The sequence below is a fragment of the Periplaneta americana genome, chromosome 14 (genome assembly GCF_040183065.1).
Source record: "Periplaneta americana isolate PAMFEO1 chromosome 14, P.americana_PAMFEO1_priV1, whole genome shotgun sequence".
Taxonomy (NCBI): domain Eukaryota; kingdom Metazoa; phylum Arthropoda; class Insecta; order Blattodea; family Blattidae; genus Periplaneta; species Periplaneta americana.
The window spans coordinates 79,654,641-79,726,729 of record NC_091130.1 but is presented as its reverse complement, the minus strand read 5'-3'; the positions used below and the strand labels follow the sequence as shown (position 1 = coordinate 79,726,729).

The following is a 72,089-nucleotide window of genomic DNA, read 5'->3' as shown; positions in this document are numbered from 1 at the left end:
CCGAATTTTCTGATCTGGTCTGTGGTCTTGTGACTGACATTTTAATTTCAAAATATTGAATCTACTAATATTAGCTTGTTGCTCTACTCGCTTGGCTACTGATAGTCTTTCTCTTAATTCTCCAATTACCAAATAATGGTCAGAATTACAGTCTGCCCCCTGAAAGTTCGAATGTCTACTATACTAGTATGTCTCCGTTTATCTATCAAGATGTGATCTATTTGGTTGTGTGTCAATCCATCTGGAGAAGTCCAAGTATATTTATATATCTTTATGGGGGAATGTTGTACTTTTGACAATTAAATTTTTCGATGATATTTCATGCTTTACGTAAATGTATGAATTACTTTTCTTCCCTCCTATACCTAGTAAAGTGATTTATGCTTTTGAGTTTGATAATTTTCATAAGGTTTTTGTTTAATCAGAATACAGTACATATTATTTTCATCTGTTATTATTTTATTCATCACATGCAGCCAACCATTGCTGAATGTGTCTGTCAGTCACAATTAATTTATTTTAATGACGCATGAAATATTTAAGAAATTAAAACATGAAATTATGAAAAGATGCTTCGGAAATAAAGTTACGGGTTTATTCGTGCGAAATACAACTGCAGCCCAAGTAATAATAATCATTCTCACTCTGAACTTCTGGTCAAGTCATAAACTTTAATAGCACTGATGCACTGTTACAAGTATACAGGAAAACTGTACAAAGGAAAAATGTTGCTGCTTGATTCGCTAAAATATGACATTTATGAGAAATTGTTTCGAAAATAAAGTTAGCCTACAGGTTTACTCTCGGTGGCACAACTATAGCCCAAGGAATACTAATCACTCTCACTCTGAACAGCTGGTCAAATCATAAACTACGAGGGGTGTTAAAAGTTCTTATCCTCACCATGATCTAGATGTGCTAGGGATCTATAATTTTACAGGTTTATAGGGAAAGTCTTAGAAATATGCATGCCAATTTTTTAGTTGATGTAAGTCGAAGTGAACTATAGTTAGAGCCAAGAGAATTGGAGGAGGTGTCATGCTAGACAAAGTTGAGTACCGAGGCGTGATTATATTCCTCCATCTTCAACGGAAATCTGCCCAAATAATCCATGATGAGAATAGATTAGTGATCATGGTTGAAAGATGGGTATATCTATATCAACCTGAAAATAAAGAGTAAGGCATGGAAATATCTCTCATCACCCACAACCGAAAAGGCTAAGGTGCTACAGTCATCCAACAAGGTCACATTGTCAGTGTTTTGCGATTGCAAAGGTATAATATAAACACATTACTTACAGAAATGCAGGACCATGCTACAGGAATTTCCTACAAAAGCTACGAGATGTTATCAAAGAAAAAAGACGACGTTTCCTTTCAAAAGGTATGTTGCTGCTAGCTGCTAATGCATCCGCACACCGAGCTGCAGAAACTTTTAGATTTGTTCGCAATTATGGCTATGAATCTCTACCCCATCCACCGTACTCATCTCAACTTCGGAATTCTTTCTGTTTCCAAATATGAAGAAAGTTTTACGAGGAAGAAAATTCCACAATGACGAGGCAGTAATTAATGGATTTGTGACTTGGTTTGCCTCCAAATCCGCAGACTGTTCCACAGATGTGTTATTTGTGTAACCATAGGTAGTCGGTGGACTAAATTTCAGATCTCTAGCATATCTAGATAATGGTGAGGATAATAACTTTCTCAACATTCCTCGTACAACAGCACTGATGCATTGTTACAAGTGTGTAGGGAAGGTATACAAAAGGAAAATGTCGTCGCTTGATTTGTGAAGACGTCATACTTACTTACTTACTTACAAATGGCTTTTAAGGAACCCGAAGGTTCATTTCCGCCCTCATATACGCCCGCCTTCGGTCCCTATCCTATGCAAGATTAATCCCGTCTCCATCATCATATCCCACCTTCCTCAAATCCATTTTAATATTATCTTCCCATCTACGTCTCGGCCTCCCCAAAGGTCTTTTTTCTCCCGCCTCCCAACTAACACTCTATATGCATTTCTAGATTCGCCCATACCTGTTACATGCCCTGCCCATCTCAAACGTCTGGATTTAATGTTCCTAATTATGTCAGGTGAAGAATATAATGCGTGCAGTTCTGTGTTTTGTAACTTTCTCCATCCTCCTGTAACTTCATCCCTATTAGCTCCTACGAACCTTATTCTCAAACACCCTTAATCTCTGTTCCTCTCTCAAAGTGAGAGTCCAAGTTTCACAACCATAAAGAACAACCGGTAATATAACTGTCTTATAAATTCTAACTTAATAATTTTTTGACAGCAGACTTGATGACAAAAGCTTCTCAACCGAATTATAACAGGCATTTCCCATAGTTATTCTGCGTTTAATTTCGTTACTGTTTCTTCAAGATATTTGAATTTTTCCACGAAGGATAAATCTCCAATTTTTATATTTTCATTTCTTACAATATTCTGCGTGAAGACGTCATAGCACTACAAAAAAGAATGGGCTACAAAATGTTAAATACCTCAAGCACCACCACCACCACCACCACCACCACCACCACCAATACTACAACTGTTACTCCCACAACCACTACCACTACTACCATTACTAGTGTTATTAAAAGGTAAAAGGAAAACTTGTAAGCAATACAACTGAATTGCATTTCACTATTGCAAATAATCCGATATTAAATTTTTATGGACTGATGATTAGTCAATTAATTGATTTCACGAGGGCTGGATCCAGAACGAATCCCTGCAGTTAGGTAGTTTTTAAACTATTGCACGCAACTGCACAGTTCCCCAAAAAAGGAATGAGACGATAGGATATTCCTAAGTCCAGATACAAGACACCGTGCATGATCGGAAGATCGGAGCCCAGATACACAAGATGACACGTAATTCAGTTATTTAAATTCAATCTATTGGTATGTTGTTATAATTAGTTCCGAAACTCACTTGAAAATTGCAAAAAAAATGTAAACGTATTGTAATAAATAGATAAATATATATAAAAATCGTGCAGTAACATCGTAATGTGGGCCTTCATGGTGACATCGACAAATTTCGTCTATAGCCTAGTGTTTTTTTTTTAATTATCTTAATAACGGCCAATTTTAATGGATGGCATTATGAAATGAAAAGTGTAGACTTCGCCGGGTTTGATCACTATGCCTGTCTTGAGTTCAGGTTTGGAGATGGAAGGGCGGAAGAATGACAAGTTCAAGGAGAGATGGAGTTCGTCCGTCTTGGCGGTGATGAAAGGTAGATACCTCTTCATGTGTGTCGCAGCTGGCCTGCTTCTGCTTCTGATCATAGTGGTTTTGATCTTATACTTCACCACATTCGGCATTGCTCTTCCAGCAGAGCAAGCAACACAACCATCTCCATTTCCGAGTGAATATATCAACAGAACAACAACCGTCAAACCAGGTAAGAAATCAGACTTCGTTCAAACTGGAAATCTTTCGTATCCAATATTGGTTTAAAATCCCACCACGATTCAAGCCTTAAGGCAGAGATGGGCATCGTGCCTCACTTGAGAATTTGTGCCTCACTGACCTTCACAGAGCTTATCGCTCTGAGTGACATCATCTTCACAGTCCCCGTTCCTCCCTCACGTAGCTCCTAGGCGTGGGCAGGTTCTATATCAGTTTCATAAGCAATGTCAGTGGTGGCATAATGGCATTATCAAAGCAGTGTGTACGCGTTAGAAAACGATTATTTCATGAGAAATGGGAGGAAGAGTTTTTTTGTTGTTTAGAAGGGGAGAACATACGATGTAATGTTATGCTCGAAAATCCTATTAGGCATTAATAAATTTAATATACAACGACATTACTCCTTATGTCATCAAGAACATGCTGAATTAGAAGGTAACACAAATTCAATGTTATTTTATCGTACTATTCCGAAGAAAATTTATGATCTTAACATTTGCATAGTATACTAAATACGACATTATACCTTAAACAGGCTGCATTAAAAGGTACGAGGAATTAAATGTTGTCTGTACGTATTATTTCCAAAAGAAATTTATAAAAAAAATATATCAAATGTGCGTAGAAAACGAAATATGATTTTCTGAAATTATTTTAGGTCGAGAACGTGCAAATCTATTAAGTAATCTTGAGAAACGCTACAATATTTAAGAAAATAAACGTAGACAACGTGATGGAATATTATTGGCTAGTTACGCAATTTCTCGCCTGTGATTTAAATCAATTCAGCTATGAGAAACAGTAAAGAGGTTTATGATTAAAGCTGCCGAATTAATTTGCCAAATTGAATAAAAGTTTTCGAGTCTCTCACGTTAACCAAGCGTTTTCCTAATAATTCGCCACTGACCGCCTTAGCGATTACGATAAGGTGACGCAGGTCACAGCAGTTTATATTTCGCATCCTACTCTGCAGTCTCCTCTCCTAGTAAACAAACTATTTCAAATCGATTGCCTCACGTAACCGAAAATTGTGCCCATGTATGCCTTAAGGCATAATACTGTGTATGTTTATTTAACCCCCCATGGTGACATAGTTAACCTACTGACCATTACATCCGAGGTCCATGGCTTCAAACCTGGGAAAAGTAACGTCTGAACGGATGCCTGCCAATACTTAGCATTACTCATTTTGAAAATGAGATGACGCCATCCTCGCATATCATAGCCTATAATTTCAAGAAGATGGAAAATCTCTGCAGTTACTCGTCGTTAAGTACGGTAGTCGTTAATCAAGTTAATACGTACTAGAGAATACCTGATTGCTTACGAGATGTAAAACGGGAAAAACAGATTCATGTCAGATTAACAAACGAGTGTCACAAAATTATTGTTATTTCTCATATATGCATTATACATGTTCCGTAACAATAATTCAACACCTTTATTGTGTTGGGAATGGTACTAGTACACTTCATAATTTATTCATCTTTATTACACATTTTTAGCACTTTGTATCACGTAATGATTTATTTATAATAACAACTTTCTAGTGTTAAAATGAAAATTAAAACTAAGTGGTAAATTATCTAGTTGACTAGTTTCGACGACGTGTCAGCCATTCTCAGAACTGGTGAATTAGTTCTGAGCATGACTGACACGAAATCGAAACTAGCCGACTAGATAATTTTCCACATATCTTTGACCTCGAACGTCGAAACAGCATGAAAACATAATCGATCATAAACAAAACAGTGGTGTGTGTCATTTCCATGCAAAACGTTGGATTCTACCTCAAGTCACATTTCAATAGAGAGAAACAAAGTAACAAGAAATCAATACCATAGGAGGGAAATTATACATAATTCAATGACGTCAGTGCATCATTACATTTTCAATCTACAGTGCCAAAAACACTCTGCTTAAAGTACTTATACATTCCAAATCACTTTCGCTTTCACGCAGACCAATATCAAAAGCCACACTAATTACATTTTCAAATGATGATGATGGTATATCAATGTCATAACCTGGCTTTCGCCAGGCATATTGCAACATAGGCTTATACGTAGGTGCAGCAAATTGATTGTAAATAACAGAGTGAAGTTTCATGATGAAATAACGATCATGTATCTTCACTTGTGGTTTGGCACATTACAGTCTTACAATATCAGCAATCCTTCTGATATGGAGCTTATATTGCCGAAAGAAGTAAACATCAAGGGGTTGGCAATATTTTGTTGTTTTCGGTGGCGATATCTTCAGCATAACATCTTTGTTTGGAAAACTTGCATCTAGCAGGGTACGATCAGTACCTGCCTGATGGCCTTATCTCTACCAGGTTAAATAAATAAATAAATAAGTAAATAAATAAATAAATAAATAAATAACAATATGCTCTTTTCACTTGTTACATGTTCGCCAAGGACTGAAGTTAGAAAACGTTTCATGTGTTCTTTAGTCATTATTCCACTTTTGCTTGCGTCCACATGAATGTTTCGTGGACAGGTTGTTTCAAGTTTCTTTGAAATATTTGGACCGAGAGTGCCTTGCGTCTCTTGAAAACAGATGTACAACTTGTTTGCTAGCCTGCCTGTCATTGATAAAGCCACATCAATTGTGTAGCTGTGGGTAGAGCTATGTACAGACTGCAACACACTAGCTGTAGTTTTCTCTCCTCTGTGGGACAGTGTTGATGCTGAAGGCATTTCATACTGGAATTGACTCTGGGCACTGTTCCAAACATTACCTTTCTCCATACCCTCCTCTCTTATAAACATGTTCACTTCCTCCACAAACTGTTGTGCCTTCTGACCTATACTATTATCATCTTCTATGTCATTCCGTGTGACAAATGTAGTAATATGCCTGGATGAAATGCCATATTCCGCTTGAGATGGTCGATAAAGGAAATGGAAGCTATGAAATTGTCCAAGCCAACCATTTTAGCCGCTTCCAGTGCCCACATCTGCAGATGTCAATAGTGAACTGTAGATCCATACCTCCTTGCACTATCAAATTGCGATATTACATGTTCTTTTATAGTTTGTTGCACACTGTTGCAGTCTGTTTCCTTTGAAACGAGCTCCTGCTCGCCGTTTGGTAGACACATAATTTAGAATTAATGAGCAATTTGATTTACTTTTAATGCACTTATAGCGCTTCATTAGTTTGCTATAGGATTTGAAGCCACGATTGTAGTAGTCTTCATAAATGTCTCTAGTACGCTGTCATCAATATCTTCTAATACACCGGACCTCGACTGTTGGGTGGAGAGAGTTCGTACTCACTTTGACTTGACTGTTCCTGTTGCTCTGGAGATGAACGTCGTGTACTGCTTGAACAGCCACCTTCAGGTTCAGGTTCCTCCTCTCCTTCAAAATTAATATATCTATCCAGCGTAATGTCATGTATTTCTGTGTCATCCCCATTATATTTCTGAATTACAGTATTATGTTATATAATATATCCGCGAACTCCATATCCTCGGCCCCGATGTCATTTTCATATTCATCACGTCGCAACTTTGTCCCTAATATTTGGACCACATTCGTAGGATTAATTCTCATATCACTGCACTGTACACAGTTCACACAGTAACCCGCTTGCGAACACTCCAAGAGACAAATACGTACAGCAGCGATACTATTCACGCAATTGGAGCACTGGTTAGTGCAAATACAATATGCCACCGTCTAATGGCGCTAGCAGACAAGTGCAAAGTTTTGCATCGAAATGACACACACCACTGTTTTGTTTATGATCGTTGTTATTCTAAGCATGTTTTCGTGCGGTTCTGATCATTCGAGGTCAAAGGTGTCCCTTGTTAGTGTTAATATTTTCATTTTAACACTAGAAAGTTGTTATCATAACAAAATTCTTCAGGTATATTTAATTTTATTAACTATTAAGCCCTGGAAAGACAACTAAAAACAAATAAGATTTTACATAAAAAAACTTTCATTCGCAGTGTCGAACTACTAATGAACAATGTGCATAAAACTTTTTTTTATCAAGTTCTGACGAATAGTTTTTGAGAAAATGGTACCAAAGAAAGAAAAAATGCCAATTTTCTAAAAATTTCACTTCACTGTTATAAGTATTGCCAAGTGAAAGATAATAAACCAAGTTACTTACTGGTGAGTAGCAGGAGGGTCTATTTAATTAGCAGTGAAAATTTTATGTAGAGATTATTTTCTGCTCCCAAAGAATTATCTGTGATGGTTACCATTTTTTATTAAGGGAGAAAAATTCGCTCCGGCGCCGAGGATCGACACGAGGAGTAACGCCACAAAGGACGAAGAACCAAAGGAGGAAGATTCGATCCGGTGCGGTGGGTTGAACTTCGGTGTGGCTGTGTGGGTAGAGCGCCCAATGCTTAGAACTGGAAGACCCGGGTTCGATCCTCGGTGCCGGAGCGATTTTTTTCTCCGTTAATAGCAAGTGCAAATTTTGTTTATATACTGTATCTACTACAGTTTTTCGGAAAATTCAATCTCTTTTCAAGTAAGCAAAGCATGCTGAACACCTGGAAATCTGTACCAAGTATTCTTACCATAAAATTTATAATAATTAAAATAAAAATCTCACGTTTCGGTTTATGAAGAATGCATTTTGCGTGTAATCGAGAAAGGGAAAGTTTATTCTCTTATTTACGTGCAGAGTAAATTGTGTAAATTATGTATTATTAGCTGCGTCGTAGGATAGAGATGATCGCTTTCCAGGACCATCGGAGAGGTTTTATAATTGACCCTATAATTCGTTTCGGGACTAGAAAGAGCCAACAGCAAGATGTCCATAAGGAGAAATAAATTCATCTATGAACCAACAATCCCTTATTATCAAGAGAAATATCAACTACAACAGACAGAAGTAATAGGCTTGATGGTCGGAGCAAGAGGATCCATCCCGAACAGTTTGTTGATTTTTGCAAGGCTTTTCATTTATCAACATGTATAATTACCAATATTTATTTACTTGCATTGAAAGGTACGATTGCATTGTTAAGAAATCATCTCAGATAAGATATTGCACTGTAATTTATTATTAATTTCTTTTTTGCTCTTTCTTGCATTGGTTTTATATTCATAACAAATTATCCATGTAATATGTACTATTCAAAATTTTGTTTTGTAAATGGTATCTAGCCAATCCCTGTTTAGGGAAAGTGTTTGATAATAATGATAAAATTTAAAAAACTTAAGCATATGTAACCCAAATAAAACGAATTATCGACAATGTATGAAATTTAACATAGACTAATCTATCTTATAATGCTCTACCTAACGAACATAACCCATAACAAAACCGACGTCATATAACGTGCCACACCTAACCTAGTTTTTATAATCTATCTAACCTACAGTAACTTTCTTATCTAACCTAAAAGAACTTAATGCACCTAACCTACACTACCGCACTTACCCTTCCTAATGTAGCCAAACCTACCTACAGTAACTGCTTCATTTCACCTAAACGAATTTAATATTAACTATACTAATCTACACTACAAAACCAAACCTATGACATATTATAACGCACCATACCTAATCCTTCCTTATCTAAAATAGCTAACCGAACTTAGAGTAACTTCCTAAGCCACCGGCGTAGCTCAGGTGGTAGTGCGTTTGCCTGATAATCGGGAGCTGCTCTCGGGCTTGGGTTCGATTCCCATTTGTGCTGTTAATCTTGTTGGTTTTTTTCCAAGATTATTCCCAACCGTAGGGTGAATTTCAGGTTATCTGTGGCGAAATCTCGGTCTCATCAAATATCATCTCTCTATCACCAGTTCCGTCGATTCTGAATAACACAGTAGTTGATACTGCGTCGTTAAACAACAAAGTAAAAAAAAATAAAAGTAACTTCCTTACCTAACCGAAGCGAATCTAATATTATCTAAAGTAGCCAAAACTATAAACTAAAACCTACGCCATAGCTAACCTATAATAACTAACCTACCCTACATAATCTATCTTAACTGACCTACAGTAATTGTCTCACCTAACATATGCTAACATAATCATGAATAACCTAGCCTCTGCTAATTTTCTGTACATGAAAATCATAAATAATCTAGCCTCTGCTAATTTTCTGTAGGCGTACATGAAAATCAGAAATAACCTAGCTACTGCTAATTTTCTCTACATGAAAATCATAAATAATCTAGCCTCTGCTAATTTTCTGTAGGCGTACATGAAAATCAAAAATAACGTAGCCACTGCTAATTTTCTCTACATGAAAATCATAAATAATCTAGCCTCTGCTAATTTCTTGTACATGAAAGTCATAAATTACTTAGCCTCTGCTAATTCTCTGTACAAGAAAATCATAAATAACCTAGCCTCTGCTAATTTTCTGTACATGAAAATCATAAATAACCTAGCCTCTGCTAACTTTTCTGTACATGAAAATCATAAAAAACTTAGTCTTTCCTAATTTTCTGCACATGAAAATCATTAATAACCTAGCCTCTGCTAATATTCTGTACATGAAAAACATAAATAGCCTAGCCTTGCTATTTATCTGTACATGAAAATCATAAATAACCTAACGTCTGCCAATTTTTCTGCATATGAAAATCATAAATACCTAGCCTCTGCTGCCTTTTTCTCTACATGAAAATCATAAATTACTTAGCCTTTGGTAACTTTCTGTGCATGAAAATCATAAATAACCTAGCCTCTCTGTGTCTGAAAATAATAAATTACTTAGCCTTTGGTAATTTTCTGTACATGTAAATCATAAATAAACTTGTCTCTGCTAATTCTCTGTATATGAAAATCAAAAATAACCTAACCTCTTCTAATTTTCTGTACATAAAAAAATCATTAATAACATAGCCCCCGTTAATTTTCTGTACATGAATATCATGAATAATTTAGCCTTTGCTATTTTTTTTTACATGAAAATCATAAATTACTTAGTCTCTGCTAATTTTCTGTACATGAAAATCATAAATAACCTAACCTCTTCCAATTTTCTGTACATGAAAATCATAAATAACCTAGCCTCTGCTAACGTTCTGTACATGGAAGTCATAAATAACCTAGCTTCTGCTAATTTGTTGTACATGAAAATCATACATAACGTAGCCTCTGCTAATTTATTTATACATGGAAATCATAAATAACCTAGCCTCTGCTAACGTTCTGTACATGAAAGTCATAAATAACCTAGCTTCTGCTAATTTTTTTGTACATGAAAATCATACATAACGTAGCCTCTGCTAATTTATTTATACATGGAAATCATAAATAACCTAGCCTCTGCTAACGTTCTGTACATGAAAGTCATAAATAACCTAGCCTCTGCTAACGTTCTGTACATGGAAGTCATAAATAACCTAGCTTCTGCTAATTTTTTGTACATGAAAATCATACGTAACGTAGCCTCTGCTAATTTATTTATACATGGAAATCATAAATAACCTAGCCTCTGCTAACGTTCTGTACATGAAAGTCATAAATAACCTAGCCTCTGCTAACGTTCTGTACATGGAAGTCATAAATAACCTAGCTTCTGCTAATTTTTTGTACATGAAAATCATACGTAACGTAGCCTCTGCTAATTTATTTATACATGGAAATCATAAATAACCTAGCCTCTGCTAACGTTCTGTACATGAAAGTCATAAATAACCTAGCTTCTGCTAATTTTTTGTACATGAAAATCATACATAACGTAGCCTCTGCTAATATTATGTACATGAGAATTCACTAAACCAAGTAAATCAAGTATTTCAACACTTTGGAATAAGCTTTGTTGATAATGTTACTTTGGAAAAGCATATAAACATCATTAAAGAAAAAGCATAAAACAGATTCAAACTCTTAAAACATAAGTTTTTTATCCAATGTAATAAACCCTATTTCACCCTAAGCTATACTTTTGTTGATAGCTTAATGTGATGTTGGGTAGGAGCGAACAAAAGTAATACGATAATTATCTTTATTCTGTTTCCAGACCTTTCTGATAATTTCAAGATCGTCACACGGGTCGAATGGGGTGCGAAACCCAACACGAAGGAACATGTGCCGATACCACTGCCGGTGCAGCACGTGATAATCCTGCACACCGCCACACCGGCTTGCCTGACGGAGGACAGTTGCAAAGGCAGAATACAACAGATTCAGGATAATCACATGAATGAAAAACACTTTGATGACATCGGCTACAGCTTCCTGGTGGGCGGAGACGGCAACGTGTACGAGGGCCGAGGCTGGGATGTCAGGGGAGCTTTCGCCTATGGCTACAACAGCCGCAGCATCGGCATCGCTTTCATAGGTGAATTCAAAGATGTGCTGCCTACTAAAGAGCAGATGCAGGCAGGCCAGCAGCTGGTGCAGAGAGGTGTGCAGCTGGGTAAAGTCGCGCACGACTACAAGCTGCTCGGACACCGGCAGGTCAGTAGGACGGAGAGTCCCGGTGACGCCTTCTATAACGTTATCAAGACGTGGCCGCACTGGGAAGACATACAGCAAGAACCCAATTAGCTAACTTATTATAATTCTGTGGTTCCAAGGTAAAAGGTGACGTCAATGTTTGGTGAACTTGATATTTCCGATTTGCTGTGCAACCTAATGGTATTTTTTTTTAATTGAGATAGAGGACGGTATGTATTTCTATTAGTTTTCTCTCTAACCCGTTGTTGTAAAACGTGATATGATTTTATACACTTGTTAAAACTTTAAATTCTCGTTGCTGAAAAACTTAAAAAGTGATATGTCGCATTTTTCCTTGGAGGCACAGAATTATAACTGAAGTTAAGAGAAGAGCATTCTGAGCGGAACATACGACATACTTTCCCTCAATACATGGGTCACAAATTAGGCGCACCGTCGATATTAAATGTAGGCCCATTAAATAGTCAGGCTGTATTATTATCAAAAAGAAAATAAACGTATTTTTGTTACAGACTTTAAATTTAATCGCCCCTCTCCGATCTCACACAAAGCTATAACTTTATAATGTTTTGGGAAGTTGCACACTTTCAGCTCAACTTTTTCTGTAGTGTCAACTTCCAACACGGGAAACATCATCTTACTTTGAGTTCAAATGTAATTCCCGGGCAACAAGTATGGTAGTTGGAGTTCTCTTAGTGGCGCATTTTCGTCTTTCAAGTGAGGTTCACTTTAATTTTCCATTAATGATTATCAGTCTTATTATAATAACAATAATAATGATTAAATTTAAAAAACTGAAGCCTGATGATGTGACCAAACGTTTTAGCCAAAAATATCCCTTAAATATTTACTGTTAACATACACTGCACCATATTAGCTATGTAATCCACAGTAAAAGTAAGAAAATGGTTCAGTAAGGGTGCACTGACAAGCAAACGTTCTGATGGGGACAGATAAAAAGAATTATTTTTTTCTTCTACCATATTAATAATGTCAAAAGAAGTGCTTATACAAATTTTGGCCACTCGATCGCAATTATGAGGCCGTCCAGAAAGTGATATTCCCTGGGGCCATTTATAGAAAAAAGCACAATTGCATGGAAATATTTATTGAAACAGATACAGAAATTGTTGCGCTATTTGTCAACATATCCCCCACTGGAATTGAGACAGCTTTTATACGATGGGATCAATTTTTGTGTCTTAGAAGTCAGCCGCCTCAGATCGGAACCAGCGTTTGACTGCGTCTGCACCTCTCTGTCGATTCCATGATATGAGAAATGTCTCAATTCCGGTGGAAAATACGTTGAAAGGTAGCTCAACAATTGCTGTGTCTGTTACAATAAATTTGTCCAATGAAATTGCTTTTTTTTCTATTAAAGGCTACTGATTGATTAACTTATTTTTTTACGGTCCTCGTAATTGCGGTCAAGTGGCCAAAATTTGTATAAGCATTCTTTTGACATTATTAACATGGGGAAAGGAAGAAATTCAACTTTTTATCTGCCCCCATCAGAATGTTTGCTTGTGAGAGAAATATAGGGTTTATTTAAAATTAAGGGCTAACTTTAATTGCTGAAATGTTCTTCATTTTCTACACAATCTTAAACATTCTGGCACTGACATGTTACGTAAGAAATATTATTTTTTTCATAACCGTTCATTCCCTAAATTATATCGAGATGTTTATGTGCACCATCTTGTTCAATGCTGTATACAACAGGTCTTAATTCGTGTTGTGGAATATCTGCCACAGTGTGTCCGATGCAGTCCATCAACTAATCAATTATCGGTTTGCTCAAGAACACTCTTTCCTTCAGACAGCCCCACAACCAATTATCTGCTGGGTTAATATCTGAAGATTTTGCACGTCAAGTTACAGGAAAGTGCCTCTGTTAACATAACCACTCACCACCCAACCATAACGATCAGAAACGAACAAATAAACCAGTGATGCAAGAAATCCCATTTGTTGTGTAATAAATTACTGCAAGAATTTTTAAGATTTTGTAGAATATAATGAGCGATTAAATTTACCTCTTACTTTTGAAATAATCTGTACCTAAGATACATGGTAAAAAGGACGTAGCTAAGTCAGAGTTATGACCAGGCAGTGCATTTTCGTTCCCAAACAAGTTAGGAAAGTTATCGGCTAGTATATTCTGGAGTTTCAGGGTTCAAACTCTAATCCTAAATGCTTACGCCAGGACACTACGAAAGGTAAAACCTAGTTCGTTATATAATAATAATGGAGCATGAGACCTGTAAGTGGCATTGCTGCTAAATTGAAATGCGATGAAAGAGTAATGGAACGGAGAAAAATTCTCTCCGGCGCCGGGATTTGAACCCGGGTTTTCAGCTCTACGTGCTGATGCTTTATCCACTAAGCCACACCGGATACAATTTTTCTCCGTTCCATTACTCTTTCATCGCATGATGACGCAGGATATCTGCATGGAAATATCATATGTACTTCGGTACATTAATCTAATATATATTATATGCGTAAATCACTTCGTGATTTAAGACGGCGCTTATTCCGTCGGATCCCGGCCAACTAGTCACTCATATCGAGTGCACCTCAGCACATGTGTGGACTTCGGTCCTGCGTTCATAGACATCTATGACGCAGTGTAGAGGGCGGCCACTAGAGGGAACCCAAGAGTTGGAACTTAAACTGAGACGATTCTAACCGGCGTCGGAGTTGTATCCGGTGTGGCTTAGTGGATAAAGCATCAGCACGTAGAGCTGAAAACCCGGGTTCAAATCCCGGCGCCGGAGAGAATTTTTCTCCGTTCCATTACTCTTTCATCGTATGATGACGCAGAATATCTGCATGGAAATATCATATGTACTTCGGTACATTAATATAATATAAATTGAAATGGTCTATCCAGTTACTTTTCAACCACATAAACGCACTAACATTGCGGAACTAGCACTCTGCAAAATATTAGTGCTATATATGATAGGAAATATAATTAGATCGATGATAATACTGAACTAGTATTGGTATATAATATATACAACATAATATTAAACGTAATACACAACTGTATATACTCTCTACATAAAATATATACAATTAATTTATTTAATAAAAACAGCTCCTTTACGGTAAACAAAAATATATATTCTAAGATTACGAAATTCATATCTTTTACCATAACTGTTAGTAAAAATTTAAGGTAAGAAACTATTCTTCCTACGTCACAAGAGGTTACAGGGACACAATTATAATAACAAAAATCAATTTACAAATTAACGATATTTACATTTTACACAATATACATAAAATACAGATCAAAATGAAATATAATATAACATATAACATGAATGAATGAATGAATGAAGCCAAACGTGTTCCATTAAGGGCTATGGCCTCCCGAATGGGGGTAGCTTCTATTCCTAGAAATCAAATTGGGAGCTATTCCATATGCGTTTTGTCTCTTTTACACTAGACTTTGTTCACTTCATTTCACTATAACTCTAGTCACACACTTTGTCACTAGACTTTGTTCACTTCATTTCACTATAATTCTAGTCATACACTTTGTCAATAGCCTTTGTTCATTTCATTTCACTATAATTCTAGTCATACACTTTGTCACTAGACTTTGTTCATTTCATTTCACTATAATTCTATTCATACACTTTGTCACTAGACTTTGTTCACTTCATTTCACTATAATTCTAGTCATACACTTTGTCACTAGACTTTGTTCATTTCATTTCACTATAATTCTATTCATACACTTTGTCACTAGACTTTGTTAATTTCATTTCACTATAATTCTAGTCATACACTTTGGCACTACACTTTGATTACTGTTCTACTACCACTGGCCCACCGGATACAAACTAGTTCGTATTTTTCTTTCATTTGAGCTGTTTGATGTGGGCGGAGATGTGTGACTAATTAGTTAGCGTCTGGTCTTCTAGTGCTCTTCAAGTCTCCGATCCCTCGCTCTTGTCGTCCAGTGTACTCCTATGACGCTCTGGAAGAGGTCCGTCCATCTGGTCTTCCGCTTCTTCTTCTTCTTCTTCTTCTTCTTCTTCTTCTTCTTCTTCTTCTTCCCCTCCGGGGGTCCCACAAGGTTGCGACATGTGCCCATCTTTCTTGCTGTAGTCTTGCTACGTGGCCTCTCCATTTCCATTTCAGGGTAGTTGCGCTTTGTGATACACTCTGTTTTCGCTATCTCTCTTATCTGTGCGTTTGGGACTCTGTATTTAGGTGTTCTTCCCAGAACTTTCCTCTCCATCTTCCTTTGACAGATTTGTAGCTGCATCTTTTGTGCTTCTGTCAAGCTCCATGTCTGACATCCGTGCAACAGTGTTGGGTATATGCAGGTTTCTAAAGCTAAATTACGGTATATTTATTAATATTATACTATGTTCTAATACAAAATATTCATGAATATCCATATAAAATCTTTTAAAAGTAATTTTTTCACAGTAATCCAATTTTTAACATATTCTAACTTCTGTTTAAGTTTGCATAATAGAAAATGCTTGTGTCATTATTACACTTACACAAAAATCACACACACACACACACACACACACACACACACACATATATATATATATATATATATATATATATATATATATATATAGTCAACAATTGTTTGTATTACTTACCAGGAAAATCAGTGGAAACAACCAAATATATTGAAATAAATTGAATTATTAAACACAATAATGGAAAATGGAAGTTATCAAGAATGAAGAATGAAACTATCATTATGAACACATTGAAAGTGTGGTAGGAGAACTATGCCTTATGTCGATGTAGATTTTGTTACTCTGACAGTGAAAAACTAGAGAAGGGAAAACGATTATGGATAAAAAAAAATGCTCAAATATAAATATTACATTTTTTTAGTTAACCCGGTAACTCCTCCCTTGCGTAGGTCCCCGAGTCTACTGGACGATTTTCAAACTCTTGGCTATGTAAATAACCACTCTAAAAACTCAAAATCATTCAAATCAGGTTAACAGGATGACCAAGAGATGCCACAATGCGAAAAATGGTCTTAAGATGTGTCTGAACACGGTTCTTAGAGTCTCCAACGAATTTTGAGCAGTATGAGCTGTCACCCCATCTTGTTGAAACCAAACCCTGGGGAAGCCAATATTATGACGGCGTAACTGTGGAAAGATGTCACATGACCATTTGCAACCTCAAAATATAATGACTAGACGGAGGGCTTGGGATACCTTTACGGCGGCAATAGGTTGATGCACAACGGAGCTTAGACATGTGACGTTACTCTTGTAAGTACATTTTGTTAAGAAAGCAAAATGACCTGTCAGCTGTCCTGTTGCGCGCTGTAGGAGCCGAACCTAAGCCAGCAGAGTACTGTGCGCAGTCATAGTGAACAGTTGTTTGACGTTAGTGTCGAGATTGTTTGTCACAGTGTTTACGTGTACAGTAGAGCGTCTCGTTTAGGCACAGTGAAAACGTAAACAAAGTGCAGGTAACGTATGGGGGAGGTCGAGCCGTACGATAAACACGAGGGATGCACAAGGTTTTAGTTACAATTAATTATATTAACTGATATTATATTTTCCAAAAACACACAAAATAAAAGAACACAAATTGAATAACATTATCATATACACATTTTAACAAACAAGGAATTGTAATGTTGAAATAATTCAATATAACAAATCAAATTTTGCTACTTAGTTTATATGATGTTTTCAAGCAGCATTTTTACGGACATGAGTTTCATTCTCTGTATGACTAATATAATATCACCGTCTTCTGTACTGTACCTGAATAAATTGAACTTTGAAAAGGGATAATTATTATGTTTAGGAAAAAGTGTTGTCACTTGAGACCAATATACTGTAGTTTTATTAATTCGGCCACAGAAGATGGTGATATTATGTTAGTCATACAGGAAATAAAATTTATGACCGTAAAAAATGCTGCTTGAGAGCAACATCACATAAGTAGCAAAATTTAATTTGTTATATTGAATTATTTCAACATTAATTGCTTGTTTGTTAAAGTATGTGTACGGTAAAGTTATGCAATTTGTGTTCTTTTGTTTTGTGTGTTTTTGGAAAATATAATTTCAATTAATGCTCCGCCATAAATGTTGTAACTAAAACCTTGCGGATTCCTCGTGTTTATCGTACGGCTCGTCCTCTCCACATGTTACCTGCACTTTCTTTACGTTTTCACTGTGCCTAAACGAGACGCTCTACTGTACTTGGTAACGTGTACAAGTGCAATGTCGAAACACCAGTCGTACTATTTGCATTCACCATTGACATCCTGTGATTCTGAACGGTCGTTCTCAAAGTATAAAAACTGTTTGAGTGATCGCCGCAGGACGTTTCAGTTCGCAAATCTTCGGATATATTTTGTTGTTCATTGTAATGCCGGCAACGAAACCGAAGAAGACAGAACCTTGCATGTATAAGGTATGTATTTATGTACTTTATTTTCAATCATAACCAGACTGTACTACCTTTGTTTATGTCCGCAGTGTGTGCCCAGAACCGAGTGTGTAAAAGCTATAGTCAATGCTTGCTTACATTGATTGCTACAGTATCCTGGTTCCACCCTCTAATAATGACCAAGTATGCCGAACGTAATATCCCGCACCAAACTCTCACCTTTTGACTGTGAAGTGTTTCACTATTCTCCCTGTCGCTCCAGTATCGCGTGTTGTGTTCATTCACAGTATCAGTTGATTCACAGTGAGCTTCGTCTGACGTTATTAAATGACGAATAATCCCTGAATCTTCCTTCACTAAATCAACAGATTCATTGCAAAATTCTATTCTAGAGATAAAGTTAAGGTACAACAACACTTCTCGCTACTCTAATTTTTTAGGGTGACAATTTAAGTCTTCATGCAATATCCGACGAGGAGATCTGTTGAATATTGAACAACAAGAATTTTGCACCGACTTAAAGCAATGTGTCCCTTATGGTTTGGTGTGCGCTGAATCCGAAGCTGAATTTCTTTTCTTCGTATCACGTAAGGTTTTGAAGATATACTATGATTTCACTTTTCGATAATCGCTCTCCCAGGAAACATCTGGCGCGGGTTGGGAGTTGTAAACCAAAACGAAAGCTAATGCATTTTATGAGTTTATAACTTATTTCCGATTTTCCAAATGTTGTTGGCATGTTCTTTTGTACTTATAATAAATAAACAGATATTGGTCCCTTCCATTCAGTAAATTTCAGAACAGTTCAAAGTGAGGTCTATGCAATGAACAAAGAAGGGTGTGGTTTTCATTATCTAAAAGAAAAATTCAGTGAAGGCAAATTAAAAGAGGGCATTATCATTGGTCCACTAATTCATAAAGTTATGGCTGACTCATCGTTTGAGGAAAAACTTTCCGTTACAGAAAAAATGGCATGGAGCGCATTCAAAGATGTTTGTTCAAATTTCCTTGGAAAAAGTTTGTTGTTCAGTGTAAGGGCAACAGCTTGTCCACATGCAGATCATCTTGGACTGCGATTGATAGCAGCACCAATTCTGTCGATATTTTCCGGTGTCCGCAGAGTTCGAACTCTGCCTGCAGGTGTGTTGCCTGTGTAGTTTACAATTTCTGAACCAATGTTGATAATATTGCGATCTGGAATTCTTCCATGTCACGGAATGTTGAAATACAGTCTGAATATTTGCTGTGTTGTAACTAACTCTCCATTTTTAAATGCGTTTCGAAAGTGAACGTCTCATGTTCTGCTGCCTAACGAGGCATGTTTACTAAATGGAATACATAGCCCAATTTTATGTCGTTATAATTTTAACCCATCCCTACTATCCGACGAGTATTACGATAGTGAAACCATGCTCCACCTTGTATGAGAAGTTATGTATAGTAGGCCTATTTGCCTAGTTCGTAATATTTTGTACAGATAAATGTAGAAATGCTGACATCACATCACTTGAAAGCTCAAAATATTTTACGTCAAATTTTAAGGAAGACGAAAAACTAGTACATTCATGCACAGGAGTCGATTGCGTTGGAATGCAAACTCATTAAAGGAAGGAGGATATCTACGCGGCGAGAAATGTGCAGGGCATCTCAAGTAAACCGCACTGCGCAGAGGAAAACCCTTCACTGTACAACCCGTTTCAGCTCACGTTACCCGCGACGTCTTCGTGAACCATCCGTTACGTCATACACTGTACAGTCGCGAGAGAATATTAGTCCATCAGTCTAGACTAGAGCAGCGTGAGGGACGTGTCTACAATCCGTTGAAGCATTTTAATACCGGTACTGCATTAGTGAATTATTTAGTTGTATTATCATTGAATATACTGTGCATTGAATCGAACGGTACGTATTTATACTCCACTGAAGCATTTTAATACTGCATTAGTGCTTCATTTAATTGTAATATCTTTTAATATGCTGTGTACTGAATGAAACGTTTCGTGTTTACATGCCGTTGACGCATTCTAATACTGCATTAGTGATTTATTTAGTTGTAGTATCTTTGAATACACTGTGCAGTCAATCAAGTTCAGTTTAGGTTTTATATAACCGAATCCATAAGATAGCCTAATGTACTGTGTGGAATTTTCAGGGAAGGATTGCAATTGTGACAAAATATGGAAACTGCTCCAAAGAAGAAACCATCCCCGAAAGTGCACAATTCTCAAAGCAGGAAGATAATTTATAACGTATTGAAATTTTGTAGAGAGGAAAAAAGGACGGGTCTCATTCTACCTTTAGCAAAAGCAGTAGAAAGAGCAGCAAAAGCCGTTGGGGTAAGCGAAAAGACAATAAAAACAATTGGGAAAGAGTGTGAAAGAGCAGAAAAACTAGGAATTCAAATATCAACTCCCAGTAAAAACCCAAGACGCACAAAAGTAGTAGAGCTAGATGACTTTGACAGGTACTACAGACGTCAAGGAATCCTGTTATACTATGATCGCTTCCATTCTACTGTTGCATGGTAGGCGAGAACCTACATACTGTCTATAACATTACAACACGTACTGTACCATGTTTCCTACCCCCGCAACTCCGCTTGCTGCCCTCAGTCACCGTAGTTCTGATGTAAACAGAGACTGTAGCGACATCACTCCGAGAGGTAACGCGAAGTGGAACAGGTAGTAATCATTATTATTATTATTATTATTATTATTATTATTATTATTATTATTATTATTATTATTATTATTATTAATATAGTGGTTTCCGAAAAGGAAGCGAGACATGCGGATACCCTCACATTTTTTTATATAAATTGTAATAGGACGTAGGCTATTGTGATGAAGTAAAGAAGTCTATTTCAAGATTACCCAAAAGTAGACAAGTTGTTTCAAATTACTCATAACGAAGAAGTAGTTTTCAGCAACCAATGAGTCTGTCCGTCTATCTCTGTAAAATGATTTCCCCTAAGGTACTGAACGGAATTTGTTCGTATTACTAGTTAGTTTGTTTGTTTCTTTGTTTGATTGTTTTTTCTTTGTTTATTTATTTATTTATTTATTTATTTATTTATTTATTTATTTATTTATTTAATCTGACAGGATTAAGGCCATAAGGCCTTCTCTTCAATCCTACCAGAAAGCACATATATCAGGGAAATATAATTTTTTTAACGTTTTAATGGATCTTCATTTGAAATAATAAGACAATAGTGAGCGTCTCACTCGAAATTTCTCATACGCTTATGTCATTTCTTACGTGAGATAATGTGATTAATAGTCTGACACATGGCCACCTGCTATGCGGCGAGCCACCACCGGAGTGTGATGTTTGCCATTTACCAGTTACGGTCGAACATATCTTATTGCATTGTAGGAAATATGACCGTGCCCATCGTCAATACGCAATTCGGCCGAATCTACGTGACGCTCTTGGAAATTATTTTAATTTTGCAATTGCAGTTGTGAGATTTTTATCCAATACAGGTCTTGACAAGGTGATTTAGTTTTTATTTGACCAGCTCTTTGTTTACCGTCTGGACACTTTACATCCAGAGGTTATTTTGTTTTATTTAACTTGACGTTTCGGACCGTCTACATCCGAATATTACATAGTTTTATGGTTGTTATACAGGGACATCACTTTATTTTTACTAACATTTCTAATATTAACCTGGCTATACCTTTGGATTAACAGTTGAGAACCGGAAACATAGTTTGTTACTCCCTTCCATGACTGGAGTTCGATGAGACTGGCGTAAAATACAAACAAATCACTTTACTAGGTATAGGAGGGAAGAAAAGTAGTTCATCCATTCGTGTAAACTAGGAAATACCGTGATTTTGAGTTTGATAATTTTCATTAGGGATTTTGTTTAATCAAAATACAGTACTGTATTAACAATAAGTGTTTTTACTCACTTTCTGAGCTATTCATTTGGACGTATTTATTATGCAGTGTATATTATACTGTCTGCAGCACATTAGCGTAAAATTTAGAGAATGAAGTTAAATTGAAAAAAAAAATCATAATACGGATATGTAAACACATTTTTTTTTAAATGGTGGCCGTTCATTTCGATACAGGCTTCAGTTCTTTTGTGCATATTATTCGCACTATAGACTATTGTACCTGATTCCAATTACCAGTTTCGTCCTTCGTACTAGTAACTCATGTTGAAATAATTCTGTACCTACTCTATAAAAGAGTACCTACCTTACGTACTGTAAATTCAATCTTCACTGTTGCCCGATCCGAAAAGATAAAATTACTCAGATATACTATCTACTGTCCGTCCAAGTGGTTTTGTCTCAGGATCGTAGAAAGAGAGGGAATAACGTGACACTTAATTACTTAACGAGGTCCTTTTATTTAAGTTATTTTAAAGAGTTGTATAATATTACATAGACATTCAATTCCTAACAGAAATTAATGTTTTCAGAAAAGAGCTAAGACAGCCCAGCCACTAGCCTTTACAGGTGGACGAGCAGAAGCGAGTGCGGGAAATCGGGATGCACGTAGGCAAACGGACGACAGTACCTGTGCGAAAATACGATTCAATATTGAAAGGTCTTTCGTCACTGGAAAAGCGCGAACATATTTCTGGAACGTACTAACTCAGTATTGTTTACTAGACCGTAAGGAGACTTTGACTACATACGCGGCCTTGGTTCTGTGTGGAGGACGGTTGTAAGTTTACTAGTAGAAGGGGTGGGGTGAAGTACATTCAAAAACTCAGGTACAATAAAAATTGAAGTAAAAATAAAATGATGCCCCTGTATTTGTGTCTGGTGGCATTTGTTTTATCACTTTAGGATTGCTTTTTAAACTTAGTTTGGTATCCAAAAATTGTTACTTTATAATATTTTAACGATTACCTTGCTAGTATTCCATCTGTGTAGCTGATTTTAATGTGACAACGATTTTTAGTTCCTGTTAGTATTCAGCTTATTGCATCGTTTGCGTTTTGTTTCTGCTTTTTGAACGAATTTTAGATAAGGGCACAAAAACCATAGTAGCTGACGCACCCTTTTTAAACCCCACTAATTCGATATAACCCACTAATGTGATTAATGGAATTGTGTGAACAGCTTTTCTCCTAAAGTGTCTCTGTCGGAGAAAATAATTATTACTTACATAATCATATGTCAGACAAGATGTACGATGTGAAAATATTCTAAGATATCTATAAAAGTTAGTTTTGTAAAATTAAATAGCCTAAATGTAGCACTTGCGAAAGAAGGCCAAATGCAAGATTTTAATTAATGTAAAAATATGATCCTCTAGGTTGAGGGTTGGTGTAATAGGCCAACTCCTCGTTCACCGTAAAAATGGTCAAAGAAACTAAACATGAAGCCCTAGAAGTTAGAAGATAAATTAAGACATACGTAAATAATTATGGAATGGATCTCAGCAGAGAGGAGGAGATATCGACAAAAGAAGACTTGGATGGAGGTTGTACAGGCAGCCATGATTAGAAGAGGATCGATGCCGGATCAGTGGATGGGTAGGAACCGTGGCTAACGAGGAAGACAGGCTTCGACACGAATCGTAGTCACGTGATTATCATGGCCTAATCATGGCCATCTTGACAATCGCCTAATATAAATACATGTTCAAAGTTCTAAACAACAAAGGAATTGCTATATTAATCTCATGTTAAACGTGCATTTATATATAAACTTGTTCAATGTTGGCCATGTTATGACTAAGAATGTGACGTCGCGCCGTAGCCTTTCTCGTTAGCCACGATAGGATGGAATGACGTTTGGTTTCTGGAGAACGACGACAGCTGTTGTGACACCGAAGGATATAATGTAACAGTAACTTACACTGCGATACAGTATTGCGTACTATTTTTTGGATGATCGTTATTTAAATGAATTTGTTTTTTAATTTGGAATATTGGATAAAATATTTGTTTGATAAGTAAAACTTTCTCCTATAAGAAAATTTAAAAGTCGTAGGCAACGCACTATGTAGGTATACTTTGTTCTGATGTAATCATTGTTTTTTCTGGTAGTGAAATTTGTAATTTAATGACTATGGCAAAAAAAATGGTTGAGAATTTAGTGGATGAAGTGATTGAAGAAGCATAGAGTTACGGTTGCGCTAAGTTAATACCGGGAAAGTCTAAAAGAGAATATGAAAATGTGTAGGTTTCTAAATAAAGGCTCCATTTGTTTATACTTAGTGCGGTATGTAGTTATAACAACACTGTGATTTCTTTCATTTGCATAGCAACCAGAGAACGTGCGGTTGTCAACTTACGAAGCATGTAAACAACAATGGTAAGTAGGGAAAAAAGACATGATCGTCCAAAATAGTACAGCGTATTATGAAACAAATATTATTACAGCCTACTATACTGCATTACACGAGTCAATGTTTAGGAAACGAGTGAAGCGTGTTCCTAATTTTGACGATAGCAAAACTGTGATGGGCAGTTTGATATCATGGTCTATGAAGAAAGGGATTGCTATGACAACAATGATGTATTAAATATTATTGCACAACAAATCATTTCATAATATTTACTTTATGGCACAAGTTATGCCATCTTAATAGAAATCATGACTTTTGGTTGGCATGATATGCCTAATAGGCTAATTTACGACTCTAGTGCAGTAATGTGGCATATTATGCACGATTTTCAATAACGATAAGACCGTTTATAATGTTGAAGTACAATAAATAATTACTTCATATTTACAAAATTATGCCTTCAATTCAAACTTCCTTACACAAATGTGTAAGTTATTTTCATTTTCATCGCTTTAACTGTGAGATCATAGCGCATCTGCCTGTTGGAAATGGTATACTGTTGACATGGTTGAATCAGAGTCCGTGGATGTAGCATCTAGTGGCTATATTTCAATACTCTGCAGACATGTCCACCATATACAAGTGTGCGTTCATGTCTTGCAAGTCAGGATCTGTATCTTCGTTGCAGCGAAGGAGAGAACCAACCCGGCATTCGCCTTTCAATAACCATAGATATTCCTATCGGGAAAACTGCTAAATATCCAATGAGATTGCCCCAAAAATATAATAATGATAATGACAAAGATAATGATAATAATGATGATAATAATAATAATAATAATAACAACAATAATAATAATAATAATAACAATAAGATAATTCTAACTGTGTAGGAAAGGGTGAGAAGAAAAAAAGTATATTTTTTGTATAAAAACGCAAGTCTTTCTGTTTTTGTCGTATGCAAAAACGCAAGTCTTTTGAAATACAGAGTGAGAATTTAAATGATTTTAAAAAATCAGAGAAAATTAGAATGAATTGTTCTTTTTAATGAAGTTCTGTGTGCTTTTCACAGCGAGTTGGAACGATCACTTATGAAATTATTCAAGATCGACTATCCATAAAAAAAAATTGTCCTCTGCACGATTTAGTTCCCTAGTGCCATTGAATCATGGACGAATAATGTAGCCAAAATCTTATTTCTAACAGCTAACATGCTTTCAAACTTGTAACAATTCAACAAACTGAAATACCGATTCATGTAAATGATAAAGTTATATTCTAACCATATTCATATTGTAATATAAACCTATGTATGTTTTAAAAACAGGTAAAGTGAATCCCATTTCTTGTCAAATCGTCCCAGAAGGTGGCAGGAGGTTAGGCTCCGACCTTTGCAGACAATCGGCATTAATGACAGGGATGTCAGGCCTGCGTGCCTCCCGCCTTTAATCCCAAGGAAATCCTCCTGGTACCCATTTCTGTCATAGGAAGGGCAAGCATCAGGGGCATAGTGCAGCGGGAAGATTAGATCAATAGAGAAAATCAATGACCCGATTGGGAATCGAACTCGTAACTTTCCAGTTTGCAGCTTTATACCTTTAACCCTTTCTAACCCAAATTAAATTTACAAGCAATCCATGTTGAAACAAATAGCTGTATTAGGACCAATTCAGTGACCAAGTTACGGGAGTGGCAACATTTGAAACAAAACTATATTGATGAAAATGTATTGAAATAGAAGTTATCCAGCAAAATTTACCTTCATATGTAACACACAAGTATATAAATGCTATAAAGTTAATTATTACCATATGATATCTATAGGTATAAAGGGTTAACCGCGACGCTATCGCGCGTTCCGTAATATACAGGATGAATCAAAAGTCTGGAACCATATAAATATCTTCCATATGTTTGATTTTTGATTGCTATTGGTGTTACCAGTATTTGTAATACCAAATGCTCAACCAGTGACACATTCGATTATACCCCTCAGCTATCTCAAAAGCTGCCATTATGAATGTAACTTTGAAATTTTAAATGGAAAGTGGGTCATATAAATACTCAAAATCATGTATAATTTTCTGAGAAAAACAATGGTGCAATCCATTTTGAGATATTTCTAATCGCTTTCAAGTTATTTAAAGATAACTGTCATAATGACTCAAATATGAGTTACTGCATCTACATATATTTTGTAACGTGTTTCAGTACTAAGGAGGCTTTGGAAAAGGTATTTTTATGTAATTCTGGTAATTAACGTTTCCTGTTTTACTGTTTGGTTAACCTGCGACAGTTTCAATGCATTGTTGTGATTATTTGAAACTTTCCTGTAACAAATGTCTTGATTTTAACGATATTATCGAAAGAGGAAAGAATTGGTATCATTATTCATTCTGGCAGGTTAAGCCACAGAAATGTTGCAGCAGACTGAACGAACAAGTCTTTGGATATTGGATTGGTCGGCGTGGACCAGTAGAATGGCAGGCCAGGTCTCCAGATTTCACACCACTTGACTTTTTCTTTTGGGGTTATATAAAGAGCTTGATATATGACGAGAAAATTGATAATGTAGATAGAACATTTTGTGGCATTTCCGGAGTGACTTTAGCACAGGTTTCAATGATACAGTTCCTTAAATGTTCCACATTCTCAATTTTCTCTTCATCCTACCAAGCTCTTTATATAACCCCAAAAGAAAAAATCAAAGGGTCCACGTCGACCAATCCAATGTCCAGCGAACTGTTCGTCCAGTCTGCTGCAACATTTCTGTGGCTTAACTACCAGAATGAAGAATGGTATCAATTATTTCCTGTTTCGATAGTGTCATCACGAAAATCAAGAAATTTGTTATAGAAAAGCTTCAAATAATCACAACAATGCATTGAAACTGTCACAGGGTAACCAAACAGTAAAACAGGAAAAGTTAATTATCAAAATTGCACAAAAACACCTTTTCCAAAGCTTCGTTAGTACCGTACCATGTTACAAAATATAGGTAGATGCAGTAACTAAAGTTTGTGTCATTATGACAGTTATCTTTAAATAACTTGAAAACGATTAGAGATATCTCAAAACGGATTCCACCATTGATTTTTTCAGAAAATTTCACATGATTTTGAGTATCTATACGACCCCTTTCAATTTAAAATTTGAAAGTTGAATAATTCAAAATGACGGCTTTTGAGATAGCTGAGAGATAGAATCGATTGTGTCACTGGTAGAGCATTTGGTCTTATAATTACTGCTAGCACCTATAGTTATCGAACATCAAGCATATGTGACATATATATATATATATGGTTCCAGGCTTTTGACTCACACTGTATATTAGCAGTAGTAATATTGGTTTGTTTAACGACGCTTTCAACTGCAATGGTTATTTAGCATCGAAATTCAACGTTAAAGTGAAATAGCAGACAAATTTTGCTTAGAGCCCTGTATCGGGAATAGCTTTTTTAAGCGACATAATTCTACGACACGGACCAATCAGCTTCACTTCTCATATAGATCAAACCATGCCAAAAATTTCATCGTCCTTTAAAACCCATTGCTCTTGGCCCGGTTTGGACCCGCAAGTCTTGATTCTGTTTGACCGCAGATCATTTTAGTGTTGTCATTAACTTCTCTCTTTTGACATTAAAAATGTAGGCACAACAGACAAACATGAGGTGAAGTGCCCACAGCTAACACAACAAAATTTTGAAATAATTCTGTTCTATTTTTATTAGGCTACAACAGACAGAGAAATAGTTTCTGATATTGTTGAAGTCTTTATTCTCCTGTTAACAACAAAGTTAAGAAACAACGCGCTTCAGAATATCACAGTTCTTAAGTGACTAAAAAATGTTTATAGAAGGAAAGACACTGCATATTCTCTCCAGAATGTCACAAATCACGCACGTTGCATTCTAAGAGATTTTCAGACCTAAACGAAGTCGGATGAGTGTTATCTCTGCAGGATGGATGTCTCTCCATCCTTTCCTCTGATAGTGATAAATCAGAATTCGAGAAGGATATGCTACAGTTTCCAGAAGTGTCCGCTGTCTTAAAGATAACAAAATTTCCTAATTATCACACAATTCAAAGGAATGGGCAAAAAAATTATATTCCCAGGTTTGAATAATATCAAGCACAGACAGTTCTCGAGACTTCCATGTCTTATGCTACCTGGATGAGGAATAGAACACCCTACTGAGATTACATTACTCCTCTGCGTGCAGATGAATTGCTAGAGACCTAGGCCTAATAATCGAAAATGAAGAAATTTAGAGTGAATAAATTAATTAAAACGAGAGAACAACGAAGTGAATAAATGAATATGTGAATGTACTAAACCGAGAGAACACGAAGTACATAAATTAATAGATGAAAAAATTAAACCGAGAGAACAGCGAAGTGAATAAATGAATAGATGAATTCATTAAATCGAGAGAACACGTGAATAAATGCGCGGGTGCTCGTGTAAAGGGGGTTAAGTATGATTTCGCTAAACTGGGATAAGTACAGATTTCAACTCTCAAAAATTACTTTTTTCTTGTGTTAAAGGGCTTAAATCATTCTTTCATCCATGATGCAGTTACAGTACTCCGTATTTTGTGAGAAAGGGGTTTTGTTCGGTACCAAAGGAGAGAAGTTTACATACCTTACAATTTGACTAAAATCCCCTTTACACGAACACCCGAGAATTTATGAATAGATGAAAGAATTAAACCAAGACAACAGCGAAGTGAATAAGTCAATAGATGAAAGAATTAAACCAAGAGAATAGCGAAGTCAATAAATGAATAGGTGAAAGAGTTAAGCCAAGAGAACAGCGAAGTGAATAAAAGAATAAATGAAAGAAGTAAAGCAAGAGAACAACGAAGTAAATAAATGAATACATTAAAGAATTAAACCAAGAGAACAGCGAAATGAATAAATGAATAGATGAAAGAATTAAACCAATATAACAGCGAAGTGAATAAATGAAAGAATTAAACCAAGAGAACAGCGAAATGAATAAATGAATAGATGAAAGAATTAAACCAATATAACAGCGAAGTGAATAAATGAAAGAATTAAACCAAGAGAACAGCGAAGTGAATAAATGAATAGATGAAAGAATTAAACCAAGAGAACAGCGAAGTGAATAAATGAAGAGATGAAAGAATTAAACCAAGAGAACAGCGAAGTGAATAAATGAATAGATGAAAGAATTAAACCAAGAGAAGAGCGACGTGAATAAATGAATAGATGAAAGAAATAAACCAAGAGAACAGCGAAGTGAATAAATGAATAGATGAAAGAATTAAACCAACAGAACAGCGAAGTGAATAAATGAATAGATGAAAGAATTAAACCAAGAGAACAGCGAAGTGAATAAATGAATAGATGAAAGAAATAAACCAAGAGAACAGCGAAGTGAATAAATGAATAGATGAAAGAATTAAACCAATAGAACAGCGAAGTGAATAAATGAACAGATGAAAGAATTAAACCAAGAGAACAGCGAAGTGAATAAATGAATGGATGAAAGAAATAAACCAAGAGCACAGCGAAGTGAATAAATGAATAGATGAAAGAATTAAACCAAGAGAACAGCGAAGTGAATAAATGAATAGATGAAAGAATTAAACCAAAAGAACAGCGAAGTGAACAAATGAATAGATGAAAGAAATAAACCAAGAGAACAGCGAAGTGAATAAATGAATAGATGAAAGAATTAAACCAAGAAGACAGCGAAGTAAATAAATGAACAGATGAAAGAATTAAACCAAGAGAACAGCGAAGTGAATAAATGAATAGATGAAAGAATTAAACCAAGAGAACAGCGAAGTGAATACATGAAGAGATGAAAGAATTAAACCAAGAGAACAGCGAAGTGAATAAATGAATAGATGAAAGAATTAAACCAAGAGAAGAGCGACGTGAATAAATGAATAGATGAAAGAATTAAACCAAGAGAACAGCGAAGTGAATAAATGAATAGATGAAAGAATTAAACCAAGAGAACAGCGAAGTGAATAAATGAATAGATGAAAGAATTAAACCAAGAGAACAGCGAAGTGAATAAATGAATAGGTGAAAGAGTTAAACCAAGAGAACAGCGAAGTGAATAAAAGAATAAATGAAAGAATTAAACCAAGAGAACGGCGAAGTGAATAAATGAATAGATGAAAGAATTAAACCAAGAGAACAGCGAAGTGAATAAATGAATGGATGAACGAATTAAACCAAGAGAACAGCGAAGTGAACAAAAGAATAGATGAAAGAATTAAACCGAGAGAACAGTGAAGTGAATAAATGAATAGATGAGTTCATTAAACCAAGAGAACACGTTAATTAATGAGTATAGATGAAAGAATTAAATCAAGAAAACAGCGAAGTGAGTAAAGTAATATATGAATCAATTAAACCGGGAGAACGCAAAATGTTTAAATGAATAGATGAAAAAATTAAACCGAGAGAACAGTGAAGTGAATAAATGAATAGATGAATTCATTAAACCAAGAGAACACGTGAATAAATGAGTAGATGAAAGAATTAAATCAAGAAAAGAGCGAAGTGAAGAAATGAATAAATGAAAGGATGAAACCAAGAGAACAGCGAAGTGGATAAATGAATAGATGAATTAATTAAAACCGAGAGAATACAAAGTGAATAAATGAAAAAATCAAAGAATTAAAGCAAGAGAACAGCGAAGTAAACAAATTAATATATGAATCAATTAAACCTAGAAGTTCTTGAATAAGTTATCATGCGTTGGACTTCATTCACAAACACTTTGTAATAGTTTGGAAATTGAAGAAATTCCCAGAAAGTGACTGATTTCGTTAACCACTTGAACTTGAGGTAGGAATGTGATGAAACGGGAGGATGTACTGTAAGTACTTCAACCTTGAGAAATCAGCGTGACAAATATTGTTAGATTTATATATGCATCAATGACACTGAAAATAACTTTTCAGCTTGTAAAATTGTTCTGTCTAAGGAAAGGCAAAGTTTCACAACACAAAATTTAGAAAAAAAAAAATTGCTACGTTTTGCAATGCCAATTTTGACTAATGTTGTGAATTCATTGTTAAATTAATTAACTGTAATATTAACACTTGTGTATCAGCAGCCTAAGAGCAGTGAACTCATTAATAGTCATTAATCATTTACAACATAATAAAAATAATATTTCTAACCACAATAATTCTTTTACTATTTTGACACTGCACACCGAAATGCTTAATACTCACTAATTAATTCATTATGAGATTTTTTAAAGTTACTGCAGCTTACGCTCAAGAACTGAGAGGTAAACTGTATGAAAAATTCGATGATGAAAGATAAATTTTAAGGAAACCTCGAAGAAAAGCAGTAGCACATTACAGATTGTTTTTTATAACACAGGATTGTCACATTGAAGACCTCAACCAAATTGAATTGCACAACAAAAGTCCAATTTGTAACAAAAGTGAAGTTTCGAAGTACAGTGGACTCTCCTAAGTTCGACAGAACAGAATTGAAAGTTCTGTCCAATAAGGGTAGTGGGTATGGCAGGTGAAATGAATACAAATTCTTATTGGTTATCCATAAACGAATACAGTACTGTACATGCATTTCCTGCACGCCCCGAGACTTGTGTATGCGCTTTTAGTATCACAGTGGGTTTCGACAGTTCCGTCTCACAAACGGCACAATTCTCAAATGGAAAATGAAGTGTTCATTAATTTAAAATCAGTGATCAATATGGATGTCCTAATCAATAAAATATTCTGTTTTGCTTTAACAAAAGTATCACTACAAGACACAGGACCAATTTTCATTCAAATGGCAAAGCCATTTCTTTGTGTCCGTATAGGGGCGTGTGTAATTCTCCTAAGCAGCCGAACTATAGGATGTCGAACTTGATTTCTGTCGAACTTAAGAGCTTCCACTGCAATAGTACCTTTTCCTCAGTGATAAACTAAATTCCTATAATAATAGGAAAAACAACAACATGAAAGCACTTTACTGGGAAGCTAGAATTAGAATAATGCAAATTAACTGTGAGTCTGCGACGACGACAACAACAACACAGTTACTACTCGTTCAATTTTACATGACCGCTGAGCGCTAATTTCGCCACTGTCGTATAAGAGACATCGTAGACGATTGCGGAGCGCGGGGCATTGAGGGGATGAAAGCATTCGTGGAGGGAGATGACGCACTCTGCTAGCTTTTAGAATCAACACCGGTCAATTTACAACTGACGAGTAGTAATGTAGTTTAAGTGATAGAAACACATTTTAAATGCATAGAAAAGTATTTTTATCACCCTGAAATTACAGTTTTAGGAGCCTAGAACTTTATTTTGGTACCTATTTTCGTAAAATTAGAGCCAATTTTAGGAGTCTAAAAGTTAGTTTTTTAAGGACATATAATCTGAGATCTAGACTTAAGGCCCAGATTAATTATCAACAAATGTTACATACAGAATTAATTAAAATTAACAGGCAACCTATAATCTAAAGAATGATATATTTTAACAGAAAGCCTATTTCTCAATTCCTTATATCTTCGACTTCTCATGCTACAACTGACGTAATGAAATTAAATCATAATGAAGGGAATGATTCAGCTTCTTTCCTTGTAGCGCTCGACGTCAGCGAATGGTACCAGAAAAGGAGCTCTCTGACAGTTCAATCCAGAAAGCAGCTTCACCAGGGGAAGGAAATCCGGTGTGTCGAGCTTCTAGATATATGCACACAATCGCGGCCACAGTGCGCTCTAGTTGACGGAGTCTAACACTGCGGTTCTCAGCCGGCCAGAAGCTTCTCTGCCGCGACGATGGTACAATGTAAGACATTAGTTTTATACTATATTATATTTATTATTTATTTAGTGGCTAATAATTTAACAGTGACAAGTAAAACTGTTCCAAATCAATCTTCCTAGAGCACAACGCCGGTGAATGAAAATGTGTCATCATGTTCTTGGTCTAGAAATTTTAAAAGAATCCCGGAAATGTTAATTTTATTTACATCAAGCATGTAAACACACAGCATGTTTCATTTTATTGATTAGACATTAATACCGGTATCAATTTCATACTTTAGACGCTTAAATAATTAACCTTTATTTAGATAGTTTGCCGAGTTTGCTTCATGAAATTATTGTGTAAAATACATTTTATTAGTGGCAAACAGTCTGCAAACTATAGGAGATTTCTGCGAGTGTTTCAAGCAGAAAAGCATGAAGAATAAAAATAACAGAGCAAGAATTAAATATATTATCCTTATATAAATATATAATACATAAATACTGAAACACAGGTAGGCTATCTAACTAATAGGCATCCATAATACAATCCTGCAACCATTTTCCTTTTAATTCTAAATCTTTCGCAAACGAGAACACACATCATATCTCCTCGCTCTCTTAGTAACTGCTCCTGTGTGCAGACACCAATGTTGCCAGGTTTTTACGAAAGAAAATCCTTCCTAGGGATTGAAAAATTACCCAAATTTAGAAAAAATCCCTCTTGGGGTGGTATGATCTATACTCCAAAATGCACATTTTAAAAACGAATTAAAATAATAAATTAGAACAAAACAATGTTCCTAATAAATATCACAGTGCAACAGAGTACTCACCCTCAGATCGGCATATTATTGATGATCCTGTTCACATTCCTCTTCTTCCGCAACCGGCAGCCCAGCTATTTTGTTGTCTCTTGAATCCTTGTAGTAGGCTACATATTTTCATTGAACAGTTTCAACATTTCGTCGGTGATTGGATAATTGTAACACTTTTTGTTCATGTTGCTCATGTCAAGTTTCTCACCCGCACTAGAGACGACACTGATTTTGCTGATAGTTTATTTCTTTTCTTCGTTTTTATATCGCTACCCATTGAAAATATGCGCTCTACAGCTGCATTAGAACGGAGCAAAGAAAGGCAAATTTTGGCTAGTTTTCCTAAATTAAAAAAAAAATCAGAATTGAAATTGTGACATTCTTCTATTCGTTTCCAAAATTCTAGTATGCTAATTTAGATAAGCAGAAGAAAAGTAATTGGGTAAAATATTCCATTCATTTAACACTGTTTCTTGGTTTACTTTTGACTTACATTTATCAAATAGTGAAGGAAGTGTGATACTAGACATTTCAACAATATTACTGACACATAGATTTTGGATCTGGAAAAATCAAATTACTTATAACATCTTGTTAAAGAGGCAATCTTTTCAAGGACTCATTGAAAGCTACTTGATAGGACGTAACGTAAACTATTACTTTGTCATCAGATGGCTTTCTTGTAAAACCACTGGTAATTCTGGGAACATTTTTCAACTGTAATGCATTTTTTTATGCGAGGGCGTCGAGCTGTGTCTTTCTAATTCACTCTTACCGGCCAATAGTTCCTTTTTGTAACACAAACATTTTACTTTATAGGGATCATTAGATTTAGCCAACCAACCTTTAAAATGAGGTTCCTCCAACCATGATTCAACGAATATTGTTTCCGCCAAGATTTCTCACTTTTAGTTAACTTTCCTGATTGCACGTTTTTTTTTTCAGCGTGGACGGTCCTTCTTGAGGATCAGTCCTGCACCAATAAAATAAACACCCGCTTATACCAATAAAATAAACACACGGTTAAAACTAAGAACATAAACAGACACTTAAAAAATATCAACTTAAAACTATGGTCATAATGTACAATATGTAGATTTTCCCGGCTGTTAACACAAGAACTGAAACTACAGTACATTCTTAACGTACTCATGTTCGCAACAATCTACTCGCTACTAAAATACTGAATCGATTTGAATATAAAGCGGGAATTCGTAAACGACAATGGTAAATGGCAGCCAACAAGCAGTAAAATTAAAAAAGAAAAACATAAATCTCATTGGTCGTTTCTATTTGAATCACTCAACTCTTTGAATTAAAATTGTATGTTATAACAACCCATTGTTGACAAACCACATATTAAGTATATAATAGAATTTTCAGTATTAAATCACTTTTATGTGCTTTTAACAAAAATTAAGAAACTCATTTTATATCTGAAAAATAAAACTATTTTTTAAAAAATATATATAAAAAAATGAAAAAATTGAAAAGGTGTGAAAATCCCTACATTTTGTGTCATTCTGTGAAAAATTCCTTCAATCCCTTTTCGACCAAAAAATCCCGACGCCGAGGGATAAATCTTGGCAACACTGGCAGACACTGAACATTTGTTAAGCATATCTGTGGGGATTTAATTTAAAAATAACGTATATGAATTATTACAAATATGAAATAGTGTGAGACGTGTTATATTGTAGCGAAAACGTTCGAAATTACTACACACTGATGCTCTCTTTTGCGGAAATGTGTTAGTCTGCCGTTAGAAGCTGAACTGTTGAAATTTTTATCACTATTGCGTTTTCGAGGAAAGTGAGAATTTTTTCGCTAAGTTCTTTTCTTAAATATGCATTGTTATGCATCAATGTCAGAAATATTATTGGCATATATTCTTAAAGAGAAATAATCTATGTTTGCATATTTCAAATTTATTTATTGAATACATTACACTTGAGCTACATTAGGCATTGTAGCCCGAAAGAGCAGAAACTAGTGCTCGGGACTCGGGAGCAGTTCAGATCAGTTATACAAAATATATCACAAAATTAAGAGAGTTCATTGAGCACAATAACATTAATATGTGGTAAAATACATATCGGTAGAGTATGTAATGATATATAAAAATAGAAAATACAGAGATTCATGAATATAAGCGTATTAATTTTTAACTCGATTAGCTTAAAAGAAATAGAAAACAATTAATCTAATTTGTTTCCTAAATCTATGTGTGTTAAGTGTACTTAGTTCAGGTAAAGCTCTAATTAATGCATTATACATTCTGGGTCCAAAATTTCTGCTGTGTTTTAATCCAGCAGTCGTGTGGCATTAGGGGGTTTTTAGAAAGAAACTGTAGTTTTGTCTCGTACAGTATTAACGAGGACCAAATTTAAATTTATTGCGATTTTTATGGAAGTAAATCAGTAATGTTTGTTTATAAATTTGTTCTAGATTTGACACACCAAATTCCTGAAAAATTAATTTTGTTGGGTAATCTAAAAGTTTATATAGACAAATTTTGATAATTCTTTTTTGGAGCAAATTTAAAGGCTGGAGTGTAGATTTTGCCATTCCTCCCCAACCTAATATATCATATTGAATGATTGAATGAAACAGAGTTAAGTAGGCCTACACAGTACGCAGAACATATATAGGTAAGTAAGAACGTAGAATGGAAAATTTGTGAATTGTTTTACGCAATCTGTTACACAAGAAAGAGATATGCTTGTCCCATTTTATTTTATAGAAATTTATGTTTAATTATTTTCATTTTGAAATTATAATATTTTTTTGGTTATGAATTACAATATCAGTATGTCACAAATATGAAATAATAGGATTATTAATATTCCATCTTTATACCCTGGTTTTCTGCTTCGTTACTAGTGTTGGCACCTGTAGGGGGAAGAAAAACCTCACCTTCCAATAATCTTAGAAAACAGTGAAATGAAAAGGCAATGCAAGAAGCCATAAAACAAGTTCGAGAAAAGACGTGAGAGACGATTCATCTAGATTCAGTATTACGGTTAAGAAAACACCTTCCATTGAAGATGCTGAATGCTTGTTGTGCGCTTTTCTTAGTAGAGGTCATTTTGACTTTTCAATTTTGTTAATCTTTCAACTTGTAATAGTATTACACATTTGTACCTGCATTATTATGAAGGAAATATGTTAGATTTTGAGGAAATTATTGCTTTCAAACATATAACATTTTACGAACTTCAGCAATAAACAGGATCACAATTTACGTTCAGTCGCCAAAACGTGTATATTCCAAAACGGAAAAACAAAATGGTATTCCATATTTGTAATACTTCCTATATACAGAGTGATTCATGAATATTTACCGTCCCTTACAGAGCTCATTTCCGAAGACATTCAGAACAAAAATTTCATATAAACATGTGTCTTAATCTCAATATTTTCAGAATTACGCTAATTTGAAGTTGTTTGTAAAATACTATTATTCTTAAGTTTAAGGGTAAAAGAATATTACAGATAAAGAATGAACTACGGTATTCAGGAGTAAGTTATCATTTCTTTAATTAGCTTATATTCTGAAGCTAGAAATGTGTTGTGAATTCCATAGTTGCTTCGTACAGATTTTTTTTTATTTTTAAATATAAAATTACATTTTCTTACGCATTTATCACAACATTTGCTATAAATCACGCCACTCTAGTAAATTCTTCAAGACTGTACACAGGATGCATAATTAAAGTGTAAAGAATCAAGTTCCTAAAGTCGTATGATTTGTGACAATTTTTGTGATAAGTGCGTAAGAATAATGTACCGTAACTTTTAGTTAAAAATTGAAAAACAAAATCTGTACAAACCAATAAAAACACATTTTTATCTTCAGAACACTAGTCAATTAAAGAAATGGCACTTCTGAATAGTTCATTCTTTATTTGTAATATTTTTTAACCCTTGAAACTAAAGAAAAAAATTATTTTACTAACAACTTCAAATTAATGTAACTCTGAAAATATTGAGATTAGCACATATGTTTATATGACATTTTTTGCTCAAAAGGTCTTCGTAAATAAGCTCCGTAAGAGACGGTAAGACCTTGTGAATCACTCTGTATATTTAGCTTATGTTGGAAATTAGAAGAAATTTTATTGAGAATATTACAGATTTTTGGAGGATGTGATTTTATAATGTGAAATTATTTCAGATTTATCTCATTTCTATAGTTATTAGCAGTACCGTAAATTGAGATGAATCCGATAACAATTTCAATCTTTTATAGATATGTACCATATAAAATTGTTGAAACTTGAGGATAATATGTGCATAATTTGGTTTAGTTTTTAATTATAATTTAATGTACTCGTAATTTTAAAACGTTTATTGTTGCTCAGTTTCACCTCACAAGTTGTGGTGAATCCGATCACATATTTATTTTCCCTATTCTATCGGATTCAGACTGCCAATGGGTGAAACCGATCACTATTTTGTGTTTTAAAAATTATGAATAAGTAAAATACATCAAATTTAATACAGTTTAATTTTTAATCTCGTACAACATGTATTAAAAATGTATTAAAGTATATTCTAATTGATTCAATTAACATAATAAAATCTCACAAATATACAATTGTCATCATACGTATAATTCAAACCACGACTAGCTCCAGTCATATAAATTTTCAGATGGTGTGACTTACTACTCAATGTCATGATCATTAATGTTGTTGAAAATATAATATGTACCACACCTTCCATGTTCTGCACAACTGTATCCTGAGAGATTGCAGATTCTCCTTCGTCAGCACTGTTATAATCACTTCCAATAATGTCACTTATTACACTTCCTTTACCTGGAGTTAAAGGTAAGCGTTTTGCTCGACGAGTTGTTATATTTTTTTATTCATCAAAACGAATTTTTTCAGTTTCATTTCAAATGATGCTGTCCAAGAATCTTCTCCTGAATTATTGTCACTTGTGTCTTCTTCTTCAGAAATCTGGACATGACTTTATTGAGACAGAAGGAAACAATTACCGCCTTCCTGAACAGGGCCTGATTTACAATTTCAGAGGCCCTGAGCATAATTTTCTTAATGAGGACCCTTCTTTTCATATATGACTAGGCCTGTCTCATTGTATTTTAAATTCTGTCACCTTCTCCTTTCACCACGTATTTAATTCTCTGCTTTGAGGAGGATTAAAAATAAAGTGATCCCATAAGGTATCAGTGATTAAATGTGGCCACAAGACAGGGTCAGAGCTGATTGTATTGGTTGTAGTACCTGTGCCGTAATTCAGGAGTTTAAAAAAGAAATGTTCATTTTTCCTAGATTCTGGTTTAGGCTTATGTAAAAAATACTTGACTCCCCACAATTTAGTAACTGCGGCGGATTGTTGTATCTTCATTAGTGTTAAAATGTTCTTAACTTTTTGAAACTGGAGGTCTTTCTGTGTAAAGGAGAGTTACTGCTAGCGTCCTGCTGCTAGTAACATCTGAAGAAACATACTTGCTCAGTGATCAGCATTGTTTTTCCTGTTACTGAATTTCAATATCTTTCCGTTTTCTTTTATGACACCTAACTCAAACGTGCTTGGGAATTCCATTTTTAATTTTGGATATTCCTATAAAAACTCTTCAACATCACCACTACACACCGATAATAGTTCTATATTAACAAAAATTAGGTAACCTGCCAGGAACACAAGCACTAGCACTTGGTTTAACATTCAATACAATGACAACTGACAGTGTTGCTGACTTTACCTGCTAAATTCATTATTAATTGTTTAAATAGGCCTACTGTTACAATTTGAATAATCTGTACAAATAGCCAACTTTTACAAGTTGAAAACATTTAATTCTACAATCAGCTTATCACTCTAAACTTCAAATAATGAAGTGATTTTTATGCGTTTTCTAACATCATTAATTACGTAATTACTTATTTCCTCAATTATAATTTCAGTTGGCAGAGTTGTTGTCTATTTCATTTGCATACGGTAATTCATTTAAAAAAGCTTGTTCCTGGATTTTGAGGCCCTGAGCAGAGGCACCATAGGCTCCTGCCTAAATCACGCCCTGTTCCTGAATCCAGACAAGGCATGAGATTGGGACTTCATGCCTATGATTCAAATGCTCCTTTTATTGTATAGCCCATGATCGGATTTACCCAACAAAATAATAATATCGTGTTTAGTGAAATGTAGTATCAAAATGACATAAGCTATACACATGCAAATTAAAACTAGTACTGTAGAACCTTCTTAGAAAATATAAATATCATGACATACCAAATTGTTTTATGTGAAACACTTGGGGGCAAAGGCTAATTGGAATTTCCCTGTCTCTGATCGGGTTAAAAAAAACCTGATAGAACTGATATTAAATCCTTGCGGTGAATTTCGGTGAAGTCCGGAAGGCCCAATTAGTCAAATCCACTCTCCTCACCTCCACGCTGGAGCCCCCTGGGATCTATTAAGATGCAAAAGAGAGAGTGGTGTGCGGAAAGCAACGGGAAGCTACCGCATTTATCCTTCCCAAGAAAAACTGCAAACCTGGCACGATAAGTATTTCCACGGTAAAAGATTACGGACGTAAACTATCCCCCCAATCGGATGTCTGAGAGGGGGATGCTGGGAAAGGACACATTATGAAGCAACCCATCAGAGAGAAGAAAAGATTGATAGACGACAATAAGATATATGGATCATATGCTGAGACTAAGAGCAAAGCAGAAAATAGGAAAGATTGGAGAATGTTGGGTTTGCAGTGAAAGACCTGCCCGCGGCAGAACACTTATGTATGTATGTATGTATGTTCATAACCAAGACGTTAAATTAATTTAAAAATATAAATAAATATGATCAAATGTTAAAGTATAATATTAAAATTCAATCTTCTACACTGAATTGTTCTTTATTATTTCCTCTTGTATTCAACATCGACTTTTACGAAGCCGTGGAAAAAATAACAGGAAATTAAATAACATTGTTGATACACCATGAAGTATATTTAAGCAGTCCAACACCGTATTATGAGTTATGACTTTCCCGATACAGTTGTAGATAATGAGCAGACTGTGTTTTATGAATCATCTAGATTTTGGCCTTCATGATGTGTTTTATCCAACTGAATTATTCAATTTTTTGAAACCATAAGGATTGCATACATAATGTAATGCTTAATATTGAATTATCAATAGTACTATTGCGAAATATTGACTCACCAACATTATGCAATAGAGCAAGATTTCGTGTGAGAAAAAGTCATGCGAAACGTATTAGAAGTGACAATATTAACTGACAAAAGGAAAGGAGGAGAAGTTTCTATCCCACATATAACTATGATAGCTAGTAACACGCCTTTCGATTTTAAACAACTGCAATTTCAGTGCGACTAGCATTTGTAATGGCCATATTAAAATAAAACTCAAGAACAGATGCTTGAAGTTGCAAACATTCAACTAGAAACTTCGTATTTTTCACGTTGTGAGCTATACGAGTATAGCTTACTTTCGAATTAGCGCACCTACACATTCACAGTATAATCTGTAGTCTATATACTATATTTATGCAAACGAGGGAAAAACAAACAGTTATACGCACATCAAAAACCAATTCAATGATGCTTTTGTCATGTTCCTAATGTAATATGTGAATGTACGTAACCCCACAGAAATAACACTCTATTAATTCTAAAATATATATCTCTCAACATATTATTGTTCATGTCCAAAAGTGTGTTATTGCGAAATTATATCTGTAAAATCATCTTGCCAATGTAATATGTTATACGTTGTTGAAAGAATAATATCTTAATTGCTGAAATATATGTCTCTCAGAATATTATTCTTTATGTTAAACAATGATTTCTTGCGAATGTATATTGCATATATTCTGTATATAAATTAATCATATAATTATGTTCTGAATGTGTGAGATATAATTATTTCTCAAATCATATGTAAAAATTCGAGTATGTTATAAGTGGGCTTACAACGGTCAAGGAGTAAAAAATCTTCCAATATAAATAAATGAAATTACATACGTTTGTATCGATTCTTTGGTAAGACCGATAAAAAGATAAATTTTGGTTCACAATGACCCCCCGACGAATTCAGACTGAAAATAAGGGAATTCCTATTTATCGTCAGCTGTCTCGAAAGTTTAAGTGAAAGCACACATGGATATGAAATTACGTGAAATGCAAGTCAGCACAGCTTCAGACCATTGTAGAACACTGAGTCAATGTTAAGCGGGCATATAGGAAAGGAGGGATGTGTTTTTGTTTTGCTGAACTTCAAGACAATTTTAACTCATTTAAAGTTTGTATAATTGTACCGTTAACATATTTTCGTTTGGTTTTACCTCGTATATAGTGTGAGTTTTATATTATTTTATTTGTATTTCTGATGGTGTGCAAGAGAAGACCTTATGGCCTTACCTAAACCAGAATAAATAAAGAAACAAAAAATATATATATGCTGTATACATATATATATATATGTAAGTTAATTAAAAACAATTGAATGTAAGACACATGATGAAATGTTTTCCTCTCTGTGCCTTATGTACAGCAGTTTTAAAATTGAGTTAACCCTGGCAGGCATTTGGCTAAGAAGTTCATTAATTCATGTAAGTGACGCTATGTAAAGATTCGTCTTTATGGACGAGAAAAACGTAATAATGAGAATTCGTTTTTGTTATCTATAGTTGAGTTTTCGAGATTTCCGACAAATCTAATGACTAGTTGAATTAAAATAGAGCAAAAAGGAAAACCCAGGAAACGCCGGGTGCTTTCAGCTAGTTATGATAATAAATGATTGAAATTATTTTAGTTTTATCCTATAAATGTGCAAAAATGTTATCCGAACAAATGTAACATTTTAAAATTCATTTCCAGAACGAAAAGTTACATTTTTGCAGATCAAATTTCTGCACATTTAAAGAACAAAACTAAAATTTTTTCACTTGTTTATCATAATACACTGCTCTCTTAAATTGACTGAGCATATCGGAAATTAATTCAGTACCTTTCCGAAAACACGCTATGATATGGTTCATGTAAAACATTTTTTTCTCGAAAAGGATGCAAAAACGAGCAAATTATATTAAAATTTATTATTTGAAATATCTCAAAGTAGCAATGACATTACTTACGGTTCACTATGTATATCGAAATTTTCACAAAAATATAAGCTTGAGCGTCCATAATATCAAGAATGCGCATTTGGAATTTCATTTCTATGTCTGTGTGAACAATGACTTTTTTCATAAATTGCCGAAAGGATTTCATTCATACTCAATAGGCACCAGTCAATTAAACTGAGATTAAGACACGTAAAATTTAACATACTAAAAATTCCCTTCTTTAAGTTTTCTTTCTATCAGGGCACCTACTAGAAAAAAATATGTACAGCTGTCAAAAGAAAAAGTGGCCGCTCTCCTGAAACAAAGTTCCCTTCGGGTATCTTCGCTACAATTCGGAGACAGGCGATGTTACATGTTGTTGGACCACGTTGCCTGATATCTACAGTTATAATTAAAGTATTCTGTGTGTTATTAGATAGCATAATGGTAGCGTTCAGGCCTATTATTCATGAGGTCCTGCGTTCGACTACAACCTCGTGCTTTTTATGTTCTTTTTTGTTCTGTTTTTGAGAGAGACAAACTATACATAAAGGCTCCTTTCTCTTTTACGATTATTTTAGTAATTAGCATCAGGTTCATTAATATATTATGCCATGACTTTATCATTATGATATTGTGGCTGCAAATGGAAAGAAAAAAGATTTTATTCTCAATAAAAATATCTTTCGTGGCATAAACAAAACAAATTTACTGGCGTCGGCCTTAAAACATTCAAACAATTAAGCGTTCAAAAAACAAAACAAAAAGCCACAATTCAATATTTAGTCTATCATCCTCTTATCTCAATCATCTTGCAGTCGAGTGGGCATGGAATTGACAAGTCTTTGCAAATAGCGACTGTTCTTAGACACGATATTCCAGGCATTCTGAACATACATACATAAGTGTTCTGTCCATGGGCAGATCTTTCATTGCAAACCCAGCAATCTCCAATCTTTCCTATTTTCTGCCTTCCTCTTAGTCTCCGCATATGATCCACTTATCCTAATGTCGTCTATTATTCTTTTCAACCAGAGACCCAACCAATTCCTTTTTCTCTTTCTAATCAGTTTCAGCATCATTCTTTCTTCACTCACTTTTTCAAACACAATTTTATTTCTTATTCTGTCTGTCCACTTCACACGCACCGTTCTTCTCCACATCCACATTTCAAATGCTTCAATTCGTTTCACTTCATTTCGTCGTCATGTCCATGTTCCTTCCCCATACACTGCCACACTCCACACAAAGCACTTCACTAGTCTCTTCCTTAGTTCTTTTTCCAGAGTTCCACAGAAGATCCTTCTTGTATTAAAAGCTTCCTTTGTTCATGTTTGCAGTTTTTCTTGGGAAGGATAGGTCTAAATGCGGTAACATCCCGTTGCTTTCCGCACACCATTATCTCTTTCGCATCTTATTAAATGCCAGGGGGCTCAAGCGTGGAGATAAGGAGAGTGGATTTGACTAATTGGGCCCTCCGGACTTAACCGAAAGTCACGGCAAGGGTTAAATATTAATTCTATTAGGATGTTTGACCCGATAAGAGACCGGGAAATCTCAATTAGCCTTTGCCCCCCGCATCCTGGACTAGCTTCTACGAATCATCAGAAAATCTTAGAGTGTGACTGGGCGAATTTTTCCGAAAATATTTCCACACTTTTGCCCTCGTAGCTCAGAGGACGAACGTCGGAATTTAGATGTCAACGTCTCAGGTTCAATTCCTCGTTATTTCTTTTCATTTTATTGTGGTTCAAGATAGTATAATGTAATAATACAAAAAGAAAAACTAATACCAGTATTATGCAACTGGATTTTTCCAAACCAAATATTAAATTTATGTTATTTACATCGCTAAAGAACGATTACAATACAAATAACTTGAATATTATTTATACAGTATCACTAAGGATCGATAACAGAATATAAATGATAAATATCGGTTTGTTTCATTAATATAAGATATTATATAATACGTATTTAATTATCTAAATAAAATAACCTATTTTACAAAGAAAGATGGTTATTTGTGTTATAATAATTACTTACATAAAATACAGATTATTTATATTGCGAAAGAACAATAACAATATAAATAACATGAATATTATTTTATAATGCTAATGGAGGAAAACAGAGTATAAATGATAACTTGAATATTATTTATATCGCTACAGAACGATAACAATATAAAAAACGTGAATATTATTCATATCGGAATTTCACAGATTTATTATAGATGTATTTAAGAAATTGTAGAAGAATAGTAATTAGTAACAGTGTCCTATTTATTCTTCTTGGAGCCAAATTTGTAACTTTTAAAAGTGTGGTTACTATGTTGAAGTGTATGTGTTGTAACGGATGCTTGATTTGTTATGTATGTGAGTCAGTTATGAGATGCTTGATGTCGTCGCAATGTCGTAATTTTATAGTTTGATTGTGTTTGTGTGACTATTGTGTATTAATTTATGATGTATGGTACGGTAAGCTGCATATTTGTGTTATAGAAGCGTTACGTATGTGTGTTGTTAATGTTTTTGTATGTTTCAAATTGATACCTGATATTTGTTTTGCAATCGCAATGACTAATTTACGGATTGTTTATGTTTTGTTTACCTCGCGTAAGCTAATTTAATTTTCTTTTCCATTTGTCTTTATGCTTAACTTTTTTGTGTATTAAACTATAGCCCTAACATACTTATGTAAAATAGGGCTAACCTCCATTGGAGATACAATAATAATTATTATTATTATTCATATCGTTATAAAACGATAACAGAATACAAATGATGACTTGAATTTTATTCATATCTCTAAAGAACGATAACAAAATATAAATAACGTGATATCCATAAACAACGATAACTGAATATAAATGATAATTTGAATATCATTTACATCGCTAAAGTACGATTAAAAAAATGAAATGAAAACTTGAAGAAGGCCCAAACCCACAACCTTTGAATCATTAAACAAGCACTCAACCGCTGGTCTACGAGGCGCAGATATGGAACACTTTCATATTTACGGAACTACTTGTACAAGCACATGCATCGTGTAACATCGCCGCGACCCGAAGTGGACTTTGAAAATATTCGCTATTCACGAGTGCGGCCACTTTTTTTTTTTGACAGCTGTACCTGTGTTGTCAGAATAGGATTAGCTACAGCATTGCTACCTAGAGAACTACTTCATGAATCCAACTGAAGACCTATGACGCAAATGTTATGCTTAAGATACAAGAATTAATGACCATAATGGATCGAGCAGTTAACTGTTGTACACTGTAATGTTATAACCGACACTTACTCTATGACTATTATTATTAATAATAAATATAATAATAATATATTATTATTATTATTATTATTATTATTATCATTAAAATTAATTATTTACTTAAATACGAGTATTAATGTATAGCCAGTTACAGACATGAAAAAAGTACTTTAGTTAATGCTCTTTTGTTTATTTTGTAAAAGTACTGATTTCTGAATAACATGAAAGCTTAGGTGTGGTGGGAGGTAAAGGACGGATGATAAATTTTCTTAATTCAGAGAAACGAAACAAACTGAAGGACCTTCCGGGTTTTCCCACTTATATAATACTTCCTTTCGCTTAATTCTCTGGCCTCTTACAATTAGTGTTCTTTACACCAATGATAAATCACCAACACAGCTTAAATTTGCTGCACAATATACACGTAGTTATTTTTTGTATGAGTTGGGTATTCATAGTTTCTCCTCTCTCCAAATCTTAATATGTTAGTATAGGGACTGTCGTAGTTTTATGATATTTAACTAGATTAGATAAAAAAGAGATACAAAACGGGTCGATTAATATAGTTTTCTGTATTTATGAGGGTGATTTTAATAGGAGGGTTAGACAATTAAATGAGGCCAATACTCTATGCTCTTTTCTACAAATGTAAATGTGTATATAAATATACTTAAATGTTGAAGACAAATAATTTTAAAGTAAATATATCAATATGCCTCATTGTGCAAGAGCGAAATCTCAGCTTTTACCGAGTATCGGTTGGAATTTCGCAAGAGAGTTCTCACATGTCAGTGATATGTTTCACAGGTGAAATCACGAGACCATGTCGACAATAACCCCATTTGGTTCAACCACGTGGTTGTCTATTTTCAGCTGAGTAATTTATGAAACTATATTCAATTAAAGCCTTTTTTACAGGATTTATTTTTCATTTCTGGATACATTTCTTTTAACACTTATATAATCACTGATGAAGATTGAAGATTATAGTTTCATTTAACGACGTTCGCAACTTACGAGGTTATATCAGCGTCGCCGGTGTGCCGGAATTTTGTCCCGCAGGAGTTCCTTTACATACCACTAAATCTAGTGACATGAGCCTGTCGCATTTAAGCACACTTAAATATCATAGACCTGAGCCGGGATCGAACCCGTAACCTCGGACACAGAAGGCTAGCGCTATACCAACTGAGCTACTCAGGGCGACTAATCACTGATGAACATTACTGAACAAGTAATAAGTACTTCATTGTGTTAGTATTGTAAATTTGGTTGTAAATTACCTGGTTGACTAATTTCGAAACTAGTTAGTCAATCAGGTAACGTTTATCAGAGACTTATTTTGCCCGAGATCTATCTCGATCCGTTTATTTATAAATCAGTAGTAAGAAGTTGCAGTGCAGAAACATGGAATAGATATGGAAAATAAAAATAAAAATCATAGTCCACAGAAATGGGTTTTAAGTAGATCAGTACGGTGCCTTAAATAGATAGAAATGGAAATGAAAGGATTAGAGAAAATTTGAACTTCAAAAATTCAATTAAGCCTCTACAGTTTGTGAAAACTGAACAGTTACAATGGTTTTGACATGTGAAAAGAAAGTATACAAATAGATTACACTGCGTAACAAATTTTAACTTTTTTTTTTTTTGCGCTGGGCATGTGATAGGCCTACATGTTTCTATATAATTTGAACCTCCTGAATACGAATATAATGCAATAAAAATAGTTGTTGGTTACGGGTTATGCGAAATTTTCGAATTTATATCTATTCAAAATACTGCATTATATAATGACAATAAGGTAATACTCAAGATTATAGCTTCCTTTTTCTCCATTTTCTTGTATACAGGACATCAGATACATCACGAGCTAAAGTCCAACAGTAGTCTGCTAGCATATTGATAGTCCACTGTCCTTGGTATCTTTTTTCCATAGTTGAAATTTCTTGATGCAAGCGCTCACCATGCTCATCACTGAAATCACCACAATTCTCGGGGAAAAAGTGAAGATGGGAGAGAAGGAAGTGAATTTCCAGGGACATGTTACAATCCATAGTTTCATACGTCAACAGTATGTAATACAACCTCCTTGAATGTAATCCAAGCGGCTCTCTTTTTTCCTTCCAACAAAGATTCGAAGTGATTGTCCATTATTTCTTTAATTTGTGGTCCATTGAAAACTTCCTATTTTATTTTTGAGCCACTAATAGCAGGAAATTTTTCCTGGATATGTTTAAATGCTTCAGTTTCATGATTCATCCCTTTAACAAAAATTCTTCATTAACTCTAACTTGATATGTAAAAGGGGTAAAATTACTTTACTTCGAGGTACAAAGAGTTGATGTGTGATATTTTTCTTCCCTGACTCTAGTGATTGTCGTGTTGGCCATACTTTTATTTTATAATGCTCATCTCGAGCGCGACTATCCCATTCACACCGAAAGCAACAAAATTTTGTGTAGCCTAATTGCATTCCAAGAAGCAATGCTACAACTTTCAAATGCGCACATATAAACCATCCGTACATTGAATATTATCATTACAGCACACTGTAAAGAAATACACGTCTTACACAGAATACTAACACCACGGAAATCGCCTGGTAAACTGTAGTGATTTCATAGTGAAAATCTGTTTCTCCCCCTCTAAATGGAACCGAAAAAGGCAATAAAATAATTTCCGCTTCTAGTAGTGGTTTTGACAAGGTGGTCTATTGCAAAATATAAACTACAGTAATTTCATTAAAGCTCACAGTGAAAGAAATGCACATCTCAAGCAAAATCAGGTAAACTCAAGCAAATTCATACCGCGAACCTGTTTCACCCCCTCCAAATAGACTCGCAAAAGAGAAATAAAACAATTTCCGTTTCTACAAGTGCTTCTAACATGGTGGCCTACTTATACTAATATTGTTTTCACATAATGGGTCGTCACATTTGTAAAACAATATAGCTACACATGAAATACGTGATTTTTTCAAATAAAATGCATAGAAAATGAATTATATTGTGCATCTCGAAAACCCGAACTGATGGAACATTTTGTTTGTTATTTTTGAATTCAGGAGGTCGAAATTAGTAAGAATTTGTTCAGTTTTATGTCTCGCGCAAAATGACTGTAGACCAGTGTTATCAAAGAGGAGTTCAGAATGGGTCCAACTAGGATGAAAAGAAGAGGAAGATCTAAGGAAGCACGACTAGAGAGTGTTATTGGCTCTCGCTTCGAGAGGGTATATTAGCCAAATCGACTGGATCGTACAGCACCTTTGAGTGACCTCATAAAAACGACGCGCCAATAACATGCTGAAATAATATCAAGGGAATCTCACAATGTGTCGAAGAATTTAATTTCTGAGGGATGCGAAATTCCGTGATAAAATATACCCTTAATAACACTCATTATGGGCATTCAGATTTTTTTTCCTTTCCTAGTTCGGTCTAAATTCTAAGACTTATAAGGAAGCACAAAAGAGCTCTGCCAGACGTCACAACGGATTCCCTGACGGGATGTAGTAGCAAACCTCAACACATCCGCGGCTTGCCACTTAGATCTACTTCTGCTTCCCGAGATAAGCGTGGAAGAATGAACAGCAAATTGCAACATAGGCACTGTTAAGGATGCGTGTAAACCAAAGCCATAGAGCTCTAATGGCGCTCACTCCATGTTTCCTGATGTCTTTGGTTCGATATCATGTAAAGTCAACCACATATTTCGTAATTTTTATATTATGTACGTATGCATGTCCCACAAATTGGATTTACCATTAAAAAAACAGAGAAAGAAACGCTTGGCACATTACGGGCTTCACAAAATTGAAAGCCAACTTTTACTATTTTCATTTGTGACACAATACTTAACTTTTAATTTGTCTGAACTCTTAACTGAACGTCTAACGGTGTTAAAAAAGAAAGTATCCAATATTTTAGGAAGTGCTAGTATGCATCGAATCAAGAAAATAATGTTTAATAAACATGGGTCCTACAACACATACTTACTGAAATCTGAACATTTGTTCATAGGAGGTGCTCAATGTGACGTCCATTCATGGCAATGCATTCCTCTGTCCTTCGGCGTAAGGAATCACGCGCTCTTTGAAATTGACCTGGTTCCTTTATGTGTCCCCATAACCAAAAGTCTTAAGGGATTTAGGTTTGGATAACGAGCAGGCCAAGGTGTGGGGCTTCCCCGACCAATCCAGTGGTCCTGAAATGTGAAGGTCATGTGCCCACGCACATTGCGGAGAAAATGTGCTGGTGTGCCATCGTACATGAACCACATCTGTAGTCTTTGCTGACATGGCACATTCTCCAGCAAGGCGGGCAATACGTTAATAAGAAAAACCTTAAAGTCTCTGTGGTAGTACGTACGGCCCTATTAATCTATCACCAAGAACGCCTGCCCATACATTGATTGACAATCGGTGCTGATGCCTTGTTTCTTCAACTGCATGGGAATTTCCATCAGTCCACACATGCTGATTACGAAAATTCACAACATCATTTCTGCTGAACCTCGCCCATATCCGCAACCAGACTTTGGTTTCAGTATTCCTTGCGAAGTTTCATTATTCCATGCCAGGAGTGTCGACTACACTATGATTATCTGGTAGTCTGCTGTATTGTAGGGCAGAGAAATGCATTGGCATGAATGGACCTGCTATGAACAAGTGTTCAGATCTCAGAAAGTATGTGTTGTAGGACCCATGTTTATTAGACATTATTTTCTTGTTTTGATGCCTAATCACTTCCTAAAATATTGGATACTTTTTTCTCAACACTCCGTATATCGTTGACTAGTAACATACATTTATCAGACTTCAGAAGTAGGCCTATACAAACAATTCCTGCTTCTCTAACACATATTAAGTGAAATGTACTGCTAGAACCTCAATCAGAGATAATCAATATACGAGTATTATAGGTTAAGAAATTACGAGACGAATATTATGTCAAAATCTATAAATAAAACTTATATTTAACATAAAAGTAATATATAAATATGTAGGAATTTAGGAGGCTTACATTGAGCCACAATATTATTCACAATATGGTGCGCAGTAAAAGGGGCGTAAGTCGGAAATTGGTGAGTTTGAATTATGACCTCCATGTGAGTACAAAAATGTAGTTATTCAGATGTTATAGAGGTTATTTGTCCATCCTCTTCCATAATGATGTAGACCGTCAGAGTTCCAGCCCATGATAATGACATATTTGTCCTAATTTTAAACTTTGCTTTTGCTCTACTGAAAACTTTCAATTTGTGACTTATGCCCTTTTATCGCGCACCATAGATACATTGTTAAGTCTATTCTTAATTGAAGGGTAGATTATTTGGTTCTCATCAACCGATCTCACGCGCCCCCTTGACTGGGAGCTACACGCCGACATTAATCGTAATGGAGATTGCTCGTGGTGTACTTGAAATGAAACTATAGTTCTATGTTACACCAGAATGTTTACGTGCAGAATGTCGGTGGTGGGACGGTAGATTCAAGGAGCGTAAATTGTACTTAAACTTACTAGGATTTGAAATCGAATTAGCGATGTGGAAAGCCGAAGGATGTAGGTTTAGAAATAAGTTACATAGGAGACCGTGCTGATACATTCAACAGACAAACATTCAGGAGTTGTAGAGGATATCCTATTAGAAAATTACAGCTAGGAAACCAATGTTCAGACACCAATTATTTTTATTGAAAAAAAAAATGTATGCTTTATCATCTTACTTTTAATTTCACTTCTAATAAAATTATAATTTATTATTTTAACAAACCGTAATTAGTTAACAAAAGATCAAATTAATAAGTATTCTAGAACTGTACAGACTCAGAAACAAAATTTGGGCCACCTAATTTCACTAAGTTCCAGATACAACGCATTGCGCACGTGCAGTAAACATGAGCGCCTAAATGTATGCTACTTGTGGACAGTCTTGAGAAGCTTGTTGCCTACATAGAGGAGGAATGCTACCAAGACTCGGCCAATTTTTAAATTCCGTATGTGTACATACAAAAAGTAAAAAATTAACACATGAATGTAATTACACAATCATCCAACAAAAACAAATTACTGCAGATTTTATTCAAAGTGTCATCCTCGTGATTCGATTCAGGCTGTGTACCTCATAATCAGTGACCGCCTGACCATCGCGAAGTCCACCGCTGTGGAGTAACGATTAGCATGTCTGGGTGCATAACTTGGTTGAATTTTCCCTCCGTTTTCTCTCAACTCATTAAGAAAAAATGCTAGGTAACTTCCGACGCTGGACCCTGAATTCATTTCGCTGGCATTATCATCTTCAGTTCACTCAGACGCTAGACAACTATCGTAGATAAAGCGTCGTAAAATAAACCAAATAAAAACCCATCGCAATCACACCAGAACTTTCTCTTAACTCATGGGTTGCAATAACGATTAGTACCACAAGATCAACTGGAATACGATAAACTCCGGTCCAACACAAAAATGTATAACTGACTTAGATCAGGTGACCTTGCAGGCCACAATATTGGACCACAAGGTATTCCAAGCCATTGCACTGTTTGGGTAGGCGACTTGTAAACAGAGTGCTTTATAATGTGGACTAAACTGAGGTACATGTGTGCACATACGCCCTACAGGAAGCAATTTTATTAATATTTTCCCTAGATACTTTTGTCAATTGTTGCTAAGAAACCAATGGTTTCCAGTATGTGGTGTACCACATCAAAATAATTCAAATGATGTCTCCTATCAGTCAACACAGTTTGTCAGTTGAATTTAGATTCACCCTATATTAACTTCGTTGTGTTGCAGCTGTGGATATAGAGTCGCAGAAAAATGCGAAATCTGTGAAAACGACGAAGGATTCTGACAAGTCAAGCTACAGCTGGAATAACACGCTCAAGTCGGTGTTGAGGGGCAAATACCTGGTGATGTGCATCCTGGCAGTGATGCTGCTCTTGCTGATCATTGTGCTGCTAGCGGTTTACTTCACCACGACAGAGGACAGCCCCCCGCACTCCTGTGAGTATGCAACTATTGTGCGTTTAACGAATATAGTGAGGGTCACGTAAGAACAGTTCCTAAACAGCAAAAATTGTAATTTTGTCAGTGCTACCAACTGTTACCAGATATCACCATATGAAGTAAAATCACGATCCTACGTACTGAGTGACTTATTTACTTATCATACTTACCTTTATGTTGGAAGGTTATTCTAAGTAATTCAATAATTTGTAACATTTATTTCGTAAGCAAACTATACGAGAAAGAGATCAACATGTTAGATATTTTGTCTGGTTTCATTGGTTTGACTAAGCAATTGAATCACGAGACCTAACCTAAAACTGTAGTTTGACCACATGAAATTATTAGTACTAATTCCGAAAACCGAATATCATCATGAAATGTATGCTTAAGAATACTTACTTCTAATAACACTGGTCAACAATGTTTTTGTTAAATAAATAATTTCGAGTGTTTCTTATGTATTTCCATCTGCTGATTCCAAAAATGAAGTCAGAAATTTTCCATCACCCACCATTTTTTTTTTTTTTAATTTTGAAAATAAATTTGTTCCTGTTTATTAGCATTTCTGGTATATAACATGCTGGTTAGATGGCGTATTTTACATTTATATTTCATTACATTGTATCAACAATTGCCTTGTAACGTTTGGTATTGTTGCCTGTGAATTCACGAATAACAACAATTACATTTCCCTCAGAAAACTGTGATTGTAAGATAAATTTCCCAGGTGAATAGAAACTTTCTTTAAAGAAAGAAGTTAATTCTGTGCTCTCTTCCGTTGACAACTGAATTGTGACAGAAGTATATAATACCATACCTAATATTGCATTGTAAGGAGTAGTATATAAGTGCATAATGTATAAGAAACATGTCTTGAAAGTGTCTTATTGATAGAAACAACTTCTGTTAAGTGTGTGGTGAACTCACTTTAAAATCGCAGAGGCCAAATTTTACTCCTCTAGTTAGAAGAGCTTATAACTTATTTTAACAACAAAATAGACCAGAACAAGACAAGGGTCCCGGAAATCTGTTGTGCCAAATGTGTAACACTATTAACTGGCTGGTTAAAAGGATTCCGTCATATGTCTTTTGCAGTCCCTATGATATGACGCGAACCTAAGGATCATTTGACAGACTGCTACCTTCTGCTTGACAAATATATCTGGAATAAGTTCGAAGTCCACACACTGTTAAATATCAATCTTTAGTTTCTACAATTCGGCCGGTGCTTCATGCGCCAGGACTTCCCATACCACCTCCACTAGATGACATAACATTGACTGAAGTAATTCAAAGTGTTCCTGATGTTCAGAATGAATTACAGAATGATCCAGATTTTGTGGAAGATGATATTATAAATGAATCTCACTTTCTAACACAGGAGGATTTAAATGATTTGGTTCGGGGTCTTGGTTTAAGTAAAAGCAAGGCATGATTGAAAGGCTGGAAGCTGCTGCAGGTAACAACAAAGTAAGTTTCTTTCGCCAACGCCAAAAGGATTTGAGCATTTGTTTTCTAAAGAGGAGGACCTAGCTTTCTGCAATGATGTTGAGAATTTGTTCGTGTCACTGGGTGTTGAGCATAAACCTGAGGATTGGCTTTTGTTCATAGACTCCTCGAAAACAAGTTTGAAAGGAGCGTTACTACATAATGGAAACAAATTTCCATCCAATGCTTTAGCCCATGCAGTTGGTATGAAGGAAAATTACGAGAATATGAAGCTTTTACTATCCACTAACAAGTGTGACAATTGTTCTTGGCAGATATGTGGAGATTTGAAAGTAATAGCTATCTCACTTGGGTTATAGTTTGGCTGTACTAAATTTTGCTGCTCCTTGTGCAAGTTGGGTAGCAGAGATAAAAGTAAGCATTACATAAAAAGAACTGGCCAACGAGAGAGTCACTTTAATCCAGGACAAGAAAATGTTCTTCACCAACCACTTACTTGTAATTTCTAAAAAAAAAAAAAAAAAAAAAAAAAAAAAAAAAAAAAAAAAAAAAAAAAAAAAAAATCTTATTGCCTCCACTGCATATCAAACTAGGCTTGATTAAGAATTTTGTGATTGCAGTGCATTCCTCTTTCTGAAAAATAATTTCCCAAGAATCAGTGAAGCTAAACTAAAAGAAGGAATATTTGTTGACCTCAAATAAGGGAACTGATGAAAGATACGCAATTTGAAAACCAGTTAAATATGCAAGAAGCAACTGCATGGTTATATTTAAAAAATGTTGTCACGAACTTTTTAGGAAACTTCAGGTCTGAGAACTACAGAGAACTTGTCAGTGAGATGATTGAGAACTACAAGATCATGGGATGTAATATGTCTTAAAAATGCATTTTCTTCATCCCATGTCGATTTCTTTCCTGAAAACCTAGAGCTGTAAGCGACGAACACGGGGAGCGTTTCCACCAGGACATCATGGAAATGGAAAGGCACTACCAGGGTAAATGATGTCCAAATATATTGGCAGACTATTGTTGCATACTGAAGAGAGATGCTCCTCTTTCTTTGACATACATTTTAGGACAATAAATGTAATTTCAGCTAAGATATCGTAATATTATAATGTATAGACACGAAAAATGTTTTTCATGTGATTACTCTAAAACCCTGGGTGATGGAAAAGTTCTGTAAAAAGATTTGAAATCAGCACAAAAAAGTCACTTAGAATCACCCATTGATTCCCTTTTAACAGACAAAAGTTTAAATTTAAATTTTTTTAAATTTTTGTTTACCAGTGTTTTGCTATTCTAGTTACAATTGCTGTCTCCGTGAGCATAATTTTATTCCTTTTTCATTATCTTCTTTCGGTGAAATCTGAAAGAACAGAACGCCAGTAGGGGAAGTTATCCCCACTCTTGCAGCACGCTTTACGCTTTCTTGGTGGAGTCGCTGTCATGCTTTTTCCTCTTTTTGACATTATTGTAAGAAAAATCTAAACACGAAAGAAATTCATTAAAATGTGAAATGGTATTTCTATCGATTACCCACCTGAATTATCACATTCAAGTATGTTATATTTATTTACACGAACCTGACTATGGTTTTGAATTGTAACCCTAACGCAATACATAAAATAACTTATGTATTAATATTAATACTGATATCATTTAATTATTAGTATGTTCAAATTTCACTAGCTTTCAGTAACCGGCTCAGAAATCTAGTACAATTTTAATTTCATGGAACTCCAGTCTGTCTCAGTTGCCAATATAACAGTTACAAAATCACTACCATTTGTAGTATTTGTCAGTATCGAAATTCGAAACGAAGTTGGCAGAAGAAAATTCAACTTGCAAACTAGAAAACCACCGCAATACACTATCATACGTAGTAATAGGTGAAATATTGTTAGATTTCAACCTTACGGTATGAAGTAAGCTGACCCGGACTACAGAGGGTTAACCTCAATAGCCTTAGAAGCTACTTAACCATTTTCCTGGCAAACCTGCACGTTACTGTTTCTGAAGCATGTAAAGGGAGGGTTGAAATAAAGTCCCTGATGTTTCTGTAGTTCCTATTGCATAAAGATGCTACAGTCATAGCCAGTTTGCTATTTAAAGCAGTCTGAACAATGGCAATGTTAAGTGTAAGCTTTATGTTATGCTTACTGTAGTGTCTTATTTAATTGGCAGAAGAGGAAACCGTATTCGTTCCGAAAATAAAGAGTTTAAATACAGGGTTTACGAGTATTTTCAGAAAGAATATAACGATGAGGTAAACCTATGATATGCGTGACGAAGTGTATGAAATAACTATTAAAGCGACTGGAATTAGTGAAAAGTAGAATTCTAAGAGAAACCAACAGGTGAATTGAAAATCCCAACGAAAAAACTGCCGCGGGATTGTTCTGAAAATAGTAGGCCTATAGATAATTTCAACAGTCATGCATTAAGAAGAACTCTTTTAAGCTTGTGTGGAGAAGGTTACATTCCAAGTTTGAATAACGTATTAAAAAGAGCCAAAGAGAAGTTGTATTTCCCTGCGTCTCGATCATCTCTCTGGCGGATAATGAGAAACATTGGGTTCAGCCACAGTCTAACAGGCCTATATACAACCACGAAGCTTGAGTTGTGAGGGTGCTAGGAACAATAGACTGTGCCGGTAATATTTCGCATTGTCTGTAATGAGGCGATATTAGCGATATTAGTGGATAGCAACTATCTATGGATTCATATTTACTACATATTGAGCTTCGTGACTGTATATACTAGACCAGTGGTCGTCAGCACTCGCTGAAATGTGTAAAGGGTACGCGGTACTGTCCCGTGTGCACTGTCGTGCAACAGGGAGAGATAGAGAGTATACCCGCTAGCAGCTACGGAGTGCACCCTAGTACTAGACTGTGGTTCAGCTATAAGAAAAATAACATGGCGCGGAAGTATTTGATGGAACGTCAAGACACAATTGCGTTGCGCAATCAGTTTCTTTGTGGAAATAAAGATATAAGATCAATCGAACGCCTCTCGACGAAACATGGATAAATGTGAACATGACAAAACATAAACTATGGACAATGAGTGATGACGGCCCAGTTATGCGTTCGCCGATTGGTAGAGGTTCCAGGATTATAGTACTCCATACCGGTACTGAACAAGGGTTTGTAAAAAATGAGTTACTGGTGTTCAAATGCGTTCGACTAAGGATTATTACGAAGAAATGGAGAGCGACCGTCCAAAAAATGGTTTCAGGAGCAACTTTTACCTAATATTCCACTTCATTCTATGACTGTTATGGATAACGCAATACATGACACATACACACGTGTTTTACCAGGATTATGATGATTCTTTTGAAACGTTCGGTAGTCCTCTTGCCGTCCTGAAAAACTGACCTGCTACTGGTTTAAAAACCCGGCGAGGTAACCCTCTCTATTCATGAAACGCACTATAGGCATCCTTTACTGTAGAAACTACTGCAATATTACAACAAAAGAAACTGGCCTACTATATTTAAAATTTCTTTTCAAACAAATCAGTGTAAAAGTTTACAATCTCACATCATTAATTTATATAGGAAGAGAACACGTCGGAGTGATCACAATACATTTTCAAGTAATGAGAGAGAGAAATTCTATGCTTTGTTATATTAAAATTCAAATACGCAGATACTAAGTTACAACATGGTATTAATAATCCCTTCAGATTTACAGTTGTACTACTCTCAGAATCGAGTTTTTAAATAGTTCCAAATCGTCGGGAGAATTAAATCTCATTACATACATAAGCCTAAAATTTTCTTCATAAATCAACGATTATCAAAGTCTCAAAACGTATACACTTTTCATACGGTCAAATTCGTCTTTTAATCTTAAATCGGTTAAATCTATTGCTCACAATCTCTTTCCTGTTCAGCACACAATTATGAATTAGTTACAAATATGTAGATCTGTGTACTAAAACTGAACACAATCATGTAAAACATATCAACAACTTTCTTCAAGCGGATTCTTTCTCTTTTAGAGTGCAAAAGTCGCAAAACTTTAAACAGAGAAAATTATGGTAAATGAAATGTAATGTAGCTCAGTAAAACAGTGAGCCCTACTAAAACACACAACTTTCATCGAGTCTTCTTAAATGCAGCAAATTTATCGATGCTCTTCGGAATTAACTTATTTTAAGGCTGATGAGTTGAATTTCGTAAATTTTATTGTAGATGTAAACTTTGTTGTTGGTTATCCTGTGGTGTCGTTCGATGAGGACAATACAAAATAATCATCAGTGTGTTCATGCGATATGATAATATATTAATTATGTTCTTGTTCGAAAATTAAACTGTTCTTCGAAATCACAAGCGAACTCTGAGAAGAACAACGATCTGTTTTATTTCCCGTAATTGAATGAAGAAAAGTGCATATCGAAAAATATAATCACTTCTAAATTAAGACTTTTATTCGATTACGGTAATATGGATTCCGAATTTTTTTTTTTTACTGTCCAGATCTACATTTGAATTTTGCAATAATAAAGAAATTTAAAACCTTAAATGATCATAATAATGTCATCAGTGTTCAAATTTACTCTGTACAATTAAACAGCATGTTAATGTATGGGCTATGCGAATCTGTCGCTCATTTATTTAATAAAAAATTCATCAGAGTAATATGTGACGTCAGTACCATTTAATATGAACAATTTGGTGCTGGTTAAAAAAAAACAGGAGATGATGGATTGGAGAGATTACGTCGCTGGTAGAATTGTTATTAAGCTAAACACCAGCAGTGACAATCAACGTCTCTTCTTTCCACATACCTGAAAATCCGGTACACCTTCGTTGTGCTGGTACTCCACGGAGTAGTCATCTTGTATGCATCGAGATTAAACATGCTGGTTGCTATAGTAAACAATGCACTTTATCTTTCGCTATCCCTAGCTTATACGCCAGCTCCCATGCGCTGTATACACTTGGACATTGTGAATTTTCTCTTTTCACTCAATTTCACTCAAGAATTTTTAAAATTTAACTTGTCGATTGTGATTTACGCTCAATTAAGATATACTGTGGCCTGGTTCGTTACCAATCGTTTGACACCGCACTGAACGTTCTATCGCTTCGCAATCTCGAGTTACACTTTCTCGGCCTCAATGCAGCCCGCCAGATCGTGCCTCAACTTCCCCCCTCCCGCACGCTAATACTTACTTACTTACAAATGGCTTTTAAGGAACCCGGAGGTTCATTGCCGCCCTCATATAAGCCCGCCATAGGTCCCTATCCTGAGCAAAACCATTACAGTCTCTATCATCATATCCCACCTCCCTCAAACGTCTGGATTTAATGTTCCTAATTATGTCAAGCGAAGAATACAATGCGTGCAGTTCTGTGTTGTGTAACTTTCTCCATTCTCCTGTAACTTCATCCCTCTTAGCCCCAAATATTTTCCTAAGAACCTTATTCTCAAACACCCTTAACCTATGTTCCTCTCTCAAAGTGAGAGTCCAAGTTTCACAACCATAAAGAACACCCGGTAATATAACTGTTTTATAAATTCTAACTTTCAGATTTTTTGACAGCAGACTGATGATAAAAGCTTCTCAACCGAATAATAACAGGCATTTCCCATATTTATTCTGTGTTTAATTTCCTCCCGAGTATCATTTATATTTGTTACTGTTGCTCCCAGGTACTTGAATTTTTCCATATCTTGAAAGGATAAATTTTAGGGGAGAGTCGGGTAGTATCGGACATCGGGTAATATCGGACAGTGCGTTTCTTTCACCTACCACCATATGGTAATACCTGAATGACATCGTTACGTTTCTCTTTGCGACATCACAGAAACGTAACCATGTCAATTAGGTACTATCATCGTGTGGTAGATGAAAGAAACTCACTGTCCGATATTACCCGATGTCCGATACTACTCGACTCTCCCCTATTTCCAAACCTATCTCTTTACTTACTTCAGGTAAAATTCCCGTGTTTTCCCTAATCGTTTGTGGATTTTTCCTAGCATATTCACGTAATCCGCATAGACAAGCAGCTGATGTAACCCGTTCAATTCCAAACCTTCTCTGTTATCCTGGACTTTCCTAATGGCTGGTCGTGCCAGAGAATCAGTCTCATTCCGAGGCTTATCGGACCGAATTTATAGACGTATTCACATAAAAAATAAAACTATCCCTTTACAAACATAAAAGAAAACAGCGTAGAATCTGAAGAAAACACACACTGTTTCATATGTTACAGCTGTCGCAGAAGAAATCAGTTCGGCAACGGAGCCTAACTTTACCGAGTGGCAGCAGGAAGGTTCTGGGAGCGAAGAACCAAACCAGGAAGCAAAGGGAGGTCGGGTACTTCCAATAAGCTAAGGAAAATAAACTCCTCACAGTTACGGCCTTCATTCTATTCTGGATAAATGTATAGCTGGACTTCAGATGTTTCATGGCTGCTTATATCATCAACATGCATTCTGATTGAACACAGCTATTAAAGTTAGAAATTGTATATAATGGAATTACATTTCTATGGTGAAGAATTTTATTTAATCGGTAAGTTAAAATGATATCAAATACGAAGAAATGTTTGTAATTATTATTGTAACATACAGTTTATTGTCTTACTGAAGGCAATAATTATCTACCTTCAGACAACACAATATACATTTTATGTGATACGTACTCCTTAGATATCTTAAAGCTCCATTTTATATATTTCAAAACATATTTTATTGCAAATATATCAGATAGGAGCCGAAGATCGTAATTAAAGTTTGTTTTTCTATATGATATTTATGAATTATAAACGGTAACTAACCTTTATTTTAAGACAAGTGTTTTATTATGAATCTACAATCAGGCAGCTAAGTCATGATATGTTTCATATTCTTTATCGTATAAAGTTGTTTCGTTGCAATGTGTAATAAAGACTATAACTTTCTTTGAAAACGGCACTCGGAGACGAAAATTCTGAGGCCGTTTGCTTCCTTAATTGAACAATGTAAGATTTTAATCTTTAATGAAAATAACTTCAAAAATCAAGAAGACACAGCCAAAACTCACTGTGCTTTTAGTTTAAAACTTATAAAATAGGCAATTAAAATCAATTTATGCAATGAAGTCATTAATCACATGTTTCACTATAAAATGCTATTTAATTTCATTAAATACCAGAAATAATAGGTTAATTAGCCTATCATAATATTCTACAATGTGCTGCATAATTATATAGATTAAATGTAATATAAGCCTACTTTTATTTTAAATCGAAGACTTGCAGTGCAAACGTGTTGAAAATACGTAGTTAAGTGTTTTAACATACAGATGATTATGACTTTACTTGTAATGCGTTTTCTCTTTCAACCGAGGTAACTGAATCAAAGTCATTATTGCTTTTAGAGAGCATTTTATTTTACTTCTCTTTTTTTAATCTATACGTAAATTCATGAGGTTTGTGAATGCATTCAGATATCAAGGTATAAGAGAAATAATACATCTCTTCTCTTGTAAATCTAAAGTTCTTGAAAATGAATAACAAGATGTTTCATTGAGGTTTTCTCTAAAGACATAACTGACAATCAGGACTTTACTTACGGGACAATAAACTGGAATTTGTATCTATTACGGATAAATATTGTGCAATTAATTGTTACAACTTTACTAATAATTGAATCAGAGGTTTTGAAAAGAGCATCAGTCACAGTTTTCCAGAAAATGACGTATTGTTGTTTTTGCATTCTATAAGACTAGACCTACCAATTTACATGCAAAAGGCGCCAGTTCAAGGTTCACTAAGGTTTCAGTACGTGGTTGAATATTGCGTTTGTTTTGAAATAGGCATCAGTCCCCGGACTCTTGCCCTCTTCAAAGAAATGGCTGGCGCTACATGGCGGTCATATAGTGAATCAGTGCCAGTTCCACATGACTAATTTACTAGTTCATTAGCCTACATGAAAAAAGGTTTACTGTTGATTATAAAGCTTGGTGGAAAAATTTTACAAGAAGAAAGTTTTATCCATAGAATCCTTAGGAAAGACAATTACAAAAAAGGATGAAGTAGATTTTCAGATTTGGAAGTAGTCTATGTTCGAATGCGAGAAAGGTTATGAAGGTGTAGGCCTATTGAAGACCTATGAATTTATTGACTGTGTGACGTTCCATCAATTTAAACTAGCTAAACAGGACGTCATATCTTTACCAATTGAAAAGGCATACAATGTTAAGTGTCCAATAAACACAAAGAAAATTGAGAACATCGTTCAGCTGGAAAAGTACATCCCAGATGACCACTTACCCTTCTAGACGAGATATGCGATTGGTCAACAAGGAAATGAACTTTTTTTTTAAATAAAATTAAGTAACTTTTCATTTTTTATATTATATTTTGAAGTAATTTCATTTCAAATACTTATAAGATGCGACATGTTCTGTTCATTTATTGTTCAATATCGTTTTATGAAAAAAATAAATACATCATTTATGCTTTCATTTTAAAAGTTTTGAAAAAAACATCCGTCCACTCATTTAAAACTTTTTACGGGCTTACCGTACGAGTTGAAAAGCTAAAACTTTAGCATAAAATGCATATTTATAATAGGCAATAGCCAAAAAATTGTCTTTACACTACATTTAAAACCTCGTTCGTATGACAGTTTTTTTTTTTTTTTTTTAGTTCACCAAACTTTGGTCTTGCGGATTTATGGCTTTTTCAAAACCACTGTTTCAATTGTGAGACATTATGTAGCCTTATACAGGAATTTAAAATATTTTTCTTCTGAAGTTTCAGGATTGATTTCCTATGTTTCTATGTATAATATTTATGTAACGTAAAATTCTATCAACTGTAATTTAAATTTATTGTAATAAAGTATACATATTTTATAATAAAGTGTATGTTGAGTAACTGAATCAAAAATTTAATCATTCTGTTAAGTTCTTAAGTGATAATATATTACGTACAAGAGGAACGGTGATTTTGGCCGATGACATCCACCATTCGTGCATGAAAGGGAATCTAGGCTACATCATAAAACAAAATAATCGAATAATCTATCGTCTAATCCATAGATGTCCAATTGTAACTCGTACGAGGTAACCCCGGCGTAAGCAACCCGCAACGCATATTCTTTAAGGTCGTTTTTCTTATTTTACATGGAAAGTTATTGACCATAGCAGAGCATGCTTGACGTGCAATATCTCCTGGTTCTATAGGGGTTTGGACACTCCATGGTCTAATCTATCGAGTTGTTCGATAATTTTGTAATAATCCTTGCACTTGACTCACAATGGTTCATTGTACGCTCTATGTATGCAATGATTGTTTAAGTTCGACAGGTGGCCTGGGCGAAATTCTTGAATCCGACTCTCACAGGAAGAAACTGCCTCAGCATTGATAGACCCAGATACCATTAAATGACAGGAAGGCGGAGAGTTTTTGTAGAATGATAAACGAAAACGGGACTACCCGAGAAAATCTTCTATAACGTCCATCATAACCTGGCCGGAAATCGAACTCGGGCCGCTTGGATAGAAGACCAGCATACCAGAGCTTGAACCACTTACGCGGTCTTTATTTGGATTATAATTTACAATAAAAAATGAAAGCCGGAGGAAGTTATCGAGCTATATATACTTTCTATCGAATAAGTCCAGTCGATAGTGGCCACGATTAACACTGAGCACGCGTAGCAGAGTTAGGTTGCTGATCCTCTCCAATTCCTTTCCATTAGTCAGAAACGATCTTCTAGGTGTAAAAGTCTTGCTCTTTATACAGAATGAGGAACACTAAAAGTACCAACTTAATTTCTCTAATCCCAGGAAAACGTCTTTAGACTTAAGGGATTAGGTACAGCTTACAGCAGTAAAATTTTGGAAATATTCAACATTTTTTTTCCTCCATTACTGTATCTTGTACAATAATGAAAATTAGTATGTATCAAACACTCTTCCTTCTATATGAAAAAAAATATTTTTACGATTTAAAAAATTATTTATTATTTTTTTTTTTTTTTCAAAATTCAGTTCACAGTGCAGTGACGAAGTGTTTCCCACATAACTCAAAAACTATCCAATATTCTATGATGAAATTTTTTGTGTGTATTTATGCATGTCATATCTAATATGATGCAAGATCACTTCTCTACCTTTGATAGATTGTCTAGTAAAAAATAAATTCATTTAAAAAATGGTCAAATATCCTTTTCTTCTAACACAAAATAAAAAAAAATACTATTTATTAAGGAATATAGTTGAAAGAGCATGATATTGTAAACATGAGATTCAGCAATAAAATAAAAGTGAGAAAACATAAAAAAGTTAACAAGTTTATGAGTTATGAGGGAAACACTTCATCACACATAGCAGGACAGTATTTTACATACCAATTTTCATTATTGTACAAGATGCAGTATGGAGAAAAAAATGTTGAATATTTCCAAAAATTTTACTGCTGTAAGATGTACCTAACCCCTTAAGGGACTGAGCTCTGGTGATATAATTATCATTCCTACCCAAAAACATCGTGCTGCAATTCATGGTTTTCACAATAAAATACGCAGAACATAGTCTATACATTTGTAGACTGAGAATAACTTTACTGTGATCGCTATCATTTTGTAGTCTGCATAAAAAGAGAGGTCACTAATGGAAACCAAGAACTACTGAACACAATCGATCCAGATACATTTGTATGCTTTCTTTTCTATTTATTAATTTCACTCCGAAGGATTGCTAAGACAAATCATCACACAATACTGACAGCACACAAAAATTCATACTTCAAACAGGATCTGGACATATACATGGGATCTCCACGAAACAACAAACTTAACCCGCCCTTGTTTCGTTCATCGGATCTTCTGCAGTTTCATTGCTAAGCATTGGCCTTTGGAGAAACATTGAATAAAGACAATGATATTTCCCTTGAATATCACTTCCAATTCATATTTTATAGTCGTACTTGCATTATCTCTGGGGAAGTTGGGTTTGTCTTGCAGTCGGATATCCCTTTTGCAGATACAGGAAATGTCTCCAAGAAACCCACAAAATCCTCTTTCTAAATTTATCTCTTTCCGTGATACACTTACAGTAACTATTCACATTTCCGTCTGTGTGAATAAATCCTTGCTACAGTCCCTATGTTCATATAAAGAGTGTCTTAACAAGATCGCCGAATTTAATGATGTTAATAAATGCAACAAAACAGGTAACATAACAGATAACAGTTCCCCCCAACCAACAACAAGATAATTACGCAATGTCCCAAGAATGTTTTGTTGTCAGAGTTGGCGACACTGTTATTTATTTCTGTTGCACTTATTCACATTAAATCCAGCGTTCTATTTGGGACACTTTATATAAGATAGGCTATTAATTGAGAAAAGTATGAAACTCAATAAAATTTAGCAAATTAAGTGCGAAGTCTATCGGTTTTATATGCACTAAAAGTTAAGAATGCCACTAAACATATTAGTGTGTATTGGCCTACACAATGGGAGAGTTTCAGGTTTCATTCACAAGTCTCCGAAATTTAACAATGATTTAATATGTCATTATATTGATTGCAGTATGCATTTTACCGTGCGCTAACATGTAAATGACAGTTAAGATGCCCAATGGCATCGAAAGAAAATATTGACTAAATTTAAAAAACGCAATGTGTAAATTACAAAATATATTTTAAATTCAAACAAATATATGGGTATAAAAAAGTCTAAATTTTTAAACGTATAGAATGTCAATTTATTTTGTATACCCAAAGTATTTTTTTTTCTCAGGTTCCAAATAAAAAACTACTTTAAACAAAAGTTGCTTAAGTACAATGAGCAATTAATACTGACATATATTTCTTGTAATCTTGGTCACTATGGAGATACGAAGAATAACTTCATTTCTTAAAAGCACTATGTACCATTCTAATAAACAAAACACTGAGGTGTGTAAAACATATGGAACTGACAGTGTACGTATGTACTGCAAGTTCGTAATAAAATGACACTTTGTGGCATTGTAATACCGTTGTTAGGACTTGTTTCATAATTGGTACCTTAAATGGCAGATTTTATGCAAGATTCATAAGAACCTTCCTCCCGATCTTTTGAAGGCCATACTGATGCCCTTGAGGAACAGAATGGTTATGCGGTACGAGCTTCAAGGATGCACAGCACATAACGCCTTAAGATCTGAACCAAAAAATAATATTGTAAGTGAATTGAACGTGGTAAATCAGTTAGTTGGCCTGCTCGTTCTCCTGACATTAAGCCACTAGATTTTGAGGAGCTGTGAAAGAAACTGTCTATAGAAATGTTCCAACAACACCAGAGGACATACAGAAACGTATTATTGATGCCTGTACATCAATTTAGTAAGCAATACTACGACGTTCTAGGACTTCATTTATCCAAAGATTGTAATTATGCATTAATTCTAATGATCACAACTTTGCTCCTACTGTTTTAGTAAGAGTACCAAAGTGCTACGAAGTGGCGTTTTACTTCGGACTTGGAGGAAGTACGTACAGTATGTGTTCTGGAAGAGACTTCTTCCAGTCACTATTATTCTTAGCGTTTTCTGTTATTCTAAGATTTTGGTAACATTCCCTGGATCAGTTACAGAAATCATGAATTTGATTTAAAGTCGGAATATCGGTGTTACAGAAAACACAGACCCAGAATTTGATACCAAAATCTGCAATCATGTAACATCCTAATGGAAGGAATGGAGCACAATGAATATAACTGCAACATATTCATTGTGCTCCAAACAAAAGAGCTGACTGGTGAAGTAGTTTTTCTTTACATCTCTATAACTCGACACCCATCTAAGTAGCACACATAGCCTTTGTGCACTGAACAAAGGGGGACTTTAGCATCACTCTCCTATGTTTAATTCAAATACTTTGAAAAGTGCACTTACATCCCTTGTGCTTTAGACCTATCAATTACGATCCATAATATACAGCCACATAATAATATTCTTATTATAAATAAGCTTGCATAACTTCACCGATTTAGATATTAAAGTCAGTATATCTCATTTATAAAACGTAATAGGTATACGAAATAACTGTTAACTGCTTTATATTTTTCATCACGGGTAAGAGTGTCAGACAAACAAATTTCAACTTATTAATACGGAAAAAATAGAATTTTAAAACGAAAAAATGAAATGAGAAGCTAGAAATATTTACCATACTCTACATTATCATGATGATTTATCGAAATTAAGAGACAATCATTAACAAACGGTACACAAAATTTGTATTAGTTTCCATCAGAGTTTTGAATTTATATTCCAGAATTGTGGCATTAGCGATATATCATTAAATGGTCATTAATTCATTGCTAGCCATTGTCACCGGACTTCCTGTGACGTAAGTTGTAACCAAGGAAATGACAACGGGTCTACCACTTCCTGCTTCATGGACAACTAATTGTACAATATATTGCGGCAGTTTTCCTGGGAAATGTGTGACAGCTGGGTTTTCCTCCTCGACACGTGAACCAAGTCTCACTAAGTGGTGCGCAATCCAAAGTTACGCCGTTCACAGTTAATTTCCCGTGTCTCAATCAATATGTATTCATATCAGGTGACGGACTAATTAAGTAATGTAAGAAAGTTTTTAACGGCTGCGCAATCTAGTTCTTCCCATTACAATTGCGACAATAATAATAATAATAATAATAATAATAATAATAATAATAATAATAATAATAATAATAATAATAATAATAATAATAATATGCAACAAGAAACACACGTTCAATAAATACCTACGATACCAATTAGGTAAAAATGATACCAAGACATATAAATATTGCAGATCAAATTTATTCATGCTTAACGATGATCAGACAAGTCTTGAAATGCAATAATGAACAACTTTGTCTTGAAGTACACGCGTGCAATAATAAACAGTACTGTCTTGAAGTACACATGTGCAGTAATGAACAGTTCTGTCTTGGAGTACATATGTGCAATAATGAACAATTCTGTCTTGAAGTACACATGTGTAGTAATAAACAGCTCTCTCTTGAAGTACACATGTGCAATAAGGAACAGCTCTGCCTTGAAGTACACATGTACAATAATGAACAACTGTGTTGAAGTAGCCTACACATGTGCAATAATGAACAGCTGTCTTCAAGTAGCCTACACATGTGCAATAATGAACAGCTCTCATTGATTCTAGTTCACGTTAACACTTTGTTCAAAAACTTAAAATTGTTTAGTCGACACGTTAAAAAGTATTAAAATTTATTAAAGAAGGTTATATATCTTGGACAGACGGCCCGTTTCGACGCAGATGTTGCGTCTTCATCAGTGCCCCACGAATTACTCACACTGTTCATGGGACACTGATAAAGACGCAACACCAGCGTCGAAACGGGCCGTCTGTCCAAGGTATATAACCTTTTTTAATAAATTTTAACACTTTTTAACGTGTCGACTAAACAATTTTAAGTTTTTGAACAGCTCTATCTTGAGGTACACATGTGCAATAATGAACAGTTCTGTCTTGAAGTATACATGTGCAATAATGAACAGCTCTATCTTGAGGTACACGTGTGCAATAATGAACAGTTCTGTCTTGAAGTACACATGTGCAATAATGAACAGCTCTATCTTGAGGTACACGTGTGCAATAATGAACAGTTCTGTCTTGAAGTACACATGTGCAGTAATGAACAGCTCTATCTTGAGGTACACATATGCAATAATGAACAGCTGTCTTGAAGCACACATGTGCAATAATGAACAGCTATGTCTTGAAGTATACATGTGCAGTAACGAACATTTCTTGAAGTACACATGCGCAATATTGAACATCTATCTCTTACAGAAGTGCTATAATGAACATTCAGTTGTATACTCGTTACTATACAGAATGTTTCATAATTCAATACAGAAACTGGAAGCTGTTAGGAAGACTAAAAAAGACCGGTTTTTCCAGACAACATGGGATCAATGGCTAGTCCTTATCCCTCTAAGCAACAACCAAACTGTCAGCATAAAGTAATGCCTAAAAATGAGCAACCAATACATATGGTGCACTCTGCGGCAGTCATTATTCAGTTTGTAAGCATGTGCCTGTATTAGTTGTTGGTCCCATAATTCTACCATTGCGCCTGAACCGTGACAGTAAACTCCACTTTCTACAGGAAACGCTCCCTTCCTTGCTTTGAGAATGTGCCGTTAGCGGTGAGATGACATATGTATCATAATACCAGAACCATGGCTGTCCCTCACACTGTCGCATTAATATTCGTCACTTTCTGAATACCACCTTACCTTACTGATAGATTGGACCGGTTCCTTAGCCATCAGAATCACCAGATCTTACCTGCTTGAATTTATTTTTGTGAGGCCACATGGGTAATTTGGTTTTCGCTCCGACTATCAACGAAGAGAAGGATCTCCGTCCCAGAATCATGGCAGCATTCCAAAAAATCAGGATACTACAGAGGTTTTGGAAAGACAGAGAGTCAATGGTAGTAAACTTCGTTCGCAGGTAAATGGAATACACTTTAAACAGTTGCACTTCAAGAAACAAAGAAGTTCTAGTGTTTTCCTTAGGCCAGTATTACACTATCAAAGTTCTTTGATCAAATTTTGACCAAAGAATTTGACCAGGATTTGACGCGATGTTATAATCAAAGATATGCTATTACACTACATCAACGTTCTTTGACCAAATCCAGTTTTCTGTAGAGAACGCTGTGGAAACAAGTATGGAATTAGAGCAAAATGTCACCATTATTGCGAGTGGGAGCGCGATATTTGATACTGCCTTTATTAACAGAAGCAAGAACACAAAAGAAGAAGAAAATGAATAAATGTTTGATCCATAATTTCACTAATTTTTCGCATTCGTAGTTCCCGGTTATTGGTAATTCGGGCATTTCGAGTTATAAGGAAACTCGTGCTCTTCGTATGCATTTATAAGTATTTTATGACTTCAGCACTATAATTAAGTTTTTCTGTCATTTTCACTCTTTATTTTCAGCAATTGCTAACGGCGGCTATCTATACGGTATTTATGTACCTACTCTTCAAACAATTTGTTGTTGTTGTTATTATTATTATTATTATTATTATTATTATTATTATTATTATTATTATTATTATTATTATTGAACACAGAATAAATACGGAAAATACCTGTTATTATTCGGTTGAGAAACTTTTCTCATCCTGTTTGCTCTCAACAAAGCTGAAAGTTAAAGTTTATAAAACATTTAAATTACTGTTTGTTCTGTATGATTTTGGAACTTAGACTCACTTTGAGAGAGGAACAGAAGCTGTGGGTGTTTGAGAATAAGGTGCTTAGCAATGAGAATAAGGTGCTTTTTATTTGGTGCTAAGAGGGATGAAGAGTAGAGAAAGTTACACAACGCAGAACTGCATGCATTGTATTCTTCGCCTGACATAATAGGAACAATAAATCCAGACGTTTGAGATGGGCAGGGCATGTAGCACGTATGGGCGAATCCAGAAATGCATATACAGTGTTAGTTGGGAGGCTGGAGGGAAAAAGACCTTTGGAGAGGCTGAGACGTAGATGAGAGAATAATATTAAAATAGATTTGGGGAGGTGAAATATGGTGATAGAGACTGGATTAATCTTACTCAGGATAGGAATCGATGGCGAGCTTATGTGAGGGCGGCAATGAACCTCCATGTCCTCAAAAGCCATTTGTAAGTTATTATTATTATTATTATTATTATTATTATTATTATTATTATTATTATTATTATTATTATTATTTAGAATTTATAGAACAGTTATATTACCGGTTGTTCTTAATGGTTGTGAAACTTGGACTCTCACTTTGAGACAGGAACATAGGTTAAGGTTGTTTGAGAACAAGGTTCTTAGCAAAATATGTGGGGCTAAGAGGAATGAAGTTACAGAAGAATGGAGAAAGTTACAGAACGCAGAACTGCATGCATTGTTTTCTTCACCTGACATAATTAGGAACATTAAATCCAGACGTTTGAATTGGGCAGGGCATGTAGCGCGTATGGGCGAATCCAGAAATGCATATAAAGTGTTAGTTGGGAGCCCAGAGGGAAAAAGACCTTTGGGGAGGCCGAGACGTAGATGGCAGAATAATATTAAAATGGATTTGAGGGAGGTGGAATATGATGATATAGACTGGA

The 72,089-nt window shown here is 35.0% G+C and overlaps 2 protein-coding genes and 1 long non-coding RNA gene across 3 annotated transcripts in view; all 3 read left to right on the top strand.

The window, feature by feature from the left end:
* LOC138713493 (peptidoglycan-recognition protein SD-like) overlaps window positions 1-12,344 on the top strand; it is a 24,148-nt gene extending 11,804 nt beyond the window's left edge. Inside the window, exons 2-3 of the mRNA XM_069845656.1 lie at window positions 3,184-3,426; window positions 11,394-12,344. Of these exons, the coding sequence (XP_069701757.1) occupies window positions 3,184-3,426; window positions 11,394-11,923 (773 nt within the window). The 3' untranslated portion in view covers window positions 11,924-12,344. The remainder of the gene's footprint in view (window positions 1-3,183; window positions 3,427-11,393) is intronic.
* A 7,711-nt stretch (window positions 12,345-20,055) lies between these two features.
* On the top strand, window positions 20,056-24,493 carry LOC138713999 (uncharacterized). Its single transcript, XR_011336028.1, has 3 exons — window positions 20,056-20,151; window positions 20,402-20,585; window positions 23,539-24,493. It is a non-coding gene; the product is annotated as an uncharacterized lncRNA (long non-coding RNA).
* An 8,678-nt stretch (window positions 24,494-33,171) lies between these two features.
* Window positions 33,172-63,271, top strand: LOC138713492 (uncharacterized). The gene is made up of 3 exons (XM_069845655.1): window positions 33,172-33,325; window positions 53,276-53,485; window positions 61,180-63,271. The coding sequence occupies exons 1-3, from the start codon at window positions 33,316-33,318 to the stop codon at window positions 61,299-61,301; spliced, it is 342 nt and encodes a 113-aa protein (XP_069701756.1). The 5' UTR covers window positions 33,172-33,315; the 3' UTR covers window positions 61,302-63,271.
* Window positions 63,272-72,089: the final 8,818 nt, after the last annotated feature.

Bases quoted from the DNA above. Each gene is read 5' to 3' on its own strand.
- LOC138713492 (XM_069845655.1), top strand. The intron at 53,486-61,179 runs GTGAGTATGCAA...CATATGTTACAG, and splicing joins GGACAGCCCCCCGCACTCCT to CTGTCGCAGAAGAAATCAGT.